We start from the raw sequence: 72,089 nt of genomic DNA, 5'->3' as shown, positions 1-72,089 counted from the left end.
GTCAGAGGTGATTGCACATTTCAGGGGAAGAGTTTGTGCAGATACGCTGAGGAGGTTTGAGTACTGAATCAATAGTTTTAAATAGATTATGACAGTTTGGCTAAATAAGATTTGACAGATGTTCCTTATTTGCCTCTTTTACGGTGTTCTGGTAAGAGCTCTGGAAGAACAGTCTTTCCAGATTTGATAGGAGACTTTCAACTTGTCTTTTTCCCACCTTCGTTCAGCTTTGCGGCATTCTTGTTTGGCTGCACGTGTTTTTTTCATTGAACCAGGGCTCAGGTCTGACTTTTGACCGCATGGTTTTGAATGGAACCACTGAATCAAGTATACTGAGGCAGCGTGAGTGGAACCATGATCTGAGTTCCTCTGTATTTGAAGTGGGGATACAAGCTCATCAAAGGTATCACGAAACTGACCAGCAGTGAGAGGTTTAAAAATTCTTCATCTTGACACATGAGCAGCAGTTTTAACAGCAGCAGCAGGGTGAAAACTGACATCAAAGCAAACAGCCATATGATCAGATATCACATTGTCCACTATTTTTAGATTTGACACCTGGAGACCATAAACTTTTTCATACGTGGGACCAGACACTTAATGCACGAGGATAAATGAGTCATTAGACATTTGGGGCCATGTCATGTTTGATGGTTAGATGGAAGGGCTAGTTCATCCATGTCTTTGTTTGATGTGCAAATAAAGTTTTCTTTCATTATTATTGTTGTGGAATATTAAATGCCTTGAATAAAAATGTTGACGCAATTGTGTACTGTATTTAAATTGCATATGTTCTTTGCAGTGGCGCAGATGGGATTTTGGAACTGCAGGGGACAGAGACTAAAACATTTTATTTATTATTTTATTTTTTGTATTTTATTTTTTTATTTTCTTGAGAGAGAGCTCAGTATTGTTCATTCGGTAATTTTACCGATTCGACATGTCATCATCATTGCTCTCTCTCTCTTTTTTTCTTTTTTTGTATGTGCATGAGTATTTGCATGTGCGGGTGTGTGTGTCCATATGTGCGTGTGTGTGAGTGTGTGCTCATTAATTCACCTAAAACCTATTAAAAATCCCATACCGTTCACCTAAACCGAATACTTCAGAATCCAGCTAGAGTCGTGTGGTTGTCAGGAGACCCGAGGAAGGATCAAAGAAAAGAAAGAAAAATGAAATCCAGCACCGACCAGACATCATTTACTACCCACTGTTACCAACCAGAATCTTTCAACAACCCCAGAAACATCTAAATTCCAACAAATTAGGGAGACCTCAAGAGACCATAGGAAAGACTGAAGAAAGGAACGAAGGATAGATGAAGCAGAGTGAGATCCACAGACATCAGCCTCCGCCGATTCAACGACCAGAAAAAGAAGCAGATTGTGTTTGAATTTCGGTAGATGCTGGTGTGGTGGATCTGGCATGCATGAAAACATGAGAGGGAACCACGGGGCACCCTGGAGGCCCACAGGCCCCGAACCGCGTCGCCGGGCCCGGAGCGATAGACCGCGACGCGGCGGTGCCGATCCGGACACCAGGGAGAGCACCGTAACGCAGAACATGCCCCCAAGAGACCCAGGGAACGGCCAAGACGCAGCCGCCACCCAGCAGCCAACAGAGGGGCAGAGTCGCCCACGCTCAGCCAGGGGGGACAGCACCTATAGAGTTAACCCACTGGCATGCAGTGATTCCGAATATTAACCCTTAGTGCCCATTGAATTTGAATCTTGAGGAGTTGGTGACTGTAAGATGTCATTTGATGTAGTCTGCTCGATCCTGTTGGCAGCAACTGGGTTCCTGACTATAAAAACACAACCATTAGTTACAAATTGCCAAATACAGAAACAGCAATGTAAGTTATCGCCATGTGGTGGCTCTCGCTAACAGGCAGAATTAAGTAATCAGATTTAGATTAAAAGATTCTATATACGTAGACCATGTTTCTATGAATTTTGATATTTGGTTTTTATTCGAGGCAGATATTTTTTCCATTAAAATTTGATTAAAAATGATTTATGAGGAGGTTAGACCATTGGTCGATATTCAGAGTTTGTTTATTTTTCCAGCTAACAAGAATTGTTTTTTTCGCGATTGGAAGGGCTAGAAGTGTAGATTTAAATTGTTTACGTGGTAAGTCAGTTGTTATTAGGTCACCTAGCAAACACAAGTTTGGAGATAAAGTTATCCTACAGTCCAAGATAGCGGAAAGTTTTTCTAAGACTTTAGTCCAGAAATCCATAACCGGAGTGCATAACCATAAAGCATTAAATAAGTGTCTGTAGTGTTTTGTAAACACTGGAGACAAATGTCGGAGTCCGAGAGTCACATTTTCTTCATCATATATTGAGTAATCTATGTTCTATGAATAATTTTATATTGGATAAGTTGTAAATTTGTGTGTTTTGTCATTTTAAATACGTTTTCACAAACTTGAATCCAAAAGTCAGATTCCGGAGCTAAAGACAAGTCTGTCTCCCATTTCGAAATGGGTAAAGACATTTTATCAGTATACGAAAGTAACATATATTTTTGAGAGTTTTTTTGTTGTTGTCAGAGAAAGCTTGGTAGTATCTTTTGCTAAAACAAGCGGTTGGAGCGTACCCCGAAGTGTTGGAATTTGTTTCTTTATCATACTTTTAACTTGCAGATAATGTAAAAAAAATTTGTTTTTCATTTTGTATTTTTGGAGCAAGGATGTATATGATATAAAAATATATTATCTGAGAAAAGATGGTGGAGATGTGTAATTCCTTTCTGCTCCCACACAACTAAATAAAACGATTGGTTGTTAAATTGAAAGTCGGAGTTATACCTTAGGGGAGAAAGCCCGCAGGGCTCCACTTGGGCTTTTGTAATTTCTAGTGCCTTCCACCAGGCAGTGAGGGTGGCGGAAATCATTGTGTTTTTAAAACAATTGTGTCACTTAATCAATGTTGTAATAAAGAGTAAATCGAAAAGTCTGAGGTTATTACAATTCTTCTGTTCTAGTTCCAGCCAACAGTTAGTGTCTCTGTTGGGTTGTGCCCATAGAATGATATATTGTAGCTGGTTAGCTATATAGTGGTGCATAAAATTTGGTGCCTCTAGATCTCCTTTGGATTTACTTTTCTGAAGAGTAGATAGACTAATCTTTGCGCTTTTTTTTTTTATTCGAGTAAAATTTTGTAACGGCCGAGTCCAACAACTGGAACCAGTTAGACGTAGGTTTAAATGGAATCATTGAGAAAAAATAGTTTATTTTGGGTAAAACTTTCATTTTAATGTTAGCTATTCGTCCTATTAGAGAAATAGGAAGATTATTCAAGCGCTCCAAGTCACTATAAATGCTATCCAGAAGTGGAGAAAAGTTTAAATGAATGAAATCAGTTAATTTAGGTGAGATTTTTATGCTTTAGTATTTTAAATTACCTATAGGAAATGAGTAGTGTGGGTCCTGGCTTGCAGGGTTCCATGAATTTTCTGTAATAGGTAGTAGTGTTGATTTTGTCCAGTTAATAGAATAATCTGATAAATGTGAGAATTTAGTTATTAAGTTAAATACTTCCCCTAACGAAATAGCAGGCTTTTCTAAATAAAGTAAAATATCATCGGCATATAGATTAATTTTGTTTTCTGTTACCCCAGAGTGAATTCCTTGAATCCTTCTTTCCTGGCGTAAAGGTAATGCAAACAGTTCAATAAATATTCCAAATAATAAAGGGGACAGTGGGCATCCCTGTCTTGTGCCTCTGTAGAGTAAAACTCTGAGATATAATCCTATTAGTTTTTATTATTTTTTCTGGCTTTAATAAAAGTTTAATGGCTGCTGTATTCATGTGTGGGCCTGTGTAACCATTAGTTTTAATTTCTGTTACTGCTCTTAAGAATAATGGAGCAAGCATTAACCAGAAGTGCTTAAAAAATATAGCCGAATAACCATCTGGGCCAGGTGCTCTGCCATTAGGCATACTATCTAGAGCACTGTACAGCTCTTTTATAGTAAGTGGTGCATCTAACATATCTTTATATTCGTCGGTCGTTAACTGAGGTATATTTATGCTACTGAGGAATGCCTCATTATGCTCAGGGTTAGGCTTGTTAGTTTCTGAGTATAGGTTGGGATAATAGTTATAAAAAATGTGATTAATTTCTTCTGGTAACTGTGTGCATTCACCAGTTGTCCCTTTAATAGCCGTTATAAGAGATTTTTCCCGATTGCGTTATAGTTGGTTTGCAAGAAATGTACCTGATTTGTTATTATATTCAAAGTTGTTGTATCTCAATTGTTTTATTTTTATATATATATTTTTTTGCTTTGGGGAGAGCTCAGTATTGATCATGTCATCATCATTGTTCTCCCTTTTTTTTTTTTTGTATGTGTGTGTGCGTGCGTGCGTGTAAAAAAAAAAAAAAAGAATTCCCATACCGTTCACCTAAACCGAACACTTCAAAATCCAGCCAGAGTCGTGGGGCCGCCAGGAGACCCGAAGAGGGACCAAAGAAAAGAAAGAAAAGCGAAGCCCAGCACCGACCAGACACCACCCACCGGGCCACTAACCAGAGTCCTTCACCAACCCCAGAGACATCTAAATTCCAACAAATCAGGGAGACCTCAAGGGCCCGAAGGAGAAACTGAGGAAAGGTAGAAAGGACAGACGAAGCAGAGTGAGATCCACAGACACCCGCCTCCACCGAATCAATGACCTGAGGGAGAAACAGATTGTGTCTGAGTTTCGATAGATGCTGGTGTGGTGGATCTGGCATGCATGAAAATCTCCACCAAAGAGGGGAGCCGTCGCCCCCCGCCAGGACAGAGCAAGCGCAACACCTCAGGGCCCCCCAGGCCGCGGCAGCGCCAAAGGACGACCCCCGGGCCCCGCAGGGGCCACCGGCCGGAGAGCAAACCCAGGAGCAGGAGCGCCCACCACCCCAACGCGGTCTGCGCCCCCAACCCAACGCAGCAGAACGGGGCACTGCAGGCCCACCAGGCACCCCACCGGCCCACAACCCCCACTCCCCCCACGACCCGGTTACCGGGGCCCGCCCGCAGTGCCTAGAGGTCCACCGGAGCGGGGCGGGCACAACACCGATCCCGCCCACTCTCCCGGCCCCCGGAGCGCCGAGACCCGGGCCACGGATGGAACCCCCGGCCTAGGGGAGGGGGAGGAGGGCGGACAGGGGAGGGGGAGGGGACGGGGGAAGGGCGACGAGGGAGAAGGGACAGGGAGGCGGAGGACAGGCGGGGAGAGGCGAAGAGGGAGAGGAAGCAAGGGGGAGGAAGGGGGAGGGGAGAGGGAACCACGGGGCACCCCGGCGGCCCACAGGCCCCGACCCGCGTCGCCGGGCCCAGAGCGACGGACCGCGCCGGGGCGGCGCCGCCCCGAACCCCAGGGAGAGCCCCGCAACACAGCACCCCCACGAGACCCAGGGAACGACCAAGACGCAGCCGCCACCCAGCAGCCAACAGAGGGGCAGACCCGCCCACGCCCAGCCAGGGGGGGACAGCACCTGTAGAGTTAGTCCCCTGGCATGCAGTGAGTCCGAACATTAGCCCTTAGTGCCCATTGGAGGTGAATCTGCTCGATCCTGTTGGCAGCAACTGGGTTCCTGACTATAAAAATACAACCATTAGTTACAAACTGTCAAATGCAGAGACATCAATGTAAGTTATCACGATGTGGTGGCTCTCGCTAACAGGCAGAATTAAATAACCAAAATTAGGTTAAAATATTCTATATACGTAGACCATATTTCTATGAATTTTGATATTTGTTTTTTATTTGAGGCCGATATTTTTTCCATTAAAATGTGATTTATGAGGAGGTTAGACCATTGGTCGATATTCAGAGTTTGTTTATTTTTCCAGTTAACAAGTATTGTTTTTTTTGCGATAGTAAGGGCTACAAGTGTAGATTGAAATTGTTTGTGTGGTAAGTCAGTTGTTGTTAGGTCACCTAGCAAACACAAGTTTGGAGATAAAGGTATCCTATAGTCCAAGATAGCGGAAAGTTTTTCTAAGACTTTAGTCCAGAAATACATAACCGGAGTGCATAACCATAAAGCATGAAAATAAGTGTCTGTAGTGTTTTGTAGACACTGGAGACAAATGTCGGAGTCGGAGAGTCCCATTTTCTTCATCATATATTGAGTAATGTATGTTCTATGGATAATTTTATATTGGATAAGTTGTAAATTTGTGTGTTTTGTCATTTTAAATGCATTTTCACAAACTTGAATCCAAAAGTCAGATTCCGGAGCTATAGACAAAACTGTCTACCATTTCGAGATGGGTAAAGACATTTTATCCGTATATGAAAGTAACTTATATATTTTTGAAAGTTTTTTTGTTGTTGTCGGAGAAAGCTTGGTAATATCTTCAGCTAAACCAGGCGGTTGGAGTGTACCCTGAAGTGTTGGAATTTGTTTCTTTATCATATTTTTAACTTGCAGATAATGTAAAAAATTTCCATTTGTTATTTTGTATTTTTGGAGCAAGGATGTATATGATATAAACATATTATCTGAGAAGAGATGGTGGAGCTGTGTAATTCCTGTCTGCTCCCACACGCCTAAATAAAACGATTGGTTGTTAATTCGAAAGTCAGGGTTATGCCATAGGGGAGAAAGCCCACAGGGCTCCACTTGGGCTTTTGTAATTTCTAATGCCTTCCACCAAGCAGTCAGGGTGGCGGAAATCATTGGGTTTTTAAAACAATTATGTCGCCTAATTGATTTTGTAATAAAGAGTAAATCTAGAAGTCTGAGGCTATTACAATCCTTTTGTTCTAGTTCCAGCCAACAGTTAGTATCTCTGTTGGGTTGCGCCCATAGAACGATATATTGTAGCTGGTTAGCTATATAGTAGTACATAAAATTTGGTGCCTCTAGACCACCTTTGGATTTACTTTTCTGAAGAGTAGATAGACTAATCTTTGCTTTTTTTTTATTCCAGTAAAATTTTGTAACGGCTGAGTCCAACAACTGGAACCAGTTAGCCGTAGGTTTAAATGGAATCATTGAGAAAAAATAGTTTATTTTAGGTAAAACCTTCATTTTAACGGTGGCTATTCGTCCCATTAAAGAAATAGGAAGATTATTCCAGCGTTCCAAGTCACTATGAATGTTATCCAGAAGTGGAGAAAAGTTTAAATGAATTAAATCAGTTAATTTAGGTGAGATTTTTATGCCTAAGTATTTTAAATTACCTATAGAAAATGAGTAGTGTGGGTCCTGGCTTGCAGGGTTCCATGAATTTTCTGTAATAGGTAGAAGTGTTGATTTTGTCCAGTTAATAGAATAATCTGACAACTGTGAGAATTTAGTTATTAAGTTAAATACTTCCCCTAACGAAATCGCCGGGTTTTCTAAATCTCAATTGTTTTATTTTGTAAGTCAGTCCATATTTGGTTATTTGGGTTTATTGCGTACTCATCCATCAGTTGTTTAATTTTATTTTCCAAGTCATTTATTTTTATTTTTGAATAAATATTTTTTCTTTTTATAAGATGAAAATTATATAATTTTACCTCTAATTACCGCTTTCCCAGCTTCCCAGAGAAGAGATGGTAATAAGTCTGGAGAGTCATTTATTTCCAAAAAGTCTGCCCACTCTCTTCTTATAATTTTGTCAAACTCTGTGTCATTTAGCAGTGAGATGTTAAAACACCATGTCGGGGGTGGTTTAAAGGTATAATCAACTTGTAGGGTAAGGGAAACTGGTGCATGGTCGCTAAAAATAATAGGATGTATTTTTGTACCAATTTTATCAGCAATAGAATTATTTGAAAGAAAAAAACTATTCTTGAAAAAGACCGGTGCACAGCGGAAAAGAAGGTAAATTCCTTCTTAGTTGGGTTTTTAAGTCTCCAGCTGTCGACGAGGCCGAAATCATCCATATATTCCCCTATTACTTTAGTAGATTGTAATTGCCGTATACATGTTGTATTATTAGAACGATCTATTAATGGATTTAAGACTGTGTTAAAATCTCCTCCAATAATAATAGTAGAGTTTGCTGTTAATCAAAAAGCTGAGAGAAAAATTCATGGAAAAAGGCCGGATCATCATTATTAGGGGCATATAAATTACCAAATGTATATATTTTATTAAATTTAGTCACCTGAATAATAATGTATCGGCCCTCTGGGTCTGTTATGGTATTATTTAGAGTAAAGAATAAATTTTTATTTATGAGTATACAGACTCCTCTTTGGTTACTGTTATAAGGGGCAGAGTACATGTAACTAAAATTCTTATCAATAAGGAATTTTTCTTCAGATTTTTGTAGGTGGGTTTCTTGAAGGAGACAGATATCAGCTTTTAATTTTAAGAGATCTGCAAATTCTTCGATGGTCCCTGCAGCAGAAGGTCTAAAATTTGTCTTATTTTTGCCTGTGAGCAAGCGCCGCAAACATTCCAGGAAACCAGAACTAATTTATGCATACAAACAATATGACTAATTTCTATGTAGGCTATTTGTTAATATTGGCATGTTATAGGATACAATCAAAGTGGTTAGGTGGTTTATGTATGCCACCATAGCGTCCCCCCAGGGCAATTCCCTTATTACAGGTTATGTCTAATGCCTTAGGCCTGGTGGACATATGGCATCTACTTAACTCGACAAATAGAGACTATACCTTTTATTCCTCTCCGCAAAATGTCTTGTCCAGGATTGATTATTTTTTGTCTCAAAATGCTCTGCCTCTTTAGTAAGCACCTGCCGCAAAGGCAGCATCCTCCTTTCTGATCATGACCCAGTCTTTATGCAAATGACTCCACCCTATAGCCGTCCTCAGTCTCCTGGGTGGAGGTTGAACTCAAACCTCCTTTCTGACTCTAATTTTGTCTCCATTTTGAAATCAAAGATCAACATTTACATAGAGGCTAATTGGGCTACAGCTTCTTCAGTAGGGATTGCATGGGAGGCATTTAAAGCATTCTTTAGAGGTCATATCATACAATATTCATCAATTAGGAAGATGGCTAGTAAGGCCAAACAAATTGACCTGGAGAAGGAGATCGCCTCAGCAGAAATTTCATTTAAGCAAGTTATGACCTCAGCCAATTTGTCTACTTTGGTGAAACTTAAATATGAGCTAAATACTATTTTGACTCAAGATGCTGGGTTTTCTTTGTTTCGTCTAAGGCATATGCTATTTGAGGAGGGAGATAAAGCATGCAAGATGCTGGCTAGACATGTTAAAATGAAGGAGGCTCAGAGTGCTATACCAGCCGTCAAAACACAAGAGGGGACTTTGGCGATTGATCCCAGTGACATTAATAATAGGTTCAAGGAATTTTACATGGCATTATATTCATCCCTATCTTCGCTTTCCTTATCTTCTCTCGCAAAGGAGCAAATAGATTTTCTCGATGCTCCTCTTACTCGGGAAGAGATAGCGAACGCTATTAGAGGCCTACCAACTGCTAAGGCACCTGGTCCAGACGGTTTCAGTGCAAAATTCTATGCAACCTTCATAAAGGAACTTTCGCACTTACTCTTTGAAATGTATGCTGAGGCGTTAAATTTTCTCCCGCCTATGCTAACTGAGGCCCTAATCACACTTATATTAAAAGGTGATAAAGACCCTTTAGAATGTAAAAATGATAGGCCAATTAGATTGATTAATTTTGATTGTAAAATTCTCTCAAAATTATTAGCTTTAAGGTCAGATAAAGTAATGACTAGTCTCATACATCCTGATCAGGCGGGTTATATTAGATCACGCAGTGCTGTAGACAATATTAGAAGTTTAATTGATATTATGTGGATTGTCCAAAACGATACTGCTCTAGAGGACCTCAGTCCTGTTGCTGCCCTCTCTCTCGATGCAGAGAAAGCATTTAACAGGGTGGAATAGCACTACCTGGTAGCTACATTGGAGGCCTATGGTTTTGGCTAAAATTTTATATCCTGGATTAAACTTTTGTACAGTGGGCCTAGAGCCTCTGTCATGACTAACAGAGTCATATCACAACCCTGTAAGCTCTCTAGAGGAACACGTCAGGGTTGCCCCCTGAGCCCCCTGCTTATTGCTTTAGTGCTGAAACCACTCACAGTGTGTATTCCCAAAGAAATTGACTTTCCTGGCGTCCATAGTCATGGAAGCATCCATAAGATATTACTGTATGCGGATGATGCCCTGTTGTTGGTTAAGTGAGGATCATGTTCAAGAAATGGTTCTAAAATGAGTCATTTGGGTGTTAATGTGGCAGGTATGGCGTTGTATGAGAACAATCCAGAGACAAGTCTTTATTTCACAGCTGTGGTGACAAACACAATATGACACCTTTGTCTTTTGCTCTATTCTTTTTCACATTTTCTGCTTCTTGCAGTTGTTAAAATCTAATTTTGATGAAATGGGTCATTATGTGATCTAGTGGTACTTTTCTTACCCAGTGCATGTGCAAGGATGAATGCTAATTAAGTTTGAATATAATCAGCATGCAAAGTTTGAGGTAGGACAGGTGGATAAATTATATTGTGTGGTTTATTTACACTGTACAGTATGTCTTAATGTCTATAAATCTTCCCCTTCCCACAAAATGCACTCACATGCCCGCACATGCACACATTCACACAGTAGGCCTACAAGCACACTGAATCATTATCTTCTGTTTGGTTGTTGACAGCTCCACAATGATTATATTTACTTTTACTAGGGCCATCAGCGTGAATATGATGTAGCTGCCATACCTTTTGGATCAAAAATAAAACTGAAGGAAATTTAATGTAAACATTTACATCATGGAATTCATACTCAGAATCATCTTTATTTGTTAAATATGTTAAAAACATCATTTGTGTACTTTAGTTGGAACCACTCGAGACAAGCTACTTTTACAAAATACACATCTAAGACGCTATAAACGCACAATATTCATTGAGTCCTAAATCGACCAGCATTGCTGTAATACTGATCCATGAACAAATACAAAATGAGCAAATGATGCAGAGAGTCTTGAAGGAAAACAAAGTGTACATTTGTGTGGTGAGACTGATAACAGCTGATGAATACTGTACAGTAGTAATGTCACTTTGTGCAGTAGTAATGTCACTATGTGCAAAATGATCCAAATTTCACAATGAAATTAGGAACCAACTGTTTAATATAGGTTAACAGCACCACTAGCATAGGGAAATAAGCTATTGGAATACTGGTTTTAGTGTACATTGTTTTATAGAGACTACTAGAGAAAAGGACCTGGGAAAGGTGGTGTCCTTGGAGGGATGAGTCCAAGAGAGTTTCGTTTGAATTCAGGTTAAACATTGCTATAATTGAAACTGAATGGGAAGTAAATGTCCTTGTTAAAGGCACAACTTTATTTACATAGCACATTACTCTTTTTGAATGTTGTCATGCGGCACAAGACGGCAAGCTCATTTGTTGCAGTAATTACTGTTTTTGATTTGATTGTAAGTCAATCTAAGTTTTTTTAAACGCAAATATCTCCTGAATTATGACGTTACACCTGTTTTTAGTATAGGTTAGTCTTAGATTTAATAGATTAACCACTATGACTGACTTACCAGCGTACTAGTTTTTAGAATGCTTTCAATTACAGTACAGTATGAGCATTTTAAATTATGTATGTATTTATTTATTTATTTATGTAGCAGTGTGAGCCATAATTTGATAATGGCATTTCAATTCATTTCAAAAGGTAATATTGATTTGAGTTACAAGCTTGGTTGATGAACTAATTTGATTCGTAAATCAAGGTAGATTGTATTTACATCCTCTTGAGCTTCCGCCCATGCCGAACTGGTGCACGTGCGCACGAGATGGGCGGCTTGCTCTTCCATATATGGTCGTAGCTTCCTTCCCGGACTCGTGGCTGCATGAGTGCAGAGCTGAGCATCACGTCCCTCGCACGCGGCTTCGCTCCCAGTTCGCGGCACAGCAGCTGCTACTATACTTATATACTGTCATTAGGTCAAATATGAAAACTTAAAATTGTGTCTTTTCATTTTTCATTTCTTTCTTTCCTTCTTTCTTTTAAAAAAATCGGGTTTATTTCTTTCGTCGATCATTTGTGGAATGGTCCGAGCTTTCTCCCCGGGTCGTGTCCACTTCAGCATGGGAACTGCGGCGTCCAAAAGGAAGAATCTGAGGAGTGATGCGATATCATCCGTTGCCGCAAAAGTTCGGTGAGTTGCTACAATCTTGGGTCCATCGGCTGTGAAAGAAAAAAACTCTGTACAATATGTACAATATGTCAACTGCAGCAGAACATTCTGAGTGTGAGATGATGCTTGGAATAACACGTAGCGTGCTGGTGACTTGAGAAATAGTGAACGGGGTTTTCACTATTTTTTTTTCTTCATTTTGTATTTTTGCCTTCATTTGACCACAGTACAAAACCCTTTCTTAAAAGTATATGCATGGAAGATTAATGTTGTCGGGAGTAACGGAGAATTTGGACTTACTGGACTGTTCGATTTTATTTCATCAATTAAACATTGAAAGCGATTAGAATAAAAAAATAATAATAATAACAACTATAACAACTTGAAAGAGCAAGAAGTAAATAGCCATTGAGTGTTAGCTGACAAGTATGAAATAATATTTACGTTTTAAACCAGATTCAGACCAACAGAGGCAGTCACATTTGTTGATGAGATCCATAAGTAATCCTTATACTTCTACTACAGCTGTATTTTTAAAATAAACTAGTATATTGTGCAGTACACCGAAGAAGCTATCCAGAAAAAAATAAAATAAAATAAAAATCCAAGTCACCTGAAAAATACAGAGACATATGGACCAAAAATACTTCCCTTTACAAACACAACTTATTATAGGTTGTTTCTATGCAATGTAAATTGTAACATGCAAGAATTTGGATTTGTTTTTGTTTACTGACAAATACAATGACCTCCAGTTGGTCTCAGTGGATTTGAAATAATTGTAATAACATTTCACTTTGAATTGATCTGGACTGCAACAAAAGGTCATGGTGTCAGATCAGCGTGCTGGTTTCAAAGCTATCTCTAATGCTGTTTGATTTGTGATCTCACAACCGGCCTCGAGAAGCATCTGCTCTGTCATCTGTGCTGTTTGTATTCATTTGAATTCAGTTCATTTTCAGTTCTCCCAACAGCTTGCAAACGAAAGAAATAACAATATTTATTTACTGTCGCTATCTACTGTATGATTTTCAATACTTAGCTATTAAAAGCATGCATCACACTGAATCACATATATGTGGACTTCCATTAAAGATAATGCAGTTTTTCCTGCTCCATCCGTTACAAATGATTAGAACGTGTAATGGCAACTAAACAATATTGAGAAGAGCTCCTCATTTACAATGCCGACCTGGAGGCAATTTCAGCTTTAAGATATTCCAATAGCAGACAATCAGAGCCGTGATTTGAACAGCTGACCCTTTGATCATTGTTGACCCGCTCTCATCACGCAACCTTCAGAATTTTGACCTGCATAAAATGGAATCCCTGCTAATCTGCTATTTTTATTTATTTAAGAACAGAGTTGATAGGTCCTCTGGACCCAGTAACACACATTGTATTTATCTAAGTTTTTAATACTGGGAATTCTTAAAAAAAATTAAAATCATTTTAATGGCAGAACAGTTAAAAGTTTTCAAACCTAGCTTGTTTGCTCAAGTTATCAAGGGCAATTTCCATGACAGCAAAAATAAATTAGATAGGTATTTATAAACCTTGGGTTATTTTAGGTCCTGGCAAAATATAAAAGCACAAGGTCTCAGGTGTAGTGAAAAGGAATATTTTTGTCGTTACCTAGCTTAACTTTAAAACAAAAAAATATATATATATTTTTTTGCAATATGGTGAATGAGCGGTTAGCACATCTGTCTCAAAGTAAGGTCGCAAGTTCAAATATGTGCTTCAGACTTCCGATGTGCACTGTGCAGTTTGCATGTTCTCTCCTACACATTTCAAAAACGTGTTTGGTAGGTTAAGTTAAGACTCTGAATTGTCTCTATGCATGAACGTGAGTGTGACTCGTTTGTGTGTCTGTGTGTGCTCTATGATAATGTGGTGACCAGTTCTGGGTGTACCTCGCTTTTCTCCCAAAGTCAGCTGAGTTTGGCTCAATGACACCCATGACCTTAGTGAGGATAAGTGTTACAGGGGATGGATGGATAGATTTTTTTTCTTTACACATTGCTGTACCACATCACACACCAGACAGATTGGCAAAGTCAAACATGAGCCTGTGGCAGACGAGGGCAAGTGGTTAAGAATAAGGGCTGGGTGACATGGCCCAAAATTTGTATCACGGTATAAATTGCATCCCTTCATGGTAACAGTATACATCACAATATAAAATGAAGATAAAAAATATATATTTTAAATTAATGATTATTTCATTAATAATTCATTTCTGGATTACGTACATAGTCCATTAGAGAAACTAAATTGATAAAATAGATAATGATGAAACAAAAAATAAAAAAATTAAAAAAAATGTATGCAAAGTTAAAATCAGAATTAAAAGTTAGAACTTTATGTTGCAAAATAGTGCAAACAAAAATTAATACAGCTGATATTTTGAATGAAAACACCATACAACAGGCTTTCAGTTTAGTTTTCCATAATTCATTATAATATCCATGTCTATTGATTAATTAGTCTTTACCAATTCTGTTTTCAACCATAGTAAAGAAAGCAAATCTATTCAATTAGATTAATCAGATATCAAACGTCAAAATTAACACTTGGCACTCAAATAACAAATGACATTGATGCTAAATTGGATTGGATATTGAATTGCTATTTTTATTTATGTGTCTTTTAGTTTGCAGTATCCAATATTGCCCCTGAAACAATTAAAAATTATCTTATGTGTGACTAATAATAAAGGTTCTTCTATTCAATATATTGATTATATTACTGTTATACTACTCTCAGCTGACGTGTGCATTGACGGTCCATCTTCATTTCCGGTTTCAAGTGGCTGTGTACCGTTCCTTAGGGCTGGACAATTATGGGAAAAATAATAATCATGATTATTTTGATTTAGATTGAAATCACAATTAATAATTCTTCTACTAAAACTCAACTTCTCAAAACTCTGATCATAGAACGATTTATTCTTGAACACTATTCTTTTTGTCAAGTATAACATAACTCTATAAACATATGAAATTCAAGCCTCATGCATTTTCATGCTTTATTTTCAAACTTAAGCATTACATTACCTTCTTTATCACATTTATTTTTATCTTATGTTATTTTCACAAGTCTGGGGACTTAGTGGGCTAACCTGGGACCTCAGTCAGGTATTGTATTATGTGTATTGTGCTGTCATGTGGAAATGTGTATTGATATGACAAAAAAAAAAGTCCTTGGATATATTTTTATTCTTGAATTTTGAGGAAAAGAAATTTCTGTGAATCTTTAAATTTAAAAATAAAAAAGTTAAAATAATAAAGTAAAATAAAAAAATACTGTATACTAAAACAGTAACTGCAAAACAAATACTTGTTGCTCCTGCGCATTTTGGCCTCTTAGGGGCAGTGTGGTGCTGTGCATCCATGGTGTACACGCTTACAATGAGAACAGAAGAAAGTTGAGATTGACTGGAGTGTCATTAAACAGCTTAAAGGACGCTTAGGGATGGCAAAATCATACTGATTCGCTCGATAAGCTACATGGTGCATTCAGGGTCCTTTCACAACGTAGGGTTTTTGTAAACGTGCCACAGAGTTCTGCACATTAATAATTTTTCTCCAATCATTACATTTTAATGATCAAGAGAAGCCAAATTTGAAATTGCGATAAAGTTTCGGTTAATCGTCGAGCCCTATCGTTAACTCCAGTTACTGATTAAGTTGCGGATATTTTGCTGTTCAAAGTTGCTTACTCTCTGGCACAATGGAGTTCCAGCCAGACCTATGTGACAAGTGGACTGAGTCACACAAGCACTTACTGTGCTGATTTGCAATTGCATTTCGATAGTTTAGGATTAGCACGGCTTCGCCTGTATTGTTTTTACTACTTGGCGGTAATGATACAGAAGTGAAGCTTTTTGCTCCCACTGAGGCAATGATTAGTGACTAATGTAGACACCTGATGCATTGTGAACTTTTGCCTCTGCATCATGTTTAACGATGTTAGCTTTGCGGCCACATCTCATGTTAGCAGAGGCTCTGCAGAATAGTGTACAACAAGTATTCCCCAAAACAAACGGCGAAGGGATGCATACATTAAGACTTAAACATACTTTATTCATGAAGGTTTTTTTTTTCACTTTCTCTTGGGGCTGTGATACATTGATGGCATTTCTGTCACACTGATCAGTGCACATGGAAAGGGATACAAAGACGTCAATGTTGACATGCATTACCGCGGTTGGTCGGTATTGTCCAAATCTCTACCTTCAAATTCATACCTTATACTGAATATAGCATCTCTACATCGCACCCCTGTTAAGAATGCTCACATACTGTATGTTGTGGTGTCCTCTCCATATTTGCAGTTCTTGTACCCTTTAAGCAAGGCAGTCAACAATCTCAATTCTTCCTTTGTGTTTTTTTTAAAGGCGTCTAAAGAATAACACATCATTTTTTGTTACTTACAGTGTATGCATAGTTCACAAAACTTAGCAAATGCACATGTAAAAGTTTAATTTAGAAGTGCTTTTCAATACAAATATGTTTTTCTTTGTGACTTTATTACTGCATTAGCATAGATATACTGTACAGTATGATTACAGACATTTTGACCATTTCAAACTTACGTAAAAGTTTGATTTATGTTGCCATTGTTGGAATACATCGCAATTGTTAATCGAGGACCTTCTTTACTTCCAAGTGGGGTCAAATACTCACTATGAAATAATGGCCATGAAAGGATAAAGTTTATGAGAATTTATCGGAAAACTGAATGATTTGCATGACATCGTATTCTTTGCATAAAATTTCATTGTAATGCTAATAAGTGGATATAAAGACTCGATAGTGGCCCTCTAGACTGAAAGGATTATGTGAACACTGAAAGGATTATGTGAAGAATGGAGTTGAAGGTTAAAAGGTTAATGTGTGTATTACTTATGGATTTTTGTCTGGGTAATCATACAAGTGATGTCCAAGACTGAAATTTGAACTTGTTGAAACAATAGTTTTATTTAAATTAGCGCTTTTGACAAGACATCTTGTCTAGTATTTCAAAAAAGATTTGATTAACAAGAAAGAAAAGAAAAATGTGTTTGTGTCTGCAGTGTCCTGAACAAAAAAAAAGAAAGAAGAAAAATATAATTAATATGAATTAAAAACAAGGAATAATGTATAATGGAGACTAGTGATTACTTATTAGTTTTGAGATATTGTAGAAAGTAGAACATGTTATACATGATGCATTATACACAGTAAATGGTTTGTGATTTGTTTCAATTTGGCAATGTTCTTCTGCCAAATCTCCTCCATGTGTCTTATTTGAAACTTTGGGCCACCTACATGAGTGACTGTTCAACCTCATATCTATGGATGATATAGTTTGTATGTAATTTTTCCTGCAGCATCTATTAACGCAACCACTTACAGTCTTTTGGCAGAAGGGAGTAATTACCCAATGTAGTGCATTTGTCCACACTGATTTGTAGCGGAAGGAGAACCTCTTAGGTTGATTTAAACTATGAGGTTCAAGTGACACGTATGCTTTTTTGCTCTTTTTTTTTTGCCAAATTGGGTCATGTCAGTATAAATAAAAGAGCATCGCTGATAAGAACAGTTGTTATATACTGTACCCTGTTAATGTGACCTTGACATCAATAAAATATATTGATCAAGAAACCCACATGTAAACCATTAAAGAAAGAAAATTATTGCCAATGGAAAGCTGAGGTATGTGTGTACAAATAATATCTGATATAGGATACTTGAAAAGACAGTGGAAAATTTTGTGGCCGAAAAACACCCAATACAGTACTGTACAAACTTTGGTTTTGTACTTTTTTGTGGCCTAAATACGTCAAGTGCAGTACAATTTTTTTGTAAATAAATATAAAAAGCTTGAAACTGTTTAACAAGTTTACTGTACTACAGTATGTAAACTTTTAGTATATTTTCAAATACTTACAAGTACACTTAACATTTACTTGGTGAAGTATACTGTACTTCCAAAAAGTATAAGAAAAGTAAACTGGAGTTATACTCTCCTAATTTTGAGTATACTTCAAGCATACTTCAATATACTTTCTTTCTTTTTTTCTTTCTTTCTTTCTTTCCTTCCTTCCCTCCACTAGCTCGTACGTAGTCTGACGCCTTCAGCCAACTATAGACCAGCCTGTGTGCAGTGTCCCCTCCCCCTTTCCTTAACATTGCAAGTTATAGACCAAACCAGTAACTGAATTACCTGTAATGTTTGTGAATTTTCTGCACTGTCAATTTGAAATAATTTCCTAATTTTGTATAATAAAGGGATGGAAATTTGGATATATATATATTTTTAACTCTGATTCATCAATCAAATAAAATAATTGAGAGATAAATCAATTAATAACTGTTAGTGAGAAGCTATAAAATTGAAAAATATGTAGCCGTGTAATCAGTATCGGAGTCTGTATTGGCCGATCCCACTCATGGGTGAACGATATTGGAACCAGCAGCATGAAAGCCTGTATGGAAAACCCCACAAATTAATTATTTGGTATCTACACATAATATAATACCAACTCAGAATTCTTTGGCTGAATTGAAAGCAAACGATGTTTTCTTTTGTACGTCTGTATGTTTACAGCATATAGTCCTGCACTGTTCTTGTTTCAGGTTCCCTTACAGCTCCTTCTGCATCCATATACATGATCATAGCATGAAAGCATAACCCCTCCCCCCTCACCACAAAAGCACCTTATGTACACAAATGTATATGTATAACTATTCACCATATATATTTCCTTGTCCTTCTCCTCTACTATTATGTGGGGGAGTCATCATATATACATCATTTGAGCATCTCACATGCACATAACATCATCCACTTTCTGGATCATTGTCTTCCTCTATAGCCTCTCTACCTGTATAATACAAATTCTTTGCTTATTTTTCCCATCATCATCCCACTTCCCACTTTGTACTTACTTTCTATTTTGGTGTTAAAGACGCTTGTCACCATATTTCTTGTGCTCCCTCCTCCCCCTCCTTCATGTCACATGGCTGAAAACATGCAGTAGGGGAAAAAAATCCTAAAGCACATGGCAGAGCTGCTGATAGTGCAGTTGCACTCAGATGTAGCTCAATGAGGCGCAGTCGGACAGTTTTATCACACAAGTATGTCTACAGTATTGTGTTTCCTAGTTTTTGTGTGCCACTCAACAAGGGCTGAAAAGGAAGGGAAACTCACAGCCATGTAATTCAGTCGTGCAGGCTGGGTGGTGACAGTAAGCTTTTGGTTCAAACAGAGTTCAGTACTCTGTTTTTCACCAGATTTACTGGCCCACAATAAGCAAAAAGACACAAGAAATTTGTTTTCACAGTCACAACCCGTCCAAGAAACACAAAAAAATAGCAATGGCTAACAGAGGGGGACCGAACGGGAAGCCTGCCGGTTCACTAAATTAGCGCCCCGGGTTTATATGACGAAAAGCAAGAAAACATGAGGAAGGACCTAATGACCTAATTTATGGAATACAATAGTAGTGATAAAACGACAGTAATTGGTCAGTGATTAATTATTATTGAATCATTCATTTAGAGCTAACCACTGTGTTCTTCTACTATAGCATTTTGTATATTTTTGTGTATTTGCCATGCTAGTTCACTTCCAACATGTGAAATTGTCTGGCAGTAGTGACATTGTATTCTTGACAAGAAAACCCATGAAGTCCAGTACACTACATGTTGACTGAATTTCTTTGTCCTCCCTGAACTGGGCTGTGAGCATGTTGACATCACTCTCTTCCGAGTGTAGCGTATGGATTTTTTTATAAGAAGTGCTCTGAGTCATGCAGATAGATTAGGGATGATTGCATTTTCTTCCTCGTGTCCTACCTCCTTTTCCCCTCGATTCATCCAAGCAGGGAGGGGAGTCTTCACAGAAAATGCCGCCACTGCACGTGCAGCCTCATATTTAATTACTTAGAGTGTCATAGCGAGAAGGCATATATGCTACAGCATCAACACAGGTATTCGATTTGACTGAAGCCCCAGGAGATTTGTGTGCTTGTAGACAGCCTGCTGTACAATGTATGTGTGACCTATTTATTTTTATGTGTGCTGCGCAAAGCAACTGTGGAAGAAATGAATTGGAATATTGGAATATTAGATCCGTGTCAGACTAATCACACAATTTTGTACAGATATGTGTGTGGCCTAACATTTACAGCCTGTGTCCCCGACTGTCAGTAGTGTATGTAGGTCAACTGGACAATGTGGATGCAACTTGAAGGAATATTAAATTACTATATTAAGTGTAATCTTTGCGTGTCCAAATAATTGTATTCAGGATCTGATGAAGAAGTTTTCTTGCAAGAATTTATTTAGAGGCCTCTAAAGACACCGTTAGGACATCCACGTCTGAATGCGACGTAGACCCCCCAAGAGTGTGACAATTTACAGAACATCGACTCATTTATACTCAAAAGATAAAAGGTTCCTCCTCCCGGCTCTTGATTGAACAAAGGGCAGACATGTCATCTCCTAGATTGAACAAAGGTGTAAGGTTGATGGTAAACAGACATCTTTATACAGTTCCCCTTCTTGATTGGGGGAACAGAAGTAATCAAAATCTGACCCCAGACCTTCAGTCCCTAAGTGACAAGAGACTCTGACAACATCATGCACATTGCCCCTCCAACAGCATTTGAGGGTACAAAGATCAAATAAAGTTCACAAAATCACCATCCCACTGTATTCTTTTAAACACTCATGATTATATCACATTGATATGCCTATAAGTAAATTCAAAAACAGTAAAACATCAAATTGAAAATGTTAAATGTCTTCAGTCCTACCATTGAACTTCTATAAGTTCAAAAACCGGACATTTAATCCCACAATAGTCTAGAGAGAAAGTCCAGCGCGGATCTTGATCGTCGCAAAATGAAGCAATGTTTATGTGTGGAGTTTAGAAATAAGAATAGCAGGTGAGAGAGAGAGAGAGAGAAAGATAGAGGGGCTTAGCAGTCAGAATTCATTGATTCATTAAAAAATTCAGTGGAAGGGGCATAATAAATGTGAGGCATAACACTATGTGATGTGGTTAAGTGTCACGACGCAATAGCAGATGTGTCCGTCCCTCGAAGCCATCTCCTGATGAAGGTCTTTGTTGAATGAAAAGTGTGTTCGACAGTTGGTCAATTTTTTTGTTCAGAAAGAGGCGTTTGTCAGCCTCTTTGTGAACCTGGCTGACTGCCAGAGATCGCAGGAAAGGTCACGGGACTTCATTCCCAGTGTGACTCTATCCTTGTGAATTGATGAAAAGGGGCATGTGATTCAAATCACCATTGAGTGATTTCCCCCTTTCACCAGCAGATTGACACTTGATCAGCTTTTCCAGGCGAATCAACTGTGCCCATCTTTGCCCATGGAAAAGGCACTCCAATGAATCTTCTTTCAGCGACCTCCTTCAGCTTCTTCTCAGTCCTCCTGACCAGCCGGGATGCTTGTTGACGCTCCTTTGACTCAATGTCGAGCTGCTCCTCCATTTGAGCGATTTTGGCCTCCAGGGAGGCGATGGTGTACTTGTACTTTGACTTGATGGTGCTTTCAAGCTCCTGCAGCTTCAGCTTCAGCTCCTTGTTTTGGCGATCCAGCTGGGAACGAGCGCCCTCCAGTCGCTGGACGCTGCTGTGCTCGGCACCAAGCTCCGTGGTCAGCTGCTCCATCTGCAGTGTGGTTCTCTTCAGACGCTCGTTGATCATCTCGGTGTTGAGTAGCTCCTCCTCCAAATCTTCCTCCAACTGGGCTATGCGAGCCTCCAGCCTCCTCTTCTCTTCAGTCAGCAGAGCATTTTTAGCATTGCCGTTGTTAATCTCATCCTGCTCGTCTCTCTCTGCCTGCGTTTGTCTTTTGAGTCTCTCGGCTGTGGCAAGATCCTCCTGGTAGTGCAGGGCATCTGCCTCCAAGGCCTCCAGCTCACGGGCTAGCGTTAGCGCCCGCGTGTCCTTCTCCCTGGCGTCTGCTTCGGCCCGGTCGCGCTCCTCGGCATACTGGCTGGAGATGGTCTTCTCCTCAGCCAGCATCTGGTCGAACTTCTTCTGTTTCCTGTCCAGGTTGGAAACCACCTGCCTCAGGTTGTCCTGGTCCACCATGAGGTCATCCAGCTCCCGCTGCAAACGGGTTTTGGTCTTATCCAATTTGTCGTAAGCGGCCGTCTTCTCTTCCAGCTGCTGCTGCAACGAGTCGGCGTCACGTTGGACGCACTTGCGAGCCTCCTCCGCGCTCTCCAGGTTGGCCGTCTCCTGATCCAACTTCTTCTTCATGTCGGCCAGCTGTGCCTGAAACGTAGCAGACCTGCTTCTCCACGTTTCTCTTGCCCTCCTCCTCTTCATCCAGCATCTCGCGCAGGTTGTTCTGCTCATCCTCCTGCTGCCGCAAGCGAGTGAAGATGTTGAGCTTCTGACGAGTCTCCTCTTGGAGCAGTTCCTGTGCATCCTGAAGCTGAGACTCCACTGAAGAAAGGTCTTTGCTGAATTTGATGTTTTTGCCCTCGGCTTCAGTCAGAAGGCTGTTGACATTGTCCAGCTCAGACTGCATTTTGGCCATCTTGTCCGCCATCTCCTGCCTCTGCCGTTCGCTGTCTCCAAATTTGTCCTGAAGCTCCTGAACTTGGGACTCTGCTTTCTTGCGACGGTGCTCTGAATCGGATTTGCCTTGCGTCAGGGTCTTGAGCTCGATTTGCACCTCGTTCCATTCGCTCTCTAGGGCCTGTTTTGATTTCTCCATAGACATCTTGTTCCGCTTGGCCTGCTCCAGCTGTTCATTAAGCTCGTCAAAGGCCTGGTTGTGTTTCTGTCTCATGTCGGCCATCAGCTGCTCGTGGGCCTTGGCCTCGTCCTCCACAATCTTCTTGAGATCGGCAACCTCCGTCTCACGTTTGCTCCTCAGCTCCTGCTGTGTTCCCTGGCGTGGTGGGAGCGCTTCAATCATCACGAGCGTTGCGGCCTTTATCTGTACGCTCAGCGAAGAGTTCAGAATATGGACCGGAAGTTTATGCAAATCAAACCAGCCGGAGTCTTGATCAACAATGTCGTCCATTATATGTAGTAATTAGTCGTTTTAAATATTTATAAAGTCAGTGACGTCTCACTTATGATACTACGATATAACAGATCAAAAGTATTCTCATTAATCCCCCCCAAAAAAATTTTTTTTCTTTTTTTTCAGACAAACACAAACAAGACGAAAATGAAACAGATATTAAATACCTTTTGCGCGACTTCAACAAATATATCCTGGATCTTCACGGGCGGCTTATATCACACAGCTCTCGAACGTAAAAAATTTACGGACGGCTAATATCACACCACACACCGTCAATATACGGGTGTTTAACACAGCAGACGCCTTGTGTGATCAACACAGACCGCTAATAGCACAACACACAACAGCACTCACTTAAGTGTGATCAACACTTAGCGGCTAATAACACACCTACAATCAACCCAACAGCCAATCCCCCGTGGTACTCAACCTCTTATGCCGTTTAAAACGGCGGAGCGCTCCTACTTGACGTCACTTCCGTAAACACGGGGCATTTTTATGCGCGACTTAAACCCAACACACACACACCGAGGAATTATGTCCCTCGGTTTAATAATTCCACACAGCACACACCTTGTGTGAATGATATCACACACAGGCGGCTAATCCACACCGCACGCCCAGTAGAAATATGGACGGCTTATTCATACGAAAAAATAACAAAAAAAAACACAGCCTATTCCTCCGCGGAAAAAACTGCCATGCATGATTCAATGTCGTAGTAATTTTCAAAATCGAGGACTTTCCGTCCCACCGTAAGAAATATTACTACAACCCCCCTAACTTGTTCACAGATCCCAAATACAACTTAGCACAGACGAAATGCAACTGTATTGATCCCAAACAACCAGAATTTCTCTACGTGGATAAAATGTCCACTCACCTTGTTAATATTTTTGCGCTTTAGAAATCCGGTGTTCAGGATCAATCACAGCTGTTGAAAAACGTCTCAATAAGTCCACGTCGGGGTCACCATTTTGAAGGAATATTAAATTACTATATTAAGTGTAATCTTTGCGTGTCCAAATAATTGTATTCAGGATCTGATGAAGAAGTTTTCTTGCAAGAATTTATTTAGAGGCCTCTAAAGACACCGTTAGGACATCCACGTCTGAATGCGACGTAGACCCCCCAAGAGTGTGACAATTTACAGAACATCGACTCATTTATACTCAAAAGATAAAAGGTTCCTCTTCCCGGCTCTTGATTGAACAAAGGGCAGACATGTCATCTCCTAGATTGAACAAAGGTGTAAGGTTGATGGTAAACAGACATCTTTATACAGTTCCCCTTCTTGATTGGGGGAACAGAAGTAATCAAAATCTGACCCAAGACCTTCAGTCCCTAAGTGACAAGAGACTCTGACAACATCATGCACATTGCCCCTCCAACAGCATTTGAGGGTACAAAGATCAAATAAAGTTCACAAAATCACCATCCCACTGTATTCTTTTAAACACTCATGATTATATCACATTGATATGCCTATAAGTAAATTCAAAAACAGTAAAACATCAAATTGAAAATGTTAAATGTCTTCAAACTGATATATGGTTAAATAAAAGGCAAGCTTCTATATTGCGGTGTATCTTGGAGACATGTTTCATTATACATGCAGACTTTCTCCGACTCACACATCGAGCAACTTTATATCTAATGCAGGTTAAGAGTCAAGCCTTGTTCTTTAGAAATGTGGCATATGTTAAATGCTTTACCACACTGTTAACATCTTATGGTACCAAGTTAAGTTTATACTCGTAGTTCACTGTGGCTACACTAAAATACAGGTTCCTGAGCCTGTTTTGGAGCTAGACTATGCAAAGTGGGGTAGTGCACAACTTGAAGCATCCTAATTACTATGCAAATTACAAAGACATTATAGCCATGAAGTGAATTTACCCATAAGGGGGATGAAGCATGCATAGCAGTGTGGTATACCGCATTATCAATCGTCCCCATCTCTCTAACCTATTCATCACGTTATGGGGGACACCCGGACACAGATCTGTTTCTACAGTCCACATAATGGGGAGCCCATGCTATAATCTGTTAATCTAGCAAAGGTACTTAACATAACCATGAAGTTTGGGCTCTGAGGTTGTGGGTTTGATAACAGGTTGAATCGTATCCTTGAGCAAGATATCGAACGAACCCCCAGTTGCTCCTTTTTTTGTTAAATTTTTTTTTTTTTTCCTTCTTTTTTTTCTCTTCTTTTTCTGGAGAGCTCAGTATTGTTAATTCGGTAATTTTACCGATTTGACATGTCATCATCATTGCTCTCTCTTTTTTTTTTATATATATTTTTTTAATTAATTTTTATTTTGTATATAGGTGAGAATATGTATGTGCATGTGCATGTGTGCGTGCGTGTGAGTATGTATTCAGTAGTTCAGCTAAAACCTATTAAAAAATCCCATACCGTTCACCTAAACCGAACACTTCAGAACCCAGCCAGAGCCGTGAGGCCGTCAGGCGACCCGAGGAAGGACCAAAGAAAAGAAAGGAAAGTGAAATTCAGCAACGACCAGAGTCCTTCACCAACCCCAGAAACATCCAAATTCCAACAAATCAGGGAGACCTCAAGAGACCAAAGGAGAGACTGAGAAAAGAAGGAAGGACAGATGAAGCAGAGTGAGATCCGCAGACACCAGCCTCCACCGATTCAATGACCTGAGGAAGAAGCAGATTGTGTCTGAGTTTCGATAGATGCTGGTGTGGTGGATCTGGCATGCATGAAAATCTCCACCAAAGAGGGGAGCCGTCGACCCCTGCCAGGACAGAGCAAGCGCAACACCTCAGGGCCCCCCAGGCCACGGCAGCGCCAAGGGACAACCACCGGGCCCCGCAGGGGCCACCGGTCGGAGAGCAAACCCAGGAGCAGGAGCGCCCCCCACCCCAACACGGCCCGCGCCCCCAACCCAACGCAGCAGGACGGGGCACTGCAGGCCCGCCAGGCACCCCACCGGTCCACAGCCCCCGCTCCCCCCACGACTCCCCCATCCACCCCAACCCCCAGTTGCTCCTGATGCTGCTTCATCAGTAGGTGAATGAGTGGTCAAAATCTAAAGCGCATTGAGGGTCTTGTAAGGTGGAAAAGCGCTAGATAAATGAAGTACCACTGTCAAGGGTTTTCAACCCCTACGGATCCATAGACGATTGCAGTGGACATGACATATTTGCATGCCTAAACCAATGAAAACACAGAATTTGGATGATGTCAACACTTCTGGTTCATGATTGGATCCTAGCTATCACAATTGCAAGTTGATTTGCATGATGTTCATGTTACATATAACACATAGGCTTGGTAAGTTTCCAACACGTTACAGACATACTAGTATGGCTTCCACTATAACAAATAACATGAGATAACCCCCACCCCCCCACTCAAAAAAAATCCAATGTTGTTTTTCTTGTGTGGGAAAAGAGTCAAAATCAGTCAAAAATAATAATTAAATAAATTGCCCAGCCAAAAAAATGCGGGTAGGAAGTGGTTAAATACGGTACCTTTTTATGAGGTCCATCTTGTGGGTGACTTGTTTGTGCAAGGTTGTGGGTTAAAGCACCCTTTTCAGAGCCATGAAAGAACCACATTCAGTCACTGTAAATATACAGGGCTGATTCCCAGGCTTTGATTTATTTTATTTTATTTTTTTCTCAGGCTTTGAATTCTGACCCAATCACAGATACTGTAAATAAAATAAGTCATTATTAATATTTGAGAGGCACCATGCACGAACTTTACACAGAGGATGTAGTTATACTTTAGGCAACTGAGGTGGCAGTTGCGAGTAAAAAAGTAAGTCCACAATGCTTCTTTAAGCCACCACGTTTCGTTGACTTGCTCTGAGCTTCATCTACAGATTGAATGGCACTTTTCTTGGTTGCCCTTGTAATCCTCAGTTGGCCAAGGACTTTGATGAGAGAGAGCATCCTGCAAAGCCTCTTCAGCCAACTTCTATGGGCTCGTAGAAATACCTCCAGCCCTTGCCCCTGCACTCGTCCACCAGTTCCTGATTGGCATGTTTCATTTCATTGGCTTCCTCAATCCATTCTTTCAGGACACTGTACGTTCCAGCATAAACAGGTGTTTTAAAGCCTCTGAGGTCATGATAATTTCTGGCTAGTAAGAGGTTGAAATGTGCTGGGGGGGACCTTATTAGCTGTTATCCCAGATCAACCTGTAACTGCCGGTCAGGGGCTGTGAAAAGGAGTCCTGTTTCTTTGAAGTGTGAAGGTGTTAAAAAAATTTGAAACCTACTAGGGAAAGTTAGAAAAAATCGATTCGGCAATATATCGCGATATTACAGTGCATAATTCTCGAATCGATTCAATATGCGACCGAATCGATTTTTAAACATCAATTTTTTATGGGAATATTCAACACAAAAAGTCTTAATTAGGGTTAGGATTTACACATTAAGCATGGAAGAATGTTATATTAATGGAACACTAAGCCTTAATATTTGATTTCAGTGCTGTTCAAACATGAAACAGACCGCAACCTGAATTTTCAGATACATGAGTACATTTTCATACAAATCTTACAGTGTACATGTACAAGTTTACTGATTAGTATTTTCTAAATTTGAGTTTTTAAAAAATCGCAATAAGCAATTCATAGATTCGTATCGGGATTAATCGGTATTGAATCGAATCGTGACCTATGAATCGTTATACGAATCAAATCTCCAGGTACTAGGCAATTCACACCCCTGAAACCTACGGTTATTTGTGCAGTTGATTTTATCTGCTTTACTTATTGTGTCTCCACAGGGCAGCCAGAGCGTTTGGAGAATACTCATCAAATACAAATTCAGAGAACCGCAACAGAGAAGGTAGGTGAGATCATTAGACCATGTTGTTTCAGCTGATACGAATTAAATGATTTTATTTTCTCACTTTGGGCACTCAGTTGTTCTAAAAAATGTGGTCATTCATGTAACTTCAAATGAATGGAATGTTAAGAACTCCTGTTTGCAGATTATTAGTAAGTATGTGGGCATAATTTGTTATTCAATCCATCAGGGTTTCAGGGTCCAGGGTTTCATTTAGAACCAGTTTTCTCTAAATCAAAAATGATTCCTGTTGTGACTAAAATGAGCAACTTTAACACTGTAAAGGCTGCTTATATTTCAGTGAACTATTACTTCCCTTCTGTTTTATGTGGGCTAAACTCTGGCCACCTTTCAATACATTCATTTCTAAGGTGTATGACAAGGATCCTTTTTTGCACATCAAGATCCATAAAACCATGGTCAGATGAGTTTGTTGTGGATGAACTCAAGTGGCTTGCAAAGAGCCCTTGCCTCTACCCCAATAAACACATTTAAGATAAAGTACAACAGAGGTTGTGAGTGAGGACGTCTCATCCAACATCAGCTCCCTCAGACCTCAGAAATGTTATTCTGGATGAATGGACAACATTTCCTAAATCTTGAACAAGGAAGGATGAAATCTGTTATATGGAATGGCAAAAGGATTGACCAACCGCATAGTCCAGTTATCAATTTTTACTCAGAACATTGGAATGCTAGAATTCAGTTGTAATTTACCATAAAAAAATCTCACTTTTAATATTATAGTCCTTAGCCATTATGTTTAAGTTTATATGTTTAATGACATTCACTGTTTTTCCTATTCTCTATTTTATCTTTAGATCATCTATTGTCTGACACCTTCCCTGGCCATAGCTGCGAGTCTCCAGACATCAGTCACTTGCACAACAACAATCTGCCACCACAAAGCCACTCTTTGCCCATAGCCAAATCAAGCAAGGCTGGGCAATCCAATCATAGTGCCCAGATACAAACCCAACCACAGGCTAACCCACTCAAAGCTCAGGCACCTTCTAAACATAGACTCTCTTCTGAGCGGAGCCTCTCCATAGAGAACCCACCAAGTGTCAAAGACTCAGAGGAGAGTGTGACAGTGAAGCCAGCTAGAGTATATACGATCACAGAGGTAGGGATGACTTTGGGCCACGGTAGTGAGGAAAGCCTGGAATTGGAGGTGATTAAGGTCTGCAAGGATGACTCACTTTCCCAAGCGCAATACTTCAGCTCGTCTTACACCGACCGGCGATCATCTGCAAGTGGCAGCCATTACCGTAGTAGCCATCACCGCAGTAACCACCAGAATCGAGGAGGCCCTTTGTCATCATCTCAGTCACTGCAGAGTTCTGACAGTGCCAGTAACATCCGAAACTGGGGCTTGAGGAAAGGTTCGAGAGATGACAGCACAACAGACTGTGTTGCCTGTATTCGTGCTCCATGTCAGAAGCAGCGCTCCTTGGACCTAGATACCTCACCACGGAATAGGAGGAAGCACCTTAAGAAATTGGAGAGGGTCTACAGTGAGGATAGAACATCTACTGATGACAGGGGTATGTTCGAAGTAATAATGGGCCAAATAATTAGAGCCATCCATCCTTCCATTTTTTTCATACAGGGAGTCCTCAAGTTACAACGTCTGCGACCTACGACGTTTCGACCCCCGTGCCTCGTCCGTAGCACCTTCTATTTTGTTTATTTCCCCCAGTAACCACAGCATTTTAAAATTATTTAAAGTTGTGGTGTTATCTCCAGCAACGGGCGTCCATCGAGCAGGTCGGCTCGCCATCAGGTGCAAAACATTTGACAATGAATGTCCGTGCAGAAAGACAAAATATTGGTTCCAGCATCTTCCGGGTTGTGCAAATATATTTAAAAAAATTACTGTAAGTATTCTGATGTAAATATGGACTTTAACGGTGAAATCCGACGTCGAAATTTGGGTTACATCGCCAGCGTAGGAACGTAACTCGTCCGTAACTCGAGGACTCCATGTACTGCTTATTCTGTTCGGCATCACAAGGAAGCTGGTACCTATCAAAGCTGACTTAAGGCCAGGATTGCAGAAGCAGTCTGTAAAAATTAGTTGAACTTGTTCCCGAAATGCTTGTGGAAATTTTAGTAGCAGTAACTTCTTACAATGTCACGTTACTTTATTAAGATTTTGAAGGCATTTTTGTCATCCACATCATTGCAAACCAGTCCGGAATTTGGCAGACCACCGCAATACTGCAACTTTGTTATTTTCCTATTCCATCATACTGTGGTTCATTTGGTGTACTTGGGATTATGGGCTATTGTATGATGAGATTTGACTTGATTTAAGATTCTGGCCATATTGCCCCATTTGACTTGATATCTTTAAATTTAGAGTTCGTCAAAGAGTATGCAAACCATTCCTTTGTCTGCCTTTTCATTGTAGTGTTATGAACTTTAAATTTAACAGACCTGTACACGCTGAGATGTCCAGTAGCTCTTCAACATTTCTGTGAGGTCTGAAGTTGGAATGAATGTTTTTCACTTGTGAATGATCGCTGCACAATAATAGATTGGTCCCACATTGTTTAGAAGTCAGATTTGGAAGACTTATAGCATTAGCCTAGTTTCAAGAAAAACTGCTGAAAACTGAACCAATTAATCAAGTGTATTTAATTAGCAGCCCATGTAAAACGCAATGAAGTACTGTAGTTGTTCACAGGCCGCTTCTGCGTTTTGGCTTAGTTGGTGCTTAATAATAAATCATGACAGATACAGCATGTTATATGCTTATCTGAGGTTGCATTTATCTATATTTAAGATTCATGTTTTTTCAGTCAGGCAGCACTGTGTCCTAGTGTTTACTAGCTCTCCTTTACAGTTGGTTCAGGGTTTGAATCTCAGTTTAAGCTGTGTCACGCATTCCTCATAAAGCCAGCTGAGTCCCCCAGAAAAATTACAAAATGTTTTTACAACAGTATATTACAATATAGATATCTTGCCTTGACTGTGTCCTTGGCAAAGGTACTGTAATTAGAAATGTAATTAGTATGTTAGATTGTTTACCTTAAATTTATGCAGACAATTCCTGAATTAGGAACCTCATTCACTTCAGTAAAACTTATTTGTGATTGTTGTACATTCTATTTTTTTTTTGATTACAGGAGACAATTCTAATAGCTGGTTTCCCAAAGAGAATATGTTCAGCTTTCAGACAGCAACTACCACCATGCAAGCGTAAGTACAGCATAAAATCTAAATTTCTTCTCCCAGAATGTGTATAATTCTCTATCAAGTTCCTGCCAGGTCTGTCAGTAATATAAAAAACAACAACAACAACAGATTCCAGATCATAATTCGCTCCACGTCCGCTAATGTTTGATATTCACACTCTTTTCTCTCTCTTAAGCTATTTTGGGCAATTACTTCATTAAACAAACATATAAACGCATCACTTTTGTTTTTGTGCTCATTTTTCCTGGTTAAACTCAAAGAGCTAAGACTTTTTCTATATACACAAAAGAACAATTTCTCCCTACTAATTATTGTTCACATCTGTCTAAAACTGTTAGTGAACACTTCTCCTTTGTCGAGATGATCCATTCATGGGTTGGGTGTATCAAGACGATGATTAAACGGAATGATTATTGCACAGGTGTGCCTTAGGCTGCCCACAATAAAATGCCACTATTAAATGTGCGGTTTTAATGTCCTGGTTTTCTTTAAATTTTGTTCTTGACATTCCGATCACAAATCATTGGCTTAATTTAGTGCTTTAGTATCCTATATGAAAGATCATGTATGCACTGCAAAGCCCTCTGAGCTGCCATGTGATGCAATTCCACTGAAGTCTATGGAGCATTTGGCTGGCCATGCTGCTAACTTATCTTTATCTTGTGTTCTCGCACCTCTTTCTCTGTGGCGGCTTTCCAAATCGTGACTGTAGAATATCGTGAGTAATTCCTTCACCCACCCACACTCATTTTTTCCTCTGTTTTCTTCATGTACCCATGTGCTATTACTGTCCCCATTAACCACGTCATTTACCAGACTGAGTATTACTTACTTGGTTATTAGAAAAAACAAAGATGCAGGTTGGAACAATAAAGCAGCAAACTAAACAAAAATTGTAATGCTTAGTGCTTATACATTACAAACCAAGAAATGACACAATGATGCTATTAGCTGACCTATATACTCAGTCCTGGTATAAAAATAATATGATGCATGAAATGTAATGGTCACAGCATGTCTTTGCTTATTTGAAGAAACATGGTCACATTCAGTAAATCATCACTGCATCCGTTGGATATGAGAATATGTAGGATATACTGTATTATATACTGGATATACACAGAACAGCCTAACCTCAACATGACTAATCTGGTGAAAATTTCGAAAGACGTAGACATTCTTGTGTGAAAGATTAGGTTTGCTTGACAAGAACAAATATAGCGCGATGAAGAGAAATGAATGGTACTGAGTCCCCAGGTAAAAGGTATTGTATTCCCAGTACAAATATTAATTTGTCTTTCACTAGTGCAATGGTGGCTATTGTCAGTCAAAACCTGACTGTGGGTTATGACTTGGTATTTGACACACTATACCACTTGATTCTCATTATGTCTGACATCATGTCAGAGCCATTACGGTCCCCTTCAGGATACAATGACAATGCTCTTTGTGAAATGGTTGGGTTCAATCAAGTATTGTCAAAAACTCCAGGTCATCAATCCACAATAGTAGTAACTGGTCAACTAAACAGTTCTATGGATTAATAATGTTGCTATCTTGTTGTGTTGTTAGAGTGTGTGTGTGTGTGTGTGCGTGTGTGTTTCCGTACTGTAGTGTTTTGCAATGACTTGAATATCCTTGAATAACTCTGAACACTTCACCTCTACTGAACCTAGAACCACTCACTTTGTAGTACCCTTAAACCCAAGTATATACTGTTTATTTATTTATTTAGTTAGTTAGTTAGTTAGTTAGTTAGTTAGTTAGTTAGTTAGTTAGAATATTTACACCCAAACCCAACTAGAGCCAAAGGCTTTAGTCTGGTCAATGTTTTGACATTTTAGGCAGTTATACTTCTCTCTTAAATGTGGCGGTGTGGCAGAGGTTATGGGTTCGATCCAATGCCATAGAGATCCTGACGTTGACGTCACACGTCCCAAAATGACCGTTAGCGCAACCATTTTGGCAGCATAGAAAACGCGTCTGCCACCTTGAGTAAATGGCAAACGCCACACTTTAACAATGATTTTCAGCTGTATTGGACCAGCTGCCACAACGAGAAGAGGCAAAAAAAGGATGGAGCATGCTCCAGGCTACCAAAGGAGGAACCAATGTGTAGCCAATGTTGCACTTTGTACATCGTGACTGAATCAGCAGATGCTAACTGTTACCGCACGCAAAATGTGGGAGAAATAATCTGTTTTGTTTATTTGTTCTGCTACGGTTTAATGGTTATGACACAGTTGAATTGAATAACTGACCAACACCATAAAGAAGACTTTTTATGGCATAATAGACAGGGGCCGCGGGCAAATTAGCAGCTGCTAAGTTGCTAACATACCTCAATAACACTGCAAGACTTGCATGAAACTACTAACCTGATGGCATTTTGAGAACACATAAAGGGGAAATAAATCCAAATTGTACAAACTTGTAAAGCAAAGTATGATCTGATTTGAAAGCACTTACCGGTAACAGAGGAGGTAATTCCACGTAGCAGCGTTGCTGAGGTGAAAAAAATCACTCCTGACACTTCATCGGCAATCCAACATGTCCACCTTGCGCATGTATATCATGTCCTTTTCATCAAAGTCACTGTCAATTCTTTAGGGTAGAAAGTTGACGGATAAATGCTAGCTTTAGCTTTCCTTGCTGTTCTAGTCCATAAACGCTGCACCGCTACTTTTCCTGCCGCAGCGCGGCGTGTTCAGAGAAAGTCGCGTTACATCAGGATCTCTATTGTGACCATATTGTATCCCTGAGCAGGATATTGAACCCCCAGTTGCTCCTGATGCTGCGTCATCAGTAGGTGAATGAGTAGTCAAATGTAAAGCGCTTTGAGGGCCTTGTAAGGTGGAAAAGCACTATACAATTATTATTTTTTTTTTTTTAAGAAGCAAATATATCATTTATTCAAGCTCTGCTCACATTATAACTTTATATACATATACATATTTAATTTTAGATTGGGTTCAGAAAAACTCACTGTTACGGGTCAGGTCTCGTTGAAAGAGAATTTGCTTAACACTTTGACATTCTGGCAGGGCTTTCCGGGGCATTGCCGAGAAAAAGAGACGGAAAAGAGAACAGGATGCAGCCACCGTGATGGAGAGGTACCATGTCCTGGCTTTCCCGTCCTGTCCTGTGTAAAGCTAAACTGTCCGCTGAACACAGCAACCCTATCGCACAGCAAGAAAATACAATATTAATTTCCCCTTTCCCTAAAGGAACACATTGTTGATTCTTTAATGCTACCTTAATGTATAACACCTGTCACATCAAGTCTAAAGAGAATTGTTTTTCAATATTTATTTTTTCCCCATTTAATCAGTAAATGAAATCAGAAATATAGCACATTTCTTTTTTAACATATTGACTTAAATAAGACCAGGAAGATCTTACATAGCCCAGCAATAAAACCACAGTGATCATGTTAAGTGTTGGAACTAAATGTGAAAATTACTGTTGCTTATTCAATTCATGATATTGATTGTTGGACCATTGGTAGTATAGTAGTTCAATATAACTGTGATTCAGTGCCGCTACCATGAGGGCAATCAATCTGCAATTGTCCTGTGATTGACTGGTGACCCATCCACAGGTTTTTGCCCAAAGCCAGCTGAGATAGGCTCCAGCCCGCACTTAAAGTTCCTGAACATTTTTGTTAAAAACGTATGTAGTGTGTGATGAGCTGCAACAGTCTTGGAAGACTTATTGTAAAATAAAACAGTAAATAAAGAGAATGCATAAACTAACGTGACATTATTTTCACATTTCCCTCTAGTATTTTGGATCAAATGTCAAAATCAATGCGTATATTTCATAGTACGTTAATTATTCACAATTGAAGATCCATCAAAAATTTGTGAAGGGAAAATTACTGCCGTGACTCCTACTCTAATATTGATCTGGCCGAGAAGAGCAGATACTTGAATAAGTATCGTTTTATTTGATTTTCAAATAAAAATGAATTATATTTTTCTGTGAGGAATAAGCGTTTCAGAAAATGGATGGATTGTTTTTTTTTTATAAATGATATATGTATGCTATCAGAAACACTCAAATATGTCTAATAATATAGTACAAATTATGATCAATAATATCAAGTTAGAAAGAGTATAGGAAAATATTTAGTTGCTCAAGTAGCAATAAAATATGCGTAGCTAGTGGCATCACAATGATGGCGTTGCGTTGTCTCTGGAGCTCAAGTCTCAGACTGGAATTCACACAAGATATAGTGCCGATCAATCTTTTTATACAAATGATTCATTATACACCACCACAACCAACAACAATAACAATAGATGTAAAGTATTTTCAGTATATAAGCATCAAAGGTGATATTACACAATAGCACACATTAAGGAAATGGAATATTCCATAATGCCTCACATACAATACCTATAATTGCAGTTGCATATTATAAATGAATTTATTTTATTTATTCCTGCTCTAGCTTTAAGGTACTTACACGTCCTTTACATTGCGGCATAATTCTTCCTTTTAGACAGTTTACACAGCGATGGCATGTAATTGTAAGCGCCTGCCGATGCTAGGAAACAAAGTAATCTACAGCCAATGAGCCCCCTGAGTAAAATTTGTTAAATGTGTCCAAAAGGAAAGAATGATGCAATAATAATTTAACTGAAGCAGTTAAAAATAGAGAGAGAACATAATTGAGGCTCAAGCATCATAGACTGGATCCAAAACTGCAGACACTTTTTGGATGCTGTTTATGTGTCTACCACACTTGTTTATGCCATCAAGGAAGAATACGGATTTGTGCAGATTCAAATGATTGTGCAGACAAAGTATAGAATTTCAGTTGCACTCAAGTATGGTATATCAATCATAGCTATTGTGTTAACTTCAAATTTTAGGGAGCTTGGAAATATTTGGACAAGTGAGAGTTTTTGGTATAGGGCCTACCCTAATTTTGAATACTTCAATGAAAACCCAGAAAATATCTCTCCTTGAATTTTTCCCCCTGTCCTACTGTATCTGCTTGTTTGTGGCAAAGGTGGCAAATCCGGTTCCAGAAAGTAAAAACCCTGCCACCGCTTGGCTTTAGCCCCTTGTGCTAGCTAACTAGCTCCCTAGCAGGTAAACGAGCACCCGGGGAGCTAGCTAGGGAGCTCACTAGCTAGTACCTGGGGCTAACGCCAAACTGTGGCAGGGTTTTTACTTTCTGGACCTGGATTCGCCACTTTTGGTTTGTGGGACATGCTATCTTTGCTGCTGGTATTGAAATTTTTTGGGGGGGTTTAGTTCAGGGACCTAACTGTCTATGGCTGATGGAGCTATTTCCAGCTTTCCTGCAGGCACATTAAGGACGAAGACACTAATTGGTGGAACTGTGGCTAAAGGAAACTTAATATATTCACTTAATGCATCCTTTTGGACAACTGTGTGTTAAAAAATGAAAGTTTGAGAGTGTATTGTGCATGTCAGGCCTGTCAGGCAGTCTTTCAACTTATTCAAACCAGGCAAGAGAAAAATGTTCTCTTTGTGAGTGTGTGTGACGGCGTGCACGTGTGAGTGATCAGACTTCAAAATGTCTTGTTTTTAACAGAGAGGTGCCTCTCATTCATCTTTACAAATTATACATGCGCTGAATATGCAAGACTTTTTATTTTGCAAAGGTCACAGTGGCTACGTTGCACACACATTGGCATGAATTTGACTTCAGACTCGGCGTGCATGTGGGTGTGAAGTGATTTTAAAAGCTGTTGTCACTCGCTAAAAAAGTGATTGCTGACTCACAGATCTTCCTCTTCTCTGAGTCATGCCTCTATTTTAGGCACTCACTGACACGGAATGACTTTCTCTATACAGATAAGCAGCACAATGTCTGTCTAAATTATTATTTTTTTAAATAAAATTAAAACCGCATTGACATCAACATGGATTTGGTTTCAAAAAGTACTTTGGGTGATTGGGTGTTTTTTATGATCATCCACTACTAATTGCTGACAAACTTATATTCAACTCTCCATAATTTTTGTGTGTGTGCAAGCATGCAACAGGTTGATTGGAGTGGAATGCATGTCATCACCTCTTGAATCGCAAGGCTGTCAATAAACATACTTGTGTGCCATGACTCTTTTAATTTTATTCCATCTTTTATAGCTTTGAAAATCTTTGGTACTGTGACTGATATGTGTTTATTGTCAGATTTTCCACTCGGTCTGAAAATGAGCTTTCTGTGATGTTTTTCAATTAGGCATTTGATAAGAATGTATAGTAAAGGAATATAAGAGTTTGTGTGCGTGGGGGTGAAATACAGGATGTGTGTGATGGACGTGGGCGTTTTAGGAATGGAATGTTGCCAACAAAGGATGCTAATTGCAGGGGGAGATGCAGAGCTGTGATAAGATCAGAGTAGGTTGTAAACCACATTTGTTTTACACCGGGGCGGAAAAGTACAAAACAGGAGAAGCCACCCAGTGACGCTGCGGATGAAGATCGGCCAATGGAAAGCAAGCTAAAGTTAAACTGCAGAAAACACATAGCCAATAGAATAATGCCAGGATGCCTTTGTTTCTGTGTCATTTAAATATTGTGTAGTATAACTATTCACTGGGGCAACTCGGATGAGACTACGTTGGCTGCTTGAGACAGAGACGTATAGAATTGTATGGGTAGGGACCCGGGACCCCAGCTGTTTGTATTAGATTTGAGTGTTAGGAATAAATCCACTCGTGTGTGAAAATGCCGGCTTCCTGATACCTTTCTATTGCAGAACGAGCATGCTATTGTTGGATGGGTGATAGTTTGGTAAGGTCACAAATTGGAGTCAGATTATTAACTTAAGTTTATATTAATATAGCAATAAATTCCAACAATAGCTTCTGAAACGAACACAGAATTAAACATGAAAATGCAAATTTACTGAATATTATTCCAGTAATTGAACAATCTCAAACATATGAGAAACAGAATCAGACATGACAGACAAATTTACTAGTGTTTGACATTAACCCTCATCCTACCATGTTATTTTACACCTTAATCTTACCGTGTGGGGTCCGTTTGGACCCCAATACTTAAAATAAAATAAAATAAGCTTCTAAAGACAAAATTACCATATTATTTTTTGCTCACAACATCTCAAGGGCCTAGAGCATAAAGAACATACTTAAACAATGAACACTTAAACAAGAAAATGTCCTGTATAGAGAAACAATGCCACTAAATTGAAATTTTGTGGTTGCCGATCTTTACCACTGTCATCATAACCACACATATGAAAAGAACACACACTTGTCCATAATACGTGATCATAGATGGAGTTTCTGAGGTCTCTCCAAGAAAGTTTACGCTCATTCATTACAGACTACTTGCTGCTTGTTGTGGTCTGAGCACACAGCTTGTTTGCATTGTACACACTCAAGCCTGACCTTCCTGTCCTGATCTAAGGGACAAAAGCTGTCCTCTTTCCCTGCCTGGTTGGATCTTGACCCTGTTGGACAACTTGAGCAGGTTCAACTCCAAAGAGCTTCATAAAGAGCTTCACTGGGGCATGGAGTGTGGCAATGTTTGCTCGATGCTGGACTTGAGGTGTTACAAGTCGGCATGCCAGCTCTGAGAGAAAGATACGCCTCCTTTGACCTCCCTTCCACTCTATATAGTTGCCCATCCAGATTACAAATGCTGTAATAGCACATACATCAATGATGTTGCCAAACAGCACAACAGGCCAACGGTTTACTTTCCTTCTAGTAGTGAACATGGTAGCCAGATGGTCAAGGGTGTCAACAGCACTCTTTGTTTGATTGTAGTGGAGGGTGATCTCTGGCTTTTGAGTATCACCTTCTGTGCTGGCATCATGGTGCATGGTTCATAGGCAATAACTGCCTTGTTCTGGTTTGGCACATAGGAAACAATGGTGACTTGGTCATTGAAGCCAAACATTGAGCTCTGGATGTCCCTCTGATTGTTAGCCTTCATTGCTTTAGAGATGTCTGGCTTGTTGGAGCGAATGGTACCCACATACGTCAGGCCATCCTCCAGCAAGTCTTGTGCAAGGGGTAGTGAAGTGAAAAATTTATCAGCACACAGTCACATTTTGTGATTATGACCAAATAATATTAAGCGTTTTATGATATTTTTGCTGGGGTCCGTTTGGACCCCCGAGAGGATTTTAATATAATATACACATTGTTGTTCCGATTTTAATTTTCTTTAGGTTATATAATAATGTTACATAGACAGACAAATTCATAAAATTTCAGGTGGATCGCATAGTCAATAAGAGTTTGGCAGGCAAAAAAGCAGTGTCCGGGGTCCAAACGGACCCCACCCGGTAGGATGAGGGTTAACTTACACAGGACTGAACAATCCCTTTCAGGCAAGTCCTGATGAATAATGAAGCACTTTAAGGCCATACATTGTTCCATTTGTAAACCTCTTAAGGAAGAAAACTATGGTTCGTTTCTTGCTTCAAGTATTTTCTTACTTGGTTCAAATGTTGTCGATGGGGAAACAAATTAAATCACAGACATGATTGCACTCAGGGACTTGACTGTGAAGGGTTTGTTCGATGGGATCTGTAAAAAGTTTGGCAAGGTTATGAAACTGCCTGACACTAGCTGGGTTTATATGGAGCCATGTATAGACTCGTCTAGTGTGACGTCACGTTTGTGCGCCACCCATGCTGGAGGACAAGTCGCCAAAGCGAGTGAATGAGAAATCAATTAGTATGACGTAGAAAATAGGTCAAACAGTTGATAAATCAGTGACCAATGCTATGGTGAACTTTTGTGAACTACGGATGCTATAATCGCTCAAAGAGAGATGAGATCATTCTTTTGGCTGCCGGCAGTGATTCTAAACCAGTTGGAAGACAGTGAGGAGTTGAGTGAAAGTTCAGCACAGTGGTTAGCGCACCTACGGTGCGGCTGCTTTGCACGATCATTTTATATCAGGTAGTTTTTCTCTTTTTTATATACAGTGTGTCATAACATTAACTTCTGATTGTAAATTCCAGGCAGATGTGATGAATGTGCCATATTATATTTAGTGACACAATCATTCATACATTTTGTTTTTGCATAAGTATTTAAGTAATTTTGAACAAAAAGTTAACGATTTAAACACGATTATCACAACACTGACTCTGGTTTGATCTCTGCTGAGGAATGTGTTGCAAACATGTGGTCTCTTTGTCAGCAGCTAGCAAGCTAAGATAGCTTGAAGACTTCGATATACATACAGCAAGACAAGTATATCTGGACACCAACGATTTAATGAATGACAATTTACACCATGAAAGTAGTGATCGACGTACTGTTTCAACCAAAAACAACATTACTTGTCTTCCACTTCCACCTTGCCCTCCAACCAACTAAATTTTTGTAGCTAGCGGCTCCAAACAGCTGGTTCCAATGAGTCGCAGTAAAGTAGTGTCCTACTAGGGATGTGTTTTGTGACACGACTTATTTCCCAACTTTTAACAAAAACGCTGGTCTAAAAATCAAGCTCTCACCCTATATTCCTTAGGGGGCGTTATCCTCCAGGAGGCGGAGCGGTAGCTAAGCAGTGACGTCAGCGAGAAGGGTCTATTCCGATTAGAATGAATCCGAACGGCCAGAGTGAAAATGCTCCATATAAACATTTCAATTGGAATGAAAAGGCTGCATCCGGATGGAATTTCATTTGGAATAACAGGGGTGGTATATTCCTTTCTGCAATCTGAGCGAGTGTCATATAAACACTTCAATCGGAATGGCTAGACTATGTCTGGTATGCGCATGCTCTATCTCGACATAAATGTGTCGTGACGTCGGCGTTTCCGTTCCACTCTCCATACGTTAAAATGGCAGCGTCTTGCCATGTGCGTTTCTGCAAGGCGAGAACTTGTTTTAATGTATTTGGAACTTGTTCTTATCAAGATGTTGCTTCAATAGAAGTGTTAAAACTATCACAACTACTGTGCTAAATGAATGAACTCCATCTTGATAAATCATGTGATGGATGTTCACACGGCTGATCAGATTAACGGAGCGGAATTTATAAACAGCAGATTGGAATGGATCACGTCATATGTAAACAGGTGACCACAGATCTTCATTTGGAATGATATCAATCTGAATAACTATAAAGGCTCCATGTAAACCCGGCTATTGTCACTTGTTTCAGTTAATGTCGAATATGCCCCATATTTAGTCCAAAAAAATTGGCTCTACTTTGGCCATATGAACATACATGTTGAGACTTACTACTTTATCTATTCATATAGGCCTAGTGCTCACCAGAATCTGAAATCTTCACCATACTGATTAAAAAAAAAAAAAAATTGCACGATTCTGTAATTTCCCAATTACAGTTGCTGTAAGTGTTTTGTCTTAAGACTTGTGCTGTAGCTGTATAGGTAGATTGTGTGGATGGAGCACAAGACCCAACATCAGCTGCAGCATAAGAAGTGATCATTGCCTGTGTGTTCATCTGTGTTTACAAAAGATTTTCCAGATCTGTTTTCTGTGATGATGATGCCTGTTCCTGACAGCTGTCGTATTTTCTGTTTCCAAACATGATAGAAACTTCCGCAAACACCTTAGGATGGTGGGAAGCCGAAAAACGAAGGTCCAGAGTAAGTTAATGTGTTCCTATGCATGTGAAAGTGCTGCTGTCAGTTCGTATTTGTCTGTTAGTACTTGATGAGCATCATATTGCCATGTATTATGCTTAATTACTGCATACACAGTGGAACAACGTTATTTGTGGGTTATAGAATCGCATGAGCCCAAATATGAATACACTGTAACAATAATTAACAGTATAATTTTACAGTAATTTGTTGTAATTAAGTTCCCCTGTAATATCCCAATGAATAGCTGTGTAAAGTATTCCACATCTTTGGATTTTACAGCATTAAACTGTTATTTCACAGTAAATGAGAAAACCCTCACATTACAAGGCCTGTAATATCACAGCAACACAGCAAAAAAGAAAAATGGACGACGTTTCCCTTTTCTCTGAAAGGACCACAAAGCCACTTCTTGCCCCCTCCAGTAGAGCTCATGGGACCTTAGATTGGAAAAAATATGAATGATCAGTGAATGACAGGAGAAATATCTTTTGGTTCCGTTTGAGTTGTGACATGAACTTCAAATATGTTGTTAATGAATTTAAAACATAAATTTTAAGGTGAAGAAAGTCATACACTGTGGTAAAACTGTTGAGATAAAAGCTTTTGAGAAAAGAAAAACTACACAGGAGGCGGTCACGAATGTGACATTTTGCTCACTTCCTGCAGCTTGGAGTGGCTGCAACCTGGCCCAAAAGGCGGCATGGTTCAATGAATGGTCATCTCCCAACTGGGAGGTTGTAGGTTCCATCCTCAGCCCTTGTCAAGTTGACACCGTGTTGAAGTGTCCTTGTGCACGACAGTGAACCCGAATTTGCTCCCAGTGTACCTGGCAGCACCCTGCATGGCAGTAGCCGATCACTTGTGTTGAGTGAGGCTTTGTGAAACAATTTTGCTGTGCACAGCAAAAGGTTGTAATTGCTTTGCCGCTGCAGCTGTGAAGCTACAGTATACAGTTGAGCTTTTACAACAATGCATTGTAACATCACAGATGTGAAATTACATTAAATTGCTGTGAATACATTTCACAGTATTCTGCTGTATATTGCTCCTTACTGTGAAAATCATGCAAGACGTATCCAATTATTTACTGTGAAATCACAGCGAAATTTTTTACGCATATGAAAAATGTCTGCTTGTTATTTCCGTTATCTTTATGGGGGAGGGGGGGTAGTGTTAAAGACACCTTGGCACATCAATTGTGGACGGAGACAGCACAATCCTGTAGTGGTAAGCATGTCAGCATCACTGTCAATAATTCCGCATTTGAACAACTTTGTGTGCATTTTGAATGCTCTCCGCATGCTTATGTGTTTTTTTTTTTTCGGGTAAACCGCTTTCCTCCCACAATGTCCTCTTGCCTCAGCTTTGATGGACTCCAGTTGTCCACAACACAACAAAGTAGATGAATGAATAATTTGTGGAATTCATTTTCTCTCTCTCTCTCGCTCGCTCTCTCTCTCTCTCTCTCTGTCTCTCTCTCTCTCTCTCTTTCTCTCTCTCTCTCTCTGTGGATAAATAAATAAATAAAAATAAATAAATAAAAACATTTTGACCTATAATGTGCTTTGCATTAACTTACTATAGCCATGAGCCTATGCCATAAACGTAAATCTTTAATCAATACACAACAAATTTAATTATCAAGCAGCGTTCGCTGAAAACACTAAAGACAATTACCCATCTGGGACACTTATCATGTTCCTGAATCACTGAGTAAGGTTCTGTCAGATTGAGCATCTGATCTCTGAGGCTTACTGTGATGCTCTTTTCCGAGTGTAGGAATTGTAAATATCAGTTTTTCTCTCTTGTAATCATCAGCCTTTGCCGATCGCAGAGCCAAGAGTTTCAGCCGCTCGTGGAGTGACCCCACTCCTGTCAAGCCTGACTCACTGCATGACTCCAGAGACAGTGAGTCAGCACACTCTCCATCACTCTCCCCCGTGGACAAAGACAAAACATATTATATACCGCATGCAAAGAAAAGAAGAATATATTCAAATATTTCAAAAGGACAAAGAGAATGTGCTTACACAAACATGATTTAGGCACTACTTCAAAGAACGCACCACGTATGTCATTTTCAAGTGTTCGATTAGGAATAGTGTAAAAAGAATAAAAAAAATAAAATATGCATATATATCTGGCATCTTATTCCCTGGATTTTTTTTTAAAACCAATTAAGTATCAAAATAAGAACATATACTCTAAAAACAGTTTGGTCAAAAATAACCCAACTATGGGTCAAAAATGGACCAATCCTCTACTTGGGTCAATTTAACCCAACTTTGAGTCAAGAAATGGGTCTTTTAGTGTAAGACAACTCATAAATATTTGTCAGATCCTTTACTTGGGTTAAAAAATTCGGTCATTTTGTATAAAGCAACCCAGAAAGTGGGGCCAAATTGGCCCAATAAAGTGGATCGGTCCAATTTTTATCCATAATTGGGTTACTTTTGACCCAGCTGTGTTTAGAGTGTACCGTACTCTCCTAATGTGGGCTAAAGCATGCTGAACGCACAATATGTAGCTTGGCCTACCAGAGAATAATTCAGCGTGTTCACCCTCCAGGTTAGCGACTGTCCACAACTTACATTTCCAGAGTGACAAGTGTCAATGGTGACTTGACTGGTAACTTGAGCCTCTGTAATAGGCAACTTGCAGACGGTCCCTTACTTATGGGCCGACTGAATGCGTCCTCCTTATTAGCTGGACACAAATCTTTGACGATTCCCCCATGGCTGTACTGCTTTTGAAGAAGTGCATTTTTGCTATAGGACGTAATTCCCCCAATAATTCCTCATGAGTTTCTTTGTAGTCGTTGGTAGCCATGTTATTCTATGCGTGTTTACAGTACGCGATACGTCACGATGATCACGTGACTTTCCAAAAATGGCTCATACTTTACTTAATGCAAAAATATTCATAAAAGGTACTATGAAATCATAACCACTCACCATAAATTGACCATTTTTTTCCAGGGATGAGTTTAAATTAACCATTTCACAGAACAGCTGGTTAGTTTTTAACTCATTCACTCCCAGCCATTTTCACTGAAGCAACCCCCTTGCTCCCGGCTGTTTTACTAGATCCCGACAGATTTTGTAAGGCCCACAGAATATTGTGTGCTATTGCTATAACAACAAGAAAGATTTGAGTCTCTTCTTCCATCAGGAAAAAAAAGTATATTTCCGTTTTGCAGCAATAAGAATATAGCTAAGTTTTATCATGATTAACAAATATGTTTAAAACACTGGGGAAAGAGCTTTTTGAAACATAGCCCTGGTTGATCTCTTATACTCTGCTGTCACCTGCTGGCCGTTTTTGAAATAATTACCATTGCTTCAACCATTCTCTTCAGTTCAGAGGCTGCATCAAAGCCTTCTGTATGCTCTAGCATAAAAAAAACATAAAAATGCCTAAATACGTCTTTGGGAGCATGGTAACATTTAAAATAGGACATATTCATTTTTGGGAGCAAATTAGTGTATAAACAGTGTTCCTTTAAAATGCATAATAGATAGTAAATAAAAGGCTGCAAATTCAAGTAGGATATTGTTGGAATAATTATGAATGACATGATAGTATGACCTGCTAAGAAACTATACCAACTCTATGCCACAATATAGATTTCTTACAACAATATAACCTCCATAGTTGACTACAATTCATTTTTGGATATTGGCTGGTATCCTGTTTGCTCCATTTGTATTGTTTCTCCCCTTAGGAATGAATCAAAATGCAATTAAATCATTCCAGGGTCACATTCATAGAACCTCAATTGCACTGGCAATGTTTCATGTAACTATGAGTGAGTCCAAACCAGAAATGTACACTTTTACCCACATATACAGTATTTCACAAAAGTCAGTACACCCCTCACATTTCTGCAGATATTTCATTCTATATTTTCATGGGACAGAATGACAGAAAAGACGTTTTGGCACAATGAAAAGTAGTCATTGTACAGCTTATGTAACATTTATTCTTCGCTCAAAATACAGCCATTAATCCCCAAAAATCACCTCCAAAATGAGCACTGCCTTGCTAAAGAGGCTGAGTGTAAAGTTGATGAACTGGCCAAGCATGTCTCCAGACCTAAACTCGATGGGGAAAAAACAACCTTGGGCATCCTCAAACAGCATACATTCATGAGTATCCGCCATATGTCGTCATGGAAGAGTGGAAGACAATTCTAGTGGCCTGTGAAGCTCTGGTGAACTGCATGCCCAAGAGAATTAAGGCAGTGCTGGAAAATAATGGCGGCTACACTAAAATATTGAAACTTTGGGCATTTTCACTTTGGGGTGTACTCACTTTTGTTGCCAGAGGACTGTAGGATTGTATTTTGAGTGAACAATAAATTTACATTGACTACTTTTCATTGTGTCATTTCTTCATGCGTGTCCCATGAAACGATATAAATAAATATCTGCAGAAGTGTGAGGGGTGTACATACGTTAGTGACATACTGTATATGTTAAATTAAAGACACAAATAAAGAATGCATGTTTTAATCTGCATTTTTGCATTCACTGCTTGTTTGATCTTGTATGGCTGTACACTCATATTTCAATGTTTATTCCATCTGGTTAATTTGTGTTGTAGATGCTAGCAACTCATTAGGGTGTTTTTCATGGGAAAATTAGAACCTTCATTATTCCTAAATTAAATGACAGGTGCAGCACTTTTAAATGATGCACGTACTCTTTTATCCTGTTTGTGTTTTCCTTTCATCACACCCTTTGTTCCTGTGTACGTGTGTGTGCGTGTGTGTGTGTGTGTGTGTGTGTCTGAGACAGGTGGTGATCTCCAGACCTCGTCAGGGACCCTCAACGAAGGCTTGGATGAGGATACCGACTGGGAGGATGAAAGAGAGATAGAGAGAGTAGCCTGTGAAGGAGATGACTTCATCCCACCTAAAATCATCGTAAGGATCGCAATTCACTATTCAGCAATGTTGACATTACTGTGAGAATACGTTCATAAGGCATTTTATTATTATATATTGCTCTCTGCATGTTTATTTGCCTCCCACAGCTTATATCCTCCAAAGTTCCAAAGGCCGAATATGTTCCGAACATCATTCGTAGGGATGACCCTTCCATTATTCCGATTCTTTATGTGAGTAGAACGTAAAAATTAAATCTTTACAGAAGCTCCTCTAACTCAGTGTGCTTTAAATTTAAATGTTGGACTTCTATGGTTTTAAGTATCTCACACTTTGTGCAAAAAACAACAAAAAAACATCCAACTTCACTGTAGCACAACAGTTCATTCGTTAGTCCAAGTCTGACTGTACTGAAGCTGACAATGATGCTCGATTGCTTCTAAGGGGATTTTGTTGAAATAAAATGAGTAACTCGAATTCTTGTTGAAGGGCAAACTGAAGACTACATGAGAGTCAAAATACTTGACACAGGTCTCCATGTATGTATGATGCAAAAGTAACAACACATGTAAACCCCCCAAGAATTATGTAGTACATTAACACAAAAATGTAAAGATTGAGAAAATAATTTAACAACTGACCATATATGAATCCAGGGCCACTGGCCATCTAATGTGGTATGATGGGTTAACTGTTGGAACTTGTTCAAATGAATTGCTTTAAAGAGAAATTCAGTGATCCCTAGCACCATTTAGTGGTCAAAGAATAGCGTTAGAAGCACGCACACTACGGTGACTCAGAGAGACCATATTTCGGAAGCTTACCACCAATTTTGCGTGAACAAACAAGCTTCTCGGCGAGTGACGGCAACTTGGCAGCCTTCGTGAAGCCCGTCAATTAGCCCGGAGTAGCTAACAAGAGCGGCTAGCGGGAGTTAATCGGAGCCATAGGCTGGAGTGGCTAACGAGCAGATAGCGGGAGAAGCAAGCAAAAAAGCTACTAAAAGCTTGCAAGAGCATAGCAGAAAGTGACAGATAACGGGCCCGAAACACGGGAGTTAGTGACGACCATCTGCAGGTCCCAGCTGTGGAAAGTAAGCGGCGGTCGACCCATTGGGTCCGACACTTGATGCAATACCACACAGGGCTAACTACATTTGCAAAGTTGTCCTTTTGGCATCCGTAGCAAGAAGATGGCGGCGAAACATGGCATCTCTAGTAAAGTGGGACTACAGCCATGTAATATAATAAGTAATTACTAGACTTCTGATTACACATATATATATATATATATATATATATATATATATATATATATATATATATATATATATATATTTTGGGATGCACCAAAATGAAAATGTTTGGCCGAAAACCGAAACGTCGAAAAAAAATAATGGCAAATTTTTACTATCACTGCATTTATTATAATTAATTACAATTACAAAATATTTATTTAGCACTGGCATTTTAACAAAACACAATATAAATTGAAATGTGCCCACACCGCAGACACGTTGGCTAATGGTACATTAAACACCAAATGAGGGTTTAGCAATTGCTGGCGGTGCAATTGCACTTTATAGTCAATGTAGTTCGCACAGGCGGGCACGAATGTGTGTGGCGGGACAAGGTGCGGCACACTTAAAATCCGCACATTCACATATTAACCAACGTTTAAAAATAAATAAATACATTTGTTCACACCAGCTAATCGGGAACGGACTGCAAAGTCACACACAGCGTCCTGTACAGGTCTGTAGCCAACCGGAGATAGCGGTAAGTGTTTCCGTGTTTAAAACTGTTGATAGCAATAGTGCTAGCATTAGCTAAAGTATTTAGCACGGCCACCGGTATGCCGGTGAAAAAGTCGAAGCGTTCGATGGGCTCTTATATATAAAAAAAATAGGAAAGGCGCTGCAGGAGAAAGAGTGGCTCACCTGTACTGCAATACACGGTAGTTTTGTCTTTTTTTGATCCGCTTAAATGTTGTACACCAAGCGACGCTCCTCTCCTCCAGTGTGCGCACTGATCCCGGGAGCTGCTGCGACCGACCGGTGCAAACTCACACAGTGAAAAGGCGGACACTCACCCCGGCGTTCGCTGTTTAATTCAAACAGGCGCTTGCCTGCAGCGGTTGTATTTCGGACATATTCTTTTGGCTTCAATATATATATATATATATATATATATATATATATATATATATATATATATATATATACGTTTATGCGATACATTATTTTTGCATACTATTGACATAAACAGTCTTTTTTTTTATGAATTAATTATTAGTTCACCACTAGATGGCGGTAGGTATCACTGAATGCCCCTTTAAAATAATTATGATAATAAAACATACTTTATTTATTCTTTATAGCTATACATTATATGATATATTACCCAGTCGTCATTAGTCATGTAGTATTGGTACTAAAAACAGTTATATTATATTGAGAAGGTACTATTAAAAAAGCCAAACATCTGTCCACTTTATGTATTAATGTTCAAAATTTAGGTGAACGGAATTTAGATAATTCAGTTGTTTAGATAAATGTAATTCTGTACCACAAATATTTTGCTATTTGCAAATTTGCAATAGTGATTCTGCTAAATAATTGTTGCAATAGTAGATGTTTTCATGAACACGGCCTTGATTGTTTACAGCATTCTAATAAAGCGTTCACGACATGACTGATGTGATTTGAACTATCTAATTCATTTATTCATGAATACATGCGTGTATTATTTATAACGCTGTGCAGGGGCACAAAGAGTATGAGCTCATCATTAGTCATTAATTTAGATTTAAAGAAATTTGAACACTTGGGGAGGCCATTATGGATGGATGGATAGATGGATGGATGGATAGATGAATAGATATAGTGCATCTTCTTGAAGAATGGGATGTAGGCCTTACAGGTGATATATTCCTAATGTTTTATAGCTAATTTATTAGTAAAAACCACAAACACTGGAACTAAGTATTTATTATTAAGTATCATTCTTTGTGCTTCTCTGCTCAATGTGGTGAAACAATGCTTGTTTCTCTATTTTCAGGACCACGAACATGCTACATTTGACGACATCCTTGGTGAGTTTGACACGTTTTGCCGTTTTAGCACTAGGCACAATGCAGTACGAACGTGGGAAGGACAATGTGGCATATTTCCAGTTTTTGAGGCACTGAAATGACTCATTATTTGACATGATGCTGTCAAGGGACATGCAACGTATGTGTTTCATCATTTGAGTGGTGAAAAGTGACACCCCTCTCTCTCTTTTTCACACTATGACACTCAGAGGAGATCAAGAAGAAGCTGACTGCCTACAGAAAAGGCTGCAAAATTTGGAACATGCTCATTTTCTGCCAAGTGAGTGCCAAGATGGGCAGTATTTGAGGAACATTGTGACATTATTGGGTCATAACATGTCATACAAACAATGTTGTCAACTTAACATCTGCCCTGTTCTATTGAGCAGCCAGGATGGACATTAAGTATGTGTACTCAACAATTATAACTGTACCCCTAATTTGAGCCACTATATAGTCTTAACCCAAAAATAATCATATTTTCAGGTTTCAGTTATCTTTGCACTCACAGAAAGTAGACTAAATAAGTAACTTAGTAAATAGCTAAGTAACTATTTTATGCAAAATCAGTGATCAACTGTAATGCCCAAATTTGCGCGATCACTGACGTCATTGATCGGCTCCGCGAAATAAAACATTACAGCAAAAATAAACTGGAAAAAAATTGAATGACTAGCAATGTTCATGCATTTTTTTAAATTAGTGTCAGAGAAGATGTTGTAAATACCAGTATATAAACATTAAATGTTATATTTGATGTTTATCAGTGTTTTTAAAGAATTGTTTCCAATACATTTCAATTGGTGTCAATTATATGTGGACTTTTGCTATGGCAGAGGGTCAACTATAGAGTGATTTTGCAACCTGAACACTTTACTTTTACATTTGTAAAAAATGTTTTGGGCCTTTAAAGTACTAGTACTGTTACCTTGGCATCTAATAGGCCTATGTGTTGCAAAAAGCTCTGTTGAAAGCAATACATTTATGGATTTTGTGTGTCTTTCCCAATGTCAGAAATTGTGAATGCTATCATATATTCCATACCACTTTTTGGTTGCAACAAAGATGATAGTTGACCGCTGTAAAATTAATCTTCCCCAGGGAGGACCAGGTCATCTGTATCTACTGAAGAATAAAGTGGCCACCTTCGCCAAAGTGGAAAAGGAGGAGGATATGATCCAGTAAGCATTTCTAGATGAAAATATATCCATATTCATTGAAGATTTAGGGCCAAATTTCCATCATTTTACATCCAAAAATATGTAATTTATGTTTATGCTTTTTGTTTTTGAGTCAACGCAACATTATTAATACATAAATTGTATCCGTCGTATACACATTTGACATTTACCCTGTCATTGAAGCATGGTTCCATTTTCCTCAGCCTTCTTTCAAGCTCTCTTTTCTAAATTTACTCTAATGCTCTTGACCCCATTGCCGTTGATTTCATAACCTCTCTTCCGTATGCAGGTTCTGGCGGCAGCTGGGCAAGCTGATGAGCAAGCTGAACTCTGAGCCCAACCTCATCCACATCATGGGCTGCTATGTGCTGGGGAGTGCAAATGGAGAAAAGGTAATCAGTCTTTGTAGTGTGACAGACTTGCCAACAGAGAACTTACATATGCAATCTTTGACATCGAAAAAAATTCCATAGTGCTGCAAATGTGAGCACGTACAGAGCATGCGTAGTCAGAGTAACTGTGAGTGCAAAAACACACGCTAAATAAAATGCCATTGCTGTGAACAGCAGTGTGACGATTATCAAGCAAGCTGTCGGTTTCAGCTCTTTATACTAGAGACTTGTTTGAGAAAATAATTAACTATGGGTGTTTGTTTGTTTTTTAAGTAAAGAAATGTATGTGTGTCATTTGTAGTTAATGACCTTTTTATCATTCGGCTGCCTAGTTACTGTTATTATCCTGCTGTCAGGTTGCCACCCGGCACATGCAGGTGTGGACAAATGAAGTAGAAGAAGCTCTCACACACACACTAACATACATATTTTGAAAAGACAGGAAAATAGACTCCTTACACCCACTCAGTTCACTCATGGACTTAGTGACCCATGCAATTACACCCCCCCCCCCCCCCCCCACACACACACACACATTTACTTACACGTCCTCCACTACCCGTGCCATTGCCCATCCACCCCCACAGAGTCAAATGCATACTCGCCATATGCAGGCGATTTGCACATGTTCCAGATGCACATGCCCACGCCATAAAATAGTAATGACCCCTTCTTGCAAATGCTGTGCAAGTGTTTAGATAGTAGAAAACAAGTGTAACACTTCACTCTCTGTTTATAAATTAATCTAAATGTAAAATGAACAAAAGCACTTGAGTTCACGCAAGGACTTTGCAGGTTGTTGCACAGTGATAATTTCGTCAACGACAATTTTTCGTCATAATTTTCGTCACAAAGTTTTTTTTCCAGACAAAAATAAAACGTAAAATTAAATAGAAGCCGTTCATTGAGACGATGACAATAGCTAAAATTGACTGGTAATTTTGTCAGTGACTAAAACGAAAATGAAAATAACACAGTGATGAAAATTCACAAAATCACAACCGGAAGGAGTGAAATTCAGTTGGGAGAAAAGAACCATTCAGAAACTGTTCACCGCACTTTATTTAATGTTCAAACATGTTTACATTCATTGTGCAGCTGTAAGATTAATCTTAGGCAATTATGCACTTTTTTTGTTTTAATTTAGGTGAAAACTAAGTTTTAAGACGGTTCAACGTGTTTCATTGAAACAAAGTTTAATTAATAACCGTTGTGTTAAATAGAAGAACACACATGGATGTGACAAAAGAACCACTCAGAAAATGGAACAAACGGGACTGAAGGAAAACATTGACTAAATTTTCAATTTAGTCGACTGATATTGCTCTTTATTATCTCGATTAAAAAAAAGAAATCTTTATTTTTGTCTACTAAAATTTGACCAAAACTAAAATACTGTCACACCGCGGTGAGGGTGTCTTGTCATTTCCTGTTTTATTGTGAAAAGTCTGACTCCTCTCGTTTCAGGTCACTTGCCCTTCCTCGTGTGGTGTCTGTGTCAACCCTGATCCCTGATTGTTTCCACCTGTTCCCCATTACCCTCATGTGTTAAATAGTCTGCGTTTTCCCTGTCTTGTGCCGAAGTGTTTTCGTTTGAGCCACTGAAGCCTGCCATAGACCACAGCCTTGTTACCTAATTGCCTTGTTGCCTTGTTGCCTTTATTGCCTTGTCTTGTGAGAGAACCTTTGTTTGTAATTTTGTTTAGTCATAGAGTGATTTTTGGTTTTGAATGTAGTTTTGAACTTCCTCCCTTTTGGAGCGCTTTCAGTTAATGTTTGAATAGTCTTTATTTTCTCCCTCTCATCGAAGAGCTTTTGTTTTGTTAATTAAAAAGCTGCTTTACCCTCCACCTCTTCCTCTGCGTCTGAGTCCAAAAACAGCCACGTTGTGTCAAATACAATTAGATAACTAAATTATGACAGATAAATTAAGATAACTTTAATTAATTCTAGTCAAAAGACTATAAAACTAAATGTAAATTTCTTGTCAGAATTAACACTGATGTTGCATGACATATGTATATATTAAAAAAACAAAAACAGCACTGCACTCGAGTATAAATAAGGGGTGAGTTGGAGTTCCCCTCGACCAGCAGAGTATCTGCTGTTAACCTCTTTCCTGCCTCACTCAGCCATCTCTGTCAGCTTCCTTAACACCAAATCTTGTCATGGATCGGTGGATCTGACCAGGAAGCCTGGCTTGCGAGATTTTCCACAGATCAGACCACAACAAGAGCCTTTCTGTCTCCTTCCTATGACATCCAGCTTTCTTGTTGGCTCTGTGAATCTGCTCTGATGTCCCTGCTTTGCCCTGGTCACTTCTGTCATGCATTACTGTTTGTTCCTGCCGCAGATTCCTATGTCTGACAGGCATCTTGGTAGTCCTGGACACTTCCTGATTGACAAATTTCACAGCCTGTTTATCTTGTCTGCCACCGAGTAGAAAACTTTTCCCATTTTCAAAGGCTCCTTCACCCTTGAGTTCAGGATGAACTCAAAGCTTCATACTCTGTACTTGTACTCTGATTGATCCTCACCAGGCCATTTGCAAGATGCTTCCTCACTGTTTCCCCTGCCAGAAGTGGAATCTCTTTCCTCCTGCGACAAAGGTTGCATGGTTGCCTCTGACCTCTTTCCTGAGGGATAGTCTGTGAGATTTTTCTGTATTTGCTCTTCATACTCGCCAACTCCACAAGTGTGTCAATCTTCTTCAGAGGTGCTGTCTGGGGAATGGTGGTGATGTCATCAATAAAGCCTCTCCTGGATCTAATGCTAGCTTCACTCTTCCAAGTATCTTATATGATGTTTTGATGTGTACAGTATATGACGTGATTTGACTTTTTATTTTGTTTGTCTATCAATCGCATTCTGAATGAAGAAATCCGTTGTGACAATACGACGACGTATTAGGGCCACGTATAAATAAATATTTTTTAGAGCGTGGGGGCAATATCCTGGGGGGGAAAACTTGCAAACTTTCCACTTAATTAGGTTGCAAAAGTGGCAAATTTGTGAGAGAGAAAAACTCATAAATTTGTGACTCTATAAAGTGGCAAATTTGTGAGTTTATAAAGTGGCCAATTTGCGACTTTATAAAGTGGCAGATTTGCCAGAAAAAAAATCTGAAACTTACGAGAAATAAACGTTTGTTTAATACTTTTCAGTCGGTTTTTCAAATAAGGAGATAGTAATTTATTTAGCAGAGATTAACCATATGATGTTAAGCATTCGCTCTTTGAAGCGTTGGGTACGGTGAGCGACAGACGCCTCGCATTGCGAAGGTCCACCCACACCCTGGGGATCAAGCATTTGTTAATTTGTTAAAATATATATTTACGTTTACATTTATGTTTACAGAATTATTTACACATTCATACATTTTGTTATTTTTTTGTAAAAGTAGCTAAATTGATGTGTCGAATCTGCTGCTCTCCGTCATTCACTTGCATTTACCTAAAGTATGCTTGCTTCTGATTGGTTAGTGTTAGTCAGCTGATAGGGGATCAGGAAGTGTGCAATTTACGTGCTCATTTTTTCATAATACATTTCTCAATGTATATATGAAACAGCCACTATAAGAGCCTAACCCAACAACCAAACGTTTGAAACAAACAACAAAATTACCACATATTGTGTTGCTCGAGCTGCCTGTATGACCTTGACAAGTAAAGTTTAAATTGTGAATGAATCCGTCTCCATCCTGCCTTCTCATTTTATAAACACTCTCCCATTAACCACCAACGAATCCTTACATTAGACTATAGCTACTCTACGTGTATTTCTTGTAAGTTTCTGAGTTTTTTTGCAAGTTTTTTTCTCGAAATATTGCCCCACCCTCTTAAAAATATATATTTATACGTGGCCCTAATATGCCGTCGTATGGCAATGTCAATGATATATTTGCTGAAATATTACACTTGCTCACCACTTGGGCCTCAGCAAGTGCTTTGAATTTCAAGATGGCTCAATGACATGTTTATGAAAACATTTTTGGGAAATAACTTCTTGCCTTGAGGTCTACTGTTAACCTTCACTAAATGACACATTTATGTTTCTAATGTTTATAGCTTCATCTTCCAGGAAGGTGACAGTGTGAGACAAAAACAAAGAATATTAATGTGGTGTCTTTCACAATGTCTGTGTAGCATTGTTATGACAGCCTAAAATTATCTATTGTGTTGAAAGAAAACAGTTACTCACCTGCATAGACATCCGACATCATGCTTTTTGTTGTTGTTGTCTATAACTAGCTGTAAGATGTTAATTGGAAAATTATATATTTATGTTCCAGAATGGATTTGTGATATTAGCGCTGTCATAATTGATCAATCGAACTGCTGCTTCCTTTGTGTGCTTCTGCAAGCTCAGCTGGGTAGACACTATTAATAGTCAGCTGTCTTCAGTTGCTGCTGCTTATAACCACACAATCAGCTTGTCTCATTTTGGGTGGAGGGTTTGTTGTGGTGGTGGGCAATTAGCACAGGGAAACAGACAAGAAACACTAAAGTTGAGGGAATACTAAAAAAATAATACATTTACAAACAGGCAAAACAAATAGCTGACAAAAGGTTAAAAAATTACAAAGGGAAACATTCACTGTCAAAGATTGATGGGCAACATTTTACTTTTTTAAAATCTGTCCCCTTTTCTTGCAGCTAATTCAGACTTTGAAGAGGCTGATGAGACCCTCCTCTGTTCAATTCAAGTCCCCACTTGAACTGTCTGCTCAGGGTGAGATTAATAATCACCACGCTACCCGTTTGTAAACTGCACATCCATCTACTGCATTTTTGTTCTCCTTGTTTGGGAATATTTATCATTCTGAAATAACTTCATGTTCCACAGCAAACACATTTAAAGTAACCGTACTGTACACCTATGGATTTTTATTTCTCACAATGTTTGTGTTTTGTCATGTCTATGCCATGATTTCATCAAACTAATTTACACACCCTATGTATTAATTATAATTAGCCCATTTTGAGAGGGCCGCCCTACCATGGGACTATGTAAGCCATACTATATAATGCTACGCCAATGGCAAATTGTGCAGAACTGCTGAACAACTCGTTTACATTGTGCTATTTTTCTGAAAACGAAAGATTTGTTGTTTAATTCCACACTTATGAAACATGGTTGGGCAGACACATCAGTTTTCATAGTTTACGAGCAATTAAGCATAAATATCCATAGCATGTACAGACAGCATTGATTTTCCTCACAATCCCAATTAGTGGATGTTAATCACTGAAATTAGTCAGCTTCAGCAAGCCTTTTTCCTGATGAAGTGCATTAGGTAGTATGAGCAAACACAGGCGTGAACTCTGCTGTGCTACATGCACATCTCTCATGTGTCATTTTTCTGGAAGCTATTGATGTTATGTGAATTATTCTCTCAATAGAATGTCATTATCTTATCTGTTTTTTCAAGCTTCTTTCTCTTCCACTTTACACTTTTACATTCTTGATTAATAATTATTTTTCAAAGATGTTTTTATTTACAAACCATGAAAATTCTTCAGAAAATGTTGACATTCAAGATGTTCCCCCCCCCCAAAAAAAACAGGGAAAAATGTAGAAAAATCCAGCAATAAAAAACAAAATATTAAAAAATATTGGGAAAAAAATCAATATTCGCCAATATGTGAATTTGTGGGTGCCATTTTGATATGTCAAGGAAGCTGAAACATAGTCAACGTAACACGCTAGACCTAACTTCAAAATAAAGTTTACCAAATACAGTAATAAATTGACGGCAATGCAAATAGCCTTAGTAGACTTTTACTTTGAAGTTGGCCCACGTCGTGGCATGATGGCTAGCTTAACTTCCCTATTAGACGTTTCTTTATTGTAGTTGATTGACTGTAGTTGCGACCAACATCAACACAACGCTACTCCAAACTCATGTTCAATCACTAATTTAGGATGCTAAGAGACCACTTATTAATTACGTCGTCATTGCAGAAGCCTCTGACTTAAGTGACTAGCGGCTAGCCGTTAGCATTACCAACGAGGCTAACATGTAATTCAATCTCCATGTGTAAAGAAGGAAATTGTCTTGAATTGCACATTGAGATCTTTTCATTATTTAAAAAAAGATAAATAGAACTTTGTCTTGCATTTATTTTGTAAAAACTTTTGCCTATTAAAAGAGAAAAACATTCAACTCAAAATGTCAAACTTAGCCGTTTAGAGTATAGGAACACAACTTTAAGCCGTTGCCTTATTTTATACATGGACCATGTATAAAATAAGAATGTTTCTGCCTCATATTGCACTTAAAGTTGTGTTCCTAAATCCTGAACAGCTATATTAGACATTTTGATTTTTTTTTTTAATTATTTAATGGGAAAAAGCGTTTTACAAAATCAATGATAACACTAAATCCTAAACGGCTATATTGAACATTTAAAAAAATATATATATATATATATATATATATATTTTTACAATAGTTATACAAAATAAATGAAGACAAAGTACCATTTATAGTTTTTATTTTTTTTATTTTTTTGCTATTCCAAAAAAACTGTCCGATCCGTGACTCAAATCCGTGATCCGATCCGAACCGTGACTTTTGTTATCCGTTGCAGCACTAGTGATTATGCATTTATTGTAGTTTTAATTATGGTAACTCATTCACTCCCGGCCATTTTTACTGAAGCAATCCCCTTCGCTCCCGGCTGTTTTACTGGATTTTGACCGAAAGAAAGATTAGAGTCTCTTCTTTCATCAGGAAAAAAAAGTATATTTCGATCTGTTTCCGTTTTGCAGCAAATAGCATTAGAATATAGCTAAGTTTCATCATTATTCACAAACCTGATGAAAACAGACAAAAAGAACTTTGCAAAAAGAACTTGTTGCAACATAGCCCTAGCTGATCTCCTATATTCTGCTGCCACCTGCTGGCCGTATACTCTGGCATAAAAAAAAAACATTTAAAAAAAACGTATAAATAAGTCTTTGGGACCATGGTAATATTTAAAATAGAACATATTCATACGTGTTTGGGAACAAATGAGTTAAGTTGCAATAACACCAATTACCACTAGATGGCAAATATAGCTTAGGGTGCACTTACTACATTAGTGAATACTTTTTGGTGGATTTAGAATGATATGCAGGACAAACATAGTAGTACCACACTAATATTAAAAATTTCGAGTGAGTTGATTTTTGTGAAAGAAATGTTAAAAATAAATCAATTATTTTACTTAATGTTGGTTTGCTGTTCAGCAATACTTTGTGCTGTCCTTGAATGGCAATTTTTTTTTTATGTGAGAACCCTTTGCACTGGGGGGTAGGGGGATGTCACAATATGTGGTAATTTTGTTGTTTGTTTCAAACGTTTGGTTGTTAGGTTAGGCTCTTATAGTGGCTGTTTCATATATACATTGAGAAATGTATTATGAAAAAATGAGCACGTAAATTGCACATATGCACACCCCCCACAACCCAAATGCCCCTCCAACATTTATGTTGCCCATATCTGAACTAAGTGTAGACATCATTTCATTGAGATGATGATTATCAATAAAAATATGAATAATGTAATTAACCATCACTTTACAATCTTGATAAGGTAATATAATGGTTGGAATGCGCCAACCGCCGGTGGATATTGGCGTTTCTTACGGGGCGAAGCCAAATCAAATTCATTGTCTATGGGCAAACTCTACCCCTAATCAGGATTTGTTCTGTCTTTTCTTTTCTCTCTAGGTAAAGAGATGATTGAGATGTACTTCAACTTCCGCTTGTTTCGTCTGTGGAAAAGCCGCCAGCACTCGAAAATGCTGGACTACGACGACCTGCTGTGATGACGAAGCTGCATTGTCTGGCTTGTTGGCCAGTTGTGTCACACCTGAGCCTACGTGCTGTGATGGAGGCTGTTGAGGGGCCCCCAGAGCAGCTCGGGGGTAGAATCGAGGCAGCGGCACCAGCCCAGCTGGGATTTATTGCTCTCTCCTGAAGGGGCAGAGTTGCCGAGTAGATTCAGCTATAGTGGTGTACCATCTCTCCTCCATCCACTTTCCCTTCCTGCTAATCTCTCAAGAGGAAACATAATGAGAAAGAGAAGAAAATGGAGTAGAAGAAAAGGACTTCTCATCGTTAGCCTAAATGTGTCAGAACATGCTAACCCCAGTTAGATTTCCGAGTGTGATTCTGGGTTTTCTCCTGAAGGTGATTTTATTCTTTCACCTTTAGAGATCCTTTTCCTTTTTAAGGCAGAGGCTTGTTTTATTTATTTATTTAATAAGCAAGTGCTTATTGGAGGATTGTATAATGGAGTTCCTGCGTCTCTCTCCGCTGGTATTTAAAATTATCTAATATCTTAGTCTTATTAATAAATTCGAGGTCTATTTAACAGGTGTTTTTTTTTAACTTGATAATCTGTGTATTCATATTAATTACAGACTGTATTAACTCAGGATAAAGCCAGTGTTTGATACTAAGAATTAGATTCACTGCTCATATTGCAACATTTGATGTGAGTGAAGGCCTTCATGCAGCACACATCAAGCAGGATGTGACAACTGTCAGGGTTGGGAATTTGTGTGTTCTCTACATTTTTAGACCGTTCTTGCCAAACAGACAGTTGTAGCACTCTATCTTGTGTAGCATTAGAACATTAGAATATTCACACACTGCGACAGCACTGCTCTTTCTGTATTATGTGTTGTCAACTATTGCATGTGTGTGTCACAGTTCATAAGCAAGTGTATAATAGTAGAGGATCACATGAATACTTTAAAATATAGGATAGCATATGTGCATTTCAGTATTTTATTTTCTACATTTGAGAGTAGCCTCAAAGTGAAGAGAATCTTCCTTGCTATTAACATATTTGTGATTAATAGCAATTAGAACAAATCTGCACTGAAGTGAAATTACCTCAGTGTTTTTTTATTCCCAGTATTAAAGGGAGCCACCAGCTATAAGACAATAGGTTACTTTTAAAAGTACTTTCGCAAATAATCTAATTGTCTTGTGTCGTTCATATTAAATAATTCACATAGCAGTGAGGTGATTAGATGTTAAGCCAACATGAGTTTCATGAAGCTCTTCTGTATCATGTTACACTTGTAGCCTATGGTCAAACTTGTTTTGTAATTGTATACTGTACATAGCCAAGTGAATCTGTTTTATCCGGCAATGCCTTGTGTACAGCTGAAATAGCTGGTACTACTTCAGAAAAATATTGTCAGAGCAAACGTAATAGATTATTTATTTATAAGATACAATAAGAAAAAGTGCTTCGATGTGTAGCATAACTGGTGTTATCAGGCAAGTGGTGCTGTCAACTAGAGTGACTTTTACAGTAGATTGCCACATCTCTCCTTGCTGAGATGGTCTGAAAATACATGAATACCTTGTCCCCATTCACCTTCTTTATAATTGTATTTTATTTTGTGTGCGCGCGTGTGTGGGGGTTCACCTTTATTTATTTGGCGCATGGATGTGAATATGGATTCCAGTGGCTGTGAGTCATGTTAGATGATAAGCATCTATTTCATTATTCATTCAATGTGTCACCAAAATTTTAACCGATTTTTGTACAAAATGTAATCTTTTCTTTAAGGTGTCCTGCCAAATTCTTGAGAGTACACAATTTACTGTTTTTGTTTGTTTTTGGTTTCTTATCCAATCATACAACAAAAGTATCATTGCTCTATGAGCCACTGCAAGGTTGTTGTTGTTGTTTTTTTAAAGAAAACAAATATACACATTGATAAGACAAGTTTTTTTTAAAGAAAATAACAAATATACATATTGATGACACAATGCCTAGAAGAACATGCTCTTTTTTTTTTTTTTTTTTTACATAAACTTGGTTCAAGCAGCTGTTTGACTGTTTAATGCTGATGAACCATTTGAATCATTTATGCATCTGTCCACTGCAACGAAACCCAAATAACACAACTTCATGATTGACAACCAGGAAAAAATTTGTGTCAATATTAAAGGCAAAATGTCTCTGAGGTCAAAAAAATACTATTTATTGACATCAGAGGCAGATTGATATCTTGTTTTAAAGGAACTTGTGGCAGCAGAGACACCACTCATGTTGCAGTCAAAAGTGAAGCTCTGAAGCTAGTGAGCTTTGTTAAATCCTCAATCTACGAGTATATAATGTTTTTACACGGAATGTTACAAAGCTCCATTAGGTTGTAGCTTTGTAGCTAGAGTAAACACACATGCTTGTCTTGTTTGCTTATGCAGTTTTTAGAAATGAGCTCTGCTTCATCGTAATGTGCAATTTTAACAATTGTTCATATCCATGTCATTCCTTCTTGATGAAATATATACGTTTATACAATGTCTAGAATGGTTAATTCCATAGCAATACATTGAGTGAAACCTTTCCCTGAATGATTATTAGATTAATTAGAATTTAGGAGGTATGGCGTTGTCCAAGGAAACTCTGATAAGCAGTAAAATAAAATGAACCGATTGCCTCTTGAAGTCAAGCCTCAGAGCCCAAGAACCAAGATTTTGAGATTTCTCCACAAATTGCCTCCTTGAGATCTCTATTTTCATTTCCCAGCAGCACAAAACTTAAAACTGTAATAGAAGTCTATGAAAATACACAATTATTAGAACATTCACCTAATTATAAAATGACTGACTCAATATTTGGCCAAGGTGTGAATAATGTTTTGCTTCTGTACATAACAGGCCATTGCAAGATGAATGGATACATTTTTCGGAGAGGAACAAGGGTAATACCAAAGTCATGTTAAGAAAACCCTGGCAATCCTTTTGGCTGTCAAATGACTCTTGACACACCATGTGCACAACAATGCATATCTCGATGTCAACTTGCAGGACTCTGTTTTACTATAAGTGGAAATATAAATCAGTTGGGCTTCACTCCAATAGAGCAATCTAGAGACCTTTGAACACTTTCATTATGTTATTTTGATATTAAAATAAATCAATTCTGTTGTTGCTGTACGGTATTTCCAAGGCAGTAGGAGATCAGTGTAACACATGCTGAAATGTCTGTAGGTTTAGCAACTCAACGTCATTCCAAAGCTAATGAGTGGGCACAGTTGGTAGAACCAATAGCTATTGCCATTATGTTCTCAAAAGATGAGATTACAGATAGAATATGGGTAGCTCCTGTGCGTTTGAATTGAATATAACATGTCTATGGTGTATTGCGTCTGAACTAATAGTAAAGCAATAATGCATTAGTAAATGTGATGCACTTTTGGTGACACGATGTGAGAAAATAAAACATCATTAAATTTCCGTTTCACACTTTGTTGTATTGTTGTTCTTGATCAAGTGATGCTACAATTGTATAATTGTGATAAATAAATGACACATATAATGCTTTGAGGGATGCTCAAAACTTGACAGGGAGCTGAGCTATGGTGGTGTATGAAGATAAAATCCTAAAAACTCAGTAGCTGAGTCACGTAGCCTGGAAAAGCAATCTACATGAGGTTGGGGGAGTCGAATGACTGTTGTGTGTTTTATTTGCTTATTTGATCTCCCACATGTGGATATAAAATTTGAACAGGACATTTTCAAATTCTGGAGGTGTCATCAGGTTCATTGTGCAAACTGGAAACCAACTCCTTATTAACCAGTGCTGATACATAATACAATTAATAGCACTTTTCAAAAGACTCTCATGCATCAAGGGTATTTACATGATTAGCGCTTAATTATATTGCTGACAGATTAAGATTGTCCTTTTCTCACTAGGATGGTTAATTTTAGCTTCATAGATAAAAAGATGATTTAAGGCATATTGAAGTGGAGTCTCTCTGAAAAGACTGTTGACACCACTTGCTGAAACTATGCTATTTAACTGCTAATCTGCTACAGCAATACCTCGGGGTCTCTTTAGAGGGTCTGGAGGACAGCGCACACGAGAAGGACATGAAAATCATCTTATTTAGTCATCTTCCCTTGCGGTAAACTTGTCCTGCTAAAAGGATGAGTGGAACAAATGAATCCATTAATTTATGAAAAAAGATGACCCTCAAATCTTCAATACCTCCAGCTTCCTCGTCACTCTTTTTACAATAAATTGGTACACTTTTCTAAACAAAACAAGAGTGTGAAGTTGGCACAGCATGTAGTACTAAAATGGGTCACATTCATTTGATGACACATTTGTGTCCTGTCTGATGAGTGTTTTGTTTTGCTTTCTGTTAGAGGCGGAGGGACATTCTCTGTCCAAATAAATCCTATTGTCATTTCAATACTCTCACAGGTCGCCATCCAATTTTCTGTCGTTTACTGATGTAATGCACTTTTTAAAGTGATGTGGCTGTCAGTTTCCTCCATGATTTCCCAATGCACCTTGTATCTAAACCTCCAATCAAACCCTAAATTAAAGTGCAATCTTGAAAAAGTTATAGTTGTTCAATACCACTTGTTTGAGACTGATACTGATAGAAGTACTCAACTCTTCAGTACTCACCATTATCAGTTATGATACATAAAATTCCCACAAAAAAAATATAATTTTTAAAGAATGACATACATATACCAATATAGCAAAATACATTTTATATAATAGAACACACTGTAAAAAAAATAAAATCAAATAATCCAGTCCAAATCAAAATATGTGGCTGTACAACTTTTTTTTAAAACAATTTTTATTGGTTTTCATTTGAACACAAAACAAACATCACTCAACTCAACTGAAATACACACAGCTTCCACAAAAGCAGGAAAAAATAAAATGATACACAAAATATGTCAAAATAAACCCTTAAAATAATAAAAATTTAAATATAAGTCCCACTTCACAGCCTTAAGAGTAGTCCGTCATTGTTTCAGGTAGTCCATTAACAGAGTCCACACCTGTTCAAACTATTGCCCCTTATTGCATATGTTAGTTTTTCCAGTGTAACACACATAGACATTTCTTTGATTCAAGACTGTATAGACCCCTTTGTGAGTCATCACATTATCGTGGTGGAGAGGTTTGTGTGTCCCAATGATCCTAGGATCTATTAGTCTGGGGCTTTATGCCCCAGGCAGGGTCACCCATGACAAACAGGTCCTAGGCGAGAGACCAGGCAAGGCATGGCATGGCTCGAAAAGATGATAATTAACACAAATGGATCACGGTTTCCCTTGCCTGGACACAGGCCTCCTCTTGAGCCAAAGCTCGAAGGCGAGTGTCTGGTGACTGGGCCTGAACCCATGGGGTCCGGCCGGGTTCAGCCCGAAAAGGCAAAGTAGGTCCCCCTTCCCATGAGGAGCAGAGCAGGTGTGGGCATACTTATTGTCCCCCCGGCTTGGCGCCTGTATGTTAGGGTTTACCCCAGTGGACGAGAGGGTAGCCTCCCTCCGCCTTCGGGTAAGGGGACCCACCCCCCGGTCAGAATCTCAGCGGTGTTTTGTTATTCGACTTCTGTGCTTGTTGCGGATGGTCCATAACAAACAACATGTTCAAAAATGAGGGTGTCCATATGTGCACTTGGCACCAGGACACCCTGGGCTGCAATTCAACGGTCGAGTTAGTGGTTGCATCATTGGACTTGCTGCTGCATGTTTTGGACACTCGGGTGAAGAGAGGGGCGGAGCTGTCATCTGAACACCACCTGGTGGTGTGTTGGCTCCGATGGTGGGGGAAGATGCTGGTCCGACCTGGCAGACCTAAACGTATTGTGAGGGTTTGCTGGGAACGTCTGGCAGAATCTCCGTTGTGGTAAAGAAGGAGCTGAGCCAAAAGGCGAAGCTCTCGATTTAACGGTCAATCTACGTTCCTACACTCACCTATGGTCACAAGCTGTTAGTTGTGACTAGAAGAACAAGATCCCAGTAAGCAGCAGAAATGTGTTTCCTCCGCAGGGTGTATAGGCTCTCCCTTAGAGATCGGGTGAGAACCTCGATCATCCAGGAGGGACTCAGAGTTGAGCTGCTTCTCCACGTTGAGAGGAGCCAGTTGAGGTGGTTCACGCATCTGGTTTGGATGCCTCCCTGGAGAGTTATTCTGGGCATGTCGCTCCGGCGGGCGGCTCCAGGACATGTTGGAGAGACTATGTCCGTCAGCTGGCCTGGGAATGTCTTGGGATCCTGCCGGAGGTTGAAGGTTGAAGTGGCCGGGAGAGGGAAGTCTGGGCTTCCCTTTTAAAGCTACTGCCCCCGTAACTTGACCCCGGATAAGCAGTAGATAGCTTTGCTTGATGAAATATTTCCGCTTGGTGACCCATATTGTTAATGTAAAGAAGGGGGACCCATGTCTGGCTGATGGCTATTGTGATCACTATAGAGTGAGTGAGTGAGTGAGTGAGTGAATGAGTGAGTGAGTGAGTGAATGAGAGAGACAGGAAGATTAATTTTTTATTTTAAAAAAATTCCTGTAGACATAAATAATGACTGCCCAGACCTGTGGACTGCTAAACAAACAGAAGGACTTCAAATCCAAGAAGCCCTGGTTGGGATCCAAAAACAAAAAAAAATAACAATAAAAAAGACAGTTATTGAGTAAAGGGTACTGAAAAATAACAATATGGTTGTGATGTTGGGCTAGACTCAGGAGATAAGATTCAGCTCTACTAGTGGAGAATGAGAAACGGAGATGCAGCATCCTACCAGCCCGACCAGAGCAGTGAAGGTTCAGTTTTGGTTCAAACTCTGGGCGGCGGGCACAGTATCCTGGTTTCAGGCCCAGATTAGGCTCATATTTTACATTCACACCTGGCCTGCATAAAATCAGGTCCAATTATTAATCTGGTGTACACACATGATCAAACCTTCAAAAGACAAATATGAAATAAATAGCACAAGCTGCATTATAATTACCAGTTTCACACCGTTCAATGTTCAAATATTTTCTCAATATATAAAATACGAAAAATATAAAAAACATATATAGTATTAGTTAGATTAAAGGAAGTGACAAGAAGGTTAATTCAACTTAAAATCTTGGTGGATGTTCTGTCACTTTTGCCAACCTCTCGCAAGACGCTCATTTTTTACTTTACTATTTTTTACTGACTGACTGAGGTTCACTACAGTAACTCTAATATAAAAAACACAAAATAATAACCAAGAGACTGGGCTCTAAAGCGTAATACACAATCATATAAATAAGTCACTTTAATGGCATTTCACTTGATGAATCATATTCAGAGAAACATCACATGACCAGTGTTGGGCAAGTTGCTTCCAAAATGTAACATGTTTCATGTTACTAGTTACTTGTTACTAGTTACTTGCAGTTGAAAGTAATATGTTTCTTTACAATATTACCGTCTGTGTAGCGTAATGAGTTACTCAAGTTTAAGTTACTTTTAAATTACTTTTTTTTTTACATCGAGGATTAATTTATTTAATCATGATTTTGAGATTTTAAAAAGAAAATGAAAAAATTGCAACCATAGCTTGTAAAGTTAATTTGTAATGAGGACCTTTAACTACATAGCGTGTGGTATAATGTTAAATATTTTTTACTCTGTGGTGTGAGATCACTGCCTTTGATTCATATTTGTATCGAGATGTATTTTTTTCCAGCTATAAATATTGGAACTGATATTTGGTCCAGCAAATAAATAATCCCAGACTGTACACTATAAATAAAATTATCAACATATTCAAATAAATTTGCATACAAGGGAAAGATGAGTTTATATTGCTAATGTGTTCCTCTTATCAATAACATAATGTAATTTTTTACATAAAGTAAACTTGTATGTCAAGAAATTGGCTAAAAATAATAGTGATTACTGAAAAACGGAATAAGGTAGAAACAAACTTTTTTTCTGATGAAAGACGAGAGTTCAATCTTTCATTATGTGGTTTTAGGTAGTATGTGTGTTTCCATAGTCCAAACACAAAATTTTCTGTGGACCTTGAAAGATCAGTCAAAATGCTTAAATCAGCTGGCACCCACAGCATCCCTTTTCTGAAAACGCTTGGCAGTCAAAGAGTTAAAGAGGACATGAAGGTAGTTGGTGTGAGAGCAGAGGATGCAGAGGAAAGGGTTAGCTGGAGGCAACTGATTCGCTGTGGCGACCCCTGTAGGGAAAAGCCGAAAGGAAAAGAAGAAGAAGCCAACATGTCTGTGGTGTGGATCTATTTCAATTTATATTGTGTTGTGTTAGGAAGCCTGTGCTAAAGAGTCAAGGACGCATCTGTCGAGGAAGGACGCATCTGCACTCGCTCCTGCACTTGCTTGTGATTTTTGACTACATTGTTGCAATATGCTTAGCAGAAAAAGAGCTGATAAGATTGAGGAAATAAAATCGTCTCTAGGAAAACTCAACAAAATGATACCCAAAATACAGGAAATGAAAAAGAGCATCGAGCCACTTTGTTAGGTCCTGCAGGAAATTCAGCAGTTGAGGAGAGAGATACAAGAAAAAGATTGACGCATTGTCGCGCCTTGGAACAAAAAGTGGATGATTTGGAACAGAATAATCGTATTAAAGATGTGATCATCACAGGCATCAAGATCAAGAGCTGTGGCCAGCACAACCTCGGATGATTCTGGCCAAACTTCTCCGCACGAGAATGCGGAACAAGTAACAACTCGATTTAGAGAATTGGGATTAACTGTGGATCCACAGCACATTCAGATGTGCTTTTCGCTTCCAACTGGGGGGACAAGACCACCGGCAGTTCTGATAAGGTCCGTTGACAAAAGGAAACATATTTCTCTTTTGAGAGAAAGCTTCAAACATCAATGAAAATCTCATTAAACAAAATGCTGACATTGCCAAAAGGGCGCAACAACTGAAGAAGAATTTTCATTAAAACAAAGGGGAATTCACCAGACTAAAAGAAAACTAGGCTCGTTAAAAGAGTGGAAGAATTGGCGGAGATTGAGAGATAACATGGACTAAAATCAGTAACTCAATATTCACAGCATATCATTAAATTGTGGATTATGTCTTGATTTACCCAAATGAAATTATTGTAACATACAGTATTACTAATTAACTCAAAACTGGAGTTGTCTTATGATGTGAATAATGTAAACACAGCATATGATTACTTGCTGACAAGTAATGTCAAGGTTAGACATCTGTATTGATAACATGGATTGCTGTACCTGTAAGGATGTAAAAATTGTCAGGCTCAAATTCTGTTTGGACATTTGCAATGTCAACATGCAAGGCTGTTGTGGATGAATGTGATGTAAATATTTCAATGGGGTTGGTGAGTTGGTTCCAGGATGCTGCTGGCGGGGGCTACTCTGCTGGGCGGGCTGGCCTTGGTGAGCACTCACAAGCATCAAGATTTGGATGTGAAATATCTGAAGAGCTGTACCCACTCTGGAGGCTGTGTTGGGTATGAAGCTTTTTGAGCATCATCGGATGCTGGCAAAAGTGGTAGCTGAGCTGACCAGAATGGAGTGAATCAGAATGCAAGCCGATCTACCCTTCTGGTAGCCACATCATGGATGAAAACTGATCCAAGGTCAGCAAAGAGACTACCTGTGGGGACCAAAATACCAATTTCATTTGACTGGGACCAGCCGCAACTTACACAGACATTGACTCAAAATGAAATGAGCAAGGAGTGTTCAGACATAAGTCTAGGCTTGATGGATGACAGTATGAATGGACTGTAGCAAAGTGCTTTTGAGTGTCTTATCCTTGTCTGATTTTTGTGTTATTTTGCCTTGTGCCTCCGGAAGTTTGGTTCTCAAGCCAGTGTCCCAGCCTTTTCCAGCCCCGCCAAAAACTCACCTGCTCGACTGTCTTGGACCACTACCAGATTCAAACCTCACACAACTCTTTGTGTGTGTGTGTGCGTGCGTGTGTCTGCATGTGTCCCAATACCTGTTTTTCATTGTCGCTTTTGAGTCCGCGTCTAACCCACACAATCAGCCTTCACATACTTTGTTTGCCTCATGATAAATACATTTTGCATTATTTCAGACTGCTTACCAAACTGTTCCTAACAAGTCATAATAATTTTATTATTGTGAGCAAGTACAAATGACGGATGTTTAATTCTTTCATGTCACCGTTTCTAAAAGATGATGTTTTTCTGGACGAATTTTTTTGTTGTTGAAAATTTAGTGTATGCTCACTTCCCCAGGGACCACTACACCACTAGTCTTCTTCTTCTTCTTTTCCTTTCGGCTTTTCCCTCCAGGGGTCGCCACAGCGAATCAGTTGCCTCCATCTAACCCTGCCCTCTGCATCTACTACCTTCATGTTGTAATGATTACATGGATTTTGTAATCTATTGCGTTGTTCAAATAAATTATAAATGAGATCGATGAAGAAGTTTCTTGCAAGTTTTTTATTCCAAAAGCTTTTGAAGACACACACAGGAACCCCCTCACTGCAAAAGGTGACCGCTGCCCAGAGTGTGTGTCTGTGTGTGATAATCTTGTGGCATTTTTATACAACAGTTCTTTGGAATCAGCCCCGCCTATGCTCTCCTTTGAACCTCTACAAAAAACAAAAAACCTCCTGACCAGAGTCTTTGATGTAGAGAGATTCTGGTCCCTATACATTTTTAGGGCAGGAAGAGTTGAGGAGCAGAGCGCTCAGCCGCTCAACGTCCCCCCGCTAAATAAACAGGAACCTTTTGGTCCCCTTATGCTGTTCCAGGAACAGAGAGGAGACTTCAAATAAAGATGAGATCAAAAACAATCCTTATCACACCCTTTCCTAAACATCTGGTGACTGGGTTAACATATCATCATTCTACTCTACACATATATAATTAAATTGAAACAGTTAAAATATAAATTGAAACAGTTAAATGTAAATTGAAACAGTTAAATGTCAACAATCTATCAATTGAACTTGAAAGAGTTCAAAACAGACATTTAAACCTTAAAAAACAATTTTTAGAGAAAAATTCCAGCGGGATCTTCTTCTGATGTCACGACCGCGGGCATTACTGGAGAAACCACGGATTCCACCATCATATAAGAAGTCTTATTTCGTACATCCTGTTTTTCAATAGCTGCAGTAATAATTCTTTGGCAAAGAGAACGAATACATGGAATACAACATCAACCGCATGTAGTTAAAAACGCAGCAAATACAGCAACAGAAATCAAAATTGAGGAAACTAAAGTTTTATAGCTGCCAAAAACATGCATCCAATTGTCCCATATCGAAGTGTCTATACCAGAATGCTCTTTCATTTTTTTATTAAGTGTCCGGAGTCCTTCAATTGCAACAGTTAAACAACCATCTGGTGCCGTATTATTTGGAATAAACGTACAACATTGATCTCCAAACATTGTTTGCTCAATGTTTGGAGATCAACAAACCCCTTTCTGCCAGCAACACATCTAGGGCAATACGATTTTGGAATGCCATCAAAGATGTGGCCGCTAACTGGCTGTGTACAGCCTCAAAACCAGATTGAGTCCAATTTCCTAGCCATTGAACATTATAATGTACATAATTAATTCTATCTACGTTTTTGTTAATTGTACACCACCAGCAAATTAGAGATTCAAATCCTGAAGCTATTTGATCAGCCAATTTATATTCATCCGGAATGCCTCTAGGTACTCCAATTGCATCTATGTAGGTGGGAACATTTTGCTCTTGCCAAGAAGAAAGTTTGACTCTGTGAAAAGGAGAAGATTTTGGTTTCCAAGTATCAATCATTTGTAAAAGGTTATCAACAGTTGTGGGGAAAACTTGTACTGGCAGAAGGAGGGTAATGAGAGCACAATATCCATGCACATTAATCGGTAACTTATCAAATATTCGGTTAGCCCCGCACTGTTGACATTTAACATTTTCAATTTATATTTTTACTGTTTTTGAATTTACTTATAGGTATATAGATGCCATATAACTATGTGTAGTTAAATGAATAACACTGTGATAATGTTTTTGTGAAATATATTGGAACCTCTCACTCCCTGCCAGCTCTTGAGATAAGAATGTGTATGTTTTAAAAGTTGTCAAGTTCTCATGTCATTAGTCATTTGGTCGTAAAAACTGAAGGTCCAAGGTCAAAGCCTGTCTACATCATTTCTCCGAGGCTGGTGGGGAGCTGAGATGATCATGTCAGTATCTTGTGCCTGCTTATTTTAAACACTATCTCTTTGTTAAATGTAAGAGGCGGGGAGAATCTTTTCTACTAGTATAAAGCGACTTTTAACATCACCTTTCGAATGTAGTTTTTTTTCCTGTGTCTTAAGAGCTCTTAATAAACTCCTTGCAAGGGACACTTTTTCATACGATCTCAATTCTGATTTATTTGAACACACAAAAGATTACACTTAATAAAGTAATCAAATAATGCCTTCAAAATGGTGACCTCGACGGAAATTTTTTTTGGACGTTTTTGCAAAAGCTGTGATGATCCTGGACACATTGAATTTCTAGGCGCCACATATTAATAAGGTGAGCGGACAGAAATTCTGTTTGTTTGGGATCACTACAGCTGCAATTACTTCTTTACTAAATTGTATCTGAGATCTGTGTGAACAAGTATTAGTGGGTTTGAAGTCGTTTTTGTTAGGAAAGGACGCAAAGGTCCTCGATTTTGAAAATTACTACGACATTTGAACTATGCATAATAAGTGATGTCCGTTGTATACGGAAGTGACGTCAAGTAGGAGCGCTCCGCCATTCAGAACGGCATTTGTGGACAGATTGAAGCGGTGGAGAGGCTTTTTCTTTTTCTTTGTTGTTATTACTGATTTTGTTGAATTAAGCCGCCCGTGAAGGAATCGATAGATCCTGGATATATTTATTGTCACGAAAGCGTTAGCGTTAGTTTCATTTTTTATTTTTTATTGTTTTTTTGAGAAAA

The 72,089-nt window shown here is 38.9% G+C and overlaps 1 protein-coding gene and 1 pseudogene across 2 annotated transcripts; one reads left to right on the top strand and one right to left on the bottom strand.

Moving 5' to 3' along the window:
• The first annotated feature begins 11,839 nt into the window (after positions 1–11,839).
• On the top strand, positions 11,840–62,625 carry nsmfb (NMDA receptor synaptonuclear signaling and neuronal migration factor b). 2 transcript variants are annotated; one of them, XM_077560909.1, is made up of 15 exons: positions 11,840–12,136; positions 27,952–28,013; positions 28,835–29,560; positions 31,148–31,220; positions 34,262–34,330; positions 41,756–41,808; positions 43,627–43,716; positions 46,608–46,735; positions 46,846–46,929; positions 49,756–49,789; positions 49,999–50,069; positions 50,891–50,970; positions 51,260–51,362; positions 56,018–56,093; positions 59,082–62,625. In XM_077560909.1, the coding sequence occupies exons 1-15, from the start codon at positions 12,027–12,029 to the stop codon at positions 59,177–59,179; spliced, it is 1,857 nt and encodes a 618-aa protein (XP_077417035.1). In that variant the 5' UTR covers positions 11,840–12,026; the 3' UTR covers positions 59,180–62,625. The 2 variants fall into 2 exon arrangements, with proteins under 2 accessions (XP_077417035.1, XP_077417037.1); XM_077560911.1 differs by lacking the exon at positions 34,262–34,330.
• Positions 20,392–24,766, bottom strand: LOC144048381 (uncharacterized; annotated as a pseudogene).
• Positions 62,626–72,089: the final 9,464 nt, after the last annotated feature.

Source organism: Vanacampus margaritifer, chromosome 3 (genome assembly GCF_051991255.1).
Source record: "Vanacampus margaritifer isolate UIUO_Vmar chromosome 3, RoL_Vmar_1.0, whole genome shotgun sequence".
NCBI lineage: Eukaryota > Metazoa > Chordata > Actinopteri > Syngnathiformes > Syngnathidae > Vanacampus > Vanacampus margaritifer.
The sequence above is the reverse complement of the archived record's forward strand: the minus strand, read 5'-3'. Positions and strand labels throughout refer to the sequence as shown.

Bases quoted from the DNA above. Each gene is read 5' to 3' on its own strand.
- nsmfb (XM_077560909.1), top strand. From the start codon at position 12,027: ATGGTCCGAGCTTTCTCCCCGGGTCGTGTCCACTTCAGCATGGGAACT. The intron at 29,561-31,147 runs GTATGTTCGAAG...TTTTGATTACAG, and splicing joins AACATCTACTGATGACAGGG to GAGACAATTCTAATAGCTGG. The intron at 51,363-56,017 runs GTAATCAGTCTT...CTTTTCTTGCAG, and splicing joins GGAGTGCAAATGGAGAAAAG to CTAATTCAGACTTTGAAGAG.